This window comes from Cucumis melo, chromosome 1, assembly GCF_025177605.1.
Source record: "Cucumis melo cultivar AY chromosome 1, USDA_Cmelo_AY_1.0, whole genome shotgun sequence".
Lineage (NCBI taxonomy): Eukaryota > Viridiplantae > Streptophyta > Magnoliopsida > Cucurbitales > Cucurbitaceae > Cucumis > Cucumis melo.
Genome location: NC_066857.1, coordinates 1,233,064 through 1,302,144, shown reverse-complemented (window position 1 = coordinate 1,302,144; position 69,081 = coordinate 1,233,064). Strand labels below are relative to the sequence as shown.

At 33.8% G+C, this 69,081-nt stretch overlaps 9 protein-coding genes across 14 annotated transcripts in view; 2 read left to right on the top strand and 7 right to left on the bottom strand.

The window, feature by feature from the left end:
- Positions 1 to 6,780, bottom strand: part of LOC103495365 (inositol 1,3,4-trisphosphate 5/6-kinase 4) — a 13,218-nt gene extending 6,438 nt beyond the window's left edge. For both annotated transcript variants that reach the window (XM_008456891.3, XM_008456892.3), the window contains exons 1-3: positions 6,431 to 6,780; positions 2,403 to 2,438; positions 1,913 to 2,108 (exon numbers count right to left, since the gene is read on the bottom strand). In XM_008456891.3, coding sequence (XP_008455113.2) covers positions 1,913 to 2,108; positions 2,403 to 2,438; positions 6,431 to 6,571 — 373 coding nt within the window. In that variant the 5' untranslated portion in view covers positions 6,572 to 6,780. The remainder of the gene's footprint in view (positions 1 to 1,912; positions 2,109 to 2,402; positions 2,439 to 6,430) is intronic.
- Positions 6,781 to 8,814: 2,034 nt separating this feature from the next.
- LOC103495364 (L-galactose dehydrogenase) lies at positions 8,815 to 14,273 on the top strand. 2 transcript variants are annotated; one of them, XM_008456890.3, is made up of 6 exons: positions 8,823 to 9,212; positions 9,545 to 9,773; positions 10,360 to 10,659; positions 11,039 to 11,167; positions 13,215 to 13,367; positions 13,844 to 14,273. In XM_008456890.3, exons 1-5 carry the CDS (start codon positions 9,031 to 9,033, stop codon positions 13,344 to 13,346), a joined length of 972 nt encoding a protein of 323 aa, XP_008455112.1. In that variant the 5' UTR covers positions 8,823 to 9,030; the 3' UTR covers positions 13,347 to 13,367; positions 13,844 to 14,273. The 2 variants fall into 2 exon arrangements, with proteins under 2 accessions (XP_016901755.1, XP_008455112.1); XM_017046266.2 differs by lacking the exon at positions 13,844 to 14,273 and having other exon boundaries at positions 8,815 to 9,212; positions 13,215 to 13,574.
- An 893-nt stretch (positions 14,274 to 15,166) lies between these two features.
- LOC103495363 (uncharacterized) lies at positions 15,167 to 18,847 on the bottom strand. Of its 2 annotated transcripts, none has more exons than XM_051083780.1 (3): positions 18,608 to 18,847; positions 16,905 to 17,697; positions 15,167 to 15,551 (listed from the first exon to the last, which is right to left on the bottom strand). In XM_051083780.1, exon 2 carries the CDS (start codon positions 17,686 to 17,688, stop codon positions 16,918 to 16,920), a length of 771 nt encoding a protein of 256 aa, XP_050939737.1. In that variant the 5' UTR covers positions 17,689 to 17,697; positions 18,608 to 18,847; the 3' UTR covers positions 15,167 to 15,551; positions 16,905 to 16,917. The 2 variants fall into 2 exon arrangements, with proteins under 2 accessions (XP_050939737.1, XP_008455111.1); XM_008456889.3 differs by having other exon boundaries at positions 15,167 to 15,522; positions 18,608 to 18,846.
- Positions 18,848 to 19,587: 740 nt separating this feature from the next.
- LOC103495362 (probable protein S-acyltransferase 23) lies at positions 19,588 to 32,343 on the bottom strand. Of its 2 annotated transcripts, XM_008456888.3 has the most exons (14): positions 32,158 to 32,343; positions 28,495 to 28,789; positions 28,237 to 28,377; positions 27,330 to 27,442; positions 25,848 to 25,927; positions 25,006 to 25,169; positions 24,758 to 24,896; positions 24,586 to 24,685; positions 23,010 to 23,064; positions 22,265 to 22,342; positions 22,050 to 22,148; positions 21,649 to 21,727; positions 21,409 to 21,557; positions 19,588 to 20,138 (listed from the first exon to the last, which is right to left on the bottom strand). In XM_008456888.3, exons 2-14 carry the CDS (start codon positions 28,726 to 28,728, stop codon positions 19,953 to 19,955), a joined length of 1,617 nt encoding a protein of 538 aa, XP_008455110.2. In that variant the 5' UTR covers positions 28,729 to 28,789; positions 32,158 to 32,343; the 3' UTR covers positions 19,588 to 19,952. The 2 variants fall into 2 exon arrangements, with proteins under 2 accessions (XP_008455110.2, XP_016901741.2); XM_017046252.2 differs by lacking the exon at positions 32,158 to 32,343 and having other exon boundaries at positions 28,559 to 28,707.
- Positions 32,344 to 33,060: 717 nt separating this feature from the next.
- LOC103495360 (soluble inorganic pyrophosphatase 6, chloroplastic) lies at positions 33,061 to 35,296 on the top strand. Its single transcript, XM_008456883.3, has 6 exons — positions 33,061 to 33,431; positions 33,876 to 34,036; positions 34,266 to 34,366; positions 34,505 to 34,686; positions 34,835 to 34,933; positions 35,056 to 35,296. The coding sequence occupies exons 1-6, from the start codon at positions 33,177 to 33,179 to the stop codon at positions 35,146 to 35,148; spliced, it is 891 nt and encodes a 296-aa protein (XP_008455105.1). The 5' UTR covers positions 33,061 to 33,176; the 3' UTR covers positions 35,149 to 35,296.
- A 928-nt stretch (positions 35,297 to 36,224) lies between these two features.
- LOC103495361 (glutamate-1-semialdehyde 2,1-aminomutase 2, chloroplastic-like) lies at positions 36,225 to 40,093 on the bottom strand. The gene is made up of 3 exons (XM_008456885.3): positions 39,806 to 40,093; positions 39,325 to 39,498; positions 36,225 to 37,557 (listed from the first exon to the last, which is right to left on the bottom strand). Exons 1-3 carry the CDS (start codon positions 39,977 to 39,979, stop codon positions 36,490 to 36,492), a joined length of 1,416 nt encoding a protein of 471 aa, XP_008455107.2. The 5' UTR covers positions 39,980 to 40,093; the 3' UTR covers positions 36,225 to 36,489.
- Positions 40,094 to 42,210: 2,117 nt separating this feature from the next.
- Positions 42,211 to 50,803, bottom strand: LOC103495358 (probable sphingolipid transporter spinster homolog 2). 2 transcript variants are annotated; one of them, XM_017046227.2, is made up of 16 exons: positions 50,479 to 50,803; positions 49,415 to 49,546; positions 49,146 to 49,247; positions 48,212 to 48,316; positions 47,546 to 47,621; positions 47,130 to 47,204; positions 46,890 to 46,992; positions 46,750 to 46,815; positions 46,361 to 46,430; positions 46,069 to 46,151; positions 45,865 to 45,941; positions 45,330 to 45,443; positions 44,825 to 44,944; positions 44,029 to 44,157; positions 43,241 to 43,319; positions 42,211 to 42,495 (listed from the first exon to the last, which is right to left on the bottom strand). In XM_017046227.2, exons 2-16 carry the CDS (start codon positions 49,504 to 49,506, stop codon positions 42,362 to 42,364), a joined length of 1,425 nt encoding a protein of 474 aa, XP_016901716.1. In that variant the 5' UTR covers positions 49,507 to 49,546; positions 50,479 to 50,803; the 3' UTR covers positions 42,211 to 42,361. The 2 variants fall into 2 exon arrangements, with proteins under 2 accessions (XP_016901716.1, XP_008455103.1); XM_008456881.3 differs by having other exon boundaries at positions 50,483 to 50,803.
- Positions 50,804 to 54,336: 3,533 nt separating this feature from the next.
- LOC103495357 (K(+) efflux antiporter 3, chloroplastic) lies at positions 54,337 to 64,578 on the bottom strand. The gene is made up of 19 exons (XM_008456880.3): positions 64,119 to 64,578; positions 62,451 to 62,840; positions 62,107 to 62,208; positions 61,675 to 61,755; positions 60,686 to 60,787; positions 60,030 to 60,107; positions 59,167 to 59,235; positions 58,952 to 59,002; positions 58,555 to 58,668; positions 58,360 to 58,461; positions 58,136 to 58,270; positions 57,540 to 57,721; positions 57,315 to 57,450; positions 56,920 to 56,991; positions 56,709 to 56,810; positions 56,305 to 56,466; positions 55,873 to 55,962; positions 55,586 to 55,747; positions 54,337 to 54,820 (listed from the first exon to the last, which is right to left on the bottom strand). Exons 1-19 carry the CDS (start codon positions 64,173 to 64,175, stop codon positions 54,572 to 54,574), a joined length of 2,436 nt encoding a protein of 811 aa, XP_008455102.1. The 5' UTR covers positions 64,176 to 64,578; the 3' UTR covers positions 54,337 to 54,571.
- A 1,359-nt stretch (positions 64,579 to 65,937) lies between these two features.
- Positions 65,938 to 68,273, bottom strand: LOC103495356 (peptide methionine sulfoxide reductase B5-like). Its single transcript, XM_008456879.3, has 3 exons — positions 67,872 to 68,273; positions 67,013 to 67,169; positions 65,938 to 66,299 (listed from the first exon to the last, which is right to left on the bottom strand). The coding sequence occupies exons 1-3, from the start codon at positions 68,174 to 68,176 to the stop codon at positions 66,150 to 66,152; spliced, it is 612 nt and encodes a 203-aa protein (XP_008455101.2). The 5' UTR covers positions 68,177 to 68,273; the 3' UTR covers positions 65,938 to 66,149.
- Between the last annotated feature and the right edge of the window lie 808 nt (positions 68,274 to 69,081).

Sequence of the window (69,081 nt, the reverse complement as noted above, 5' to 3'; positions counted from 1 at the left end):
TGAGTAACCTACAATAGCACAAAAAACCAATCATTTCTCCCAACTAATTATAGGATATGTCATGGCTAACATTAAAGTCTAAACTAACAACATAATTTCTCGCCAATTTTGTGTAAAATGTGGCTCGAGAAAAATAGAACTTTTAGTACAGGAGAGTTCAATGGAGGTCATGTGGACCAGCAGTTTCTTTGTTTCTTCCACTTGAAAAATACACCATAGAAATTTACCAAGTATGGTTCTTCCATCATTTCAGTCATGGAATTTAATGGTAACATGCAAGGCCTTGGACATGGTTCATCATCTGCTAGTTACTGGCTTAACAATTCTCACCCAAGGGACCCACACTACAGAAATTCAAGGCTGTTGACAATCAAATGCGCATGGAGAATTTATCCAAAGATTGGCCGTCCAAGGAGCCCTACCATTTGTCTTCCTTTTTAATTTTCAACTATTTTTTTTTTTTCTTTTTAATAAAGAAACAACTCATTGTTAGAACTCAAAGACAATCATTGACCAAAGCAACTATAAATACCCATTAAAGAAATAAAAAAAAGTAGAAGGATTTGAAAGAGATTCAACAAGTAGCACTTGCAAATGTCATCTTTCAAACCAATCTAAGACTTTTCTTTCAAAGCTTATTGGCTCTTTTCAAACCAAATACTCTAAAAGAATTGTTTTTACAACATTAATCCATATTCCATGATAGTTTAACTTTGATTCTAAATGTTCCTCCACACAGAAGTTGGACTTGATATACTCCTTTAAACTTTTTTAAAAGTGATAAGAAATTAAAGATCTTGAAGATCTTACCAGCCTAAGAAGCACCAACACTAGACACACAGAGGACAGGATATATATATGATGCAACATAGATATGTTGGAGATGAACATCGTGGAACACGTTTTCGTTTCCAAATTATTTTTAATTTATGTATATATGTTATCATATTTAACACTTGAAAATAAATGTAGCCATATACATATAACTTTAGAAGAAGAGGTCAACTTAAAATTTCACGTTTAATGTGATCTCAGCTAACCAATAAATAATCAAGAAAAATGAACCAGTTTTTGAAAATAAGAAGAAAAAAGAGGAATATGGTAATGCTTTAGTTACAAAATTTATGTATATATAATAATAATAATAATAATAATAATAATAATAATAATAATAATAATAATAAAGAAATAGAAAGAAAGGAAGAAATGAAAGACTGAAGTGGGGCATGGTAGGGCGGTTTGTCGGTTCCACTAGGTTTTACAGAATTAATTTTGGGGAGAGTGAGAGAAAACATACTTCTTCACAGGTCATCTCCTGGTAAACAATGTCCTCTCTCCATTATGAAGATTAAAGAGAGAAAGGAAAGCTCTCTCTTCCCTTCGTCAAACCAGTAAAGTTTATAAGTTCTCTGTCTATCTTTAATTTCAGAAAGCTCTCTCTCCCTTAACCGTTTGTATTACAAGGAACTCACTATTTTTAAATACTTGATTCCTCTCTTCATGCGACTTCTGAAAAGCTCTTTCAATAGTGAGCTTTTTCATCCAAAAAGGAGTTGTCATCATCATTTACTTATCAAGGAAACTTAAATTCATGTAAACAACAAAAAGGCCTGGAAGCATATCAAGAACTAGACTATCGTATCAAATAAATAAAGAACTAGACTACAATCAACTTCTCAGGGAATTCCAAAGAATTTGGCACTCCTATAGATTTAAAATAATCTCCTTTTGAATCGATTCTATTACAAAGATCTTCTGTTCAATCCTACATTTACCCACAAAAACAAAGAGCCCATAGTAGCTCATTCTGGAAGAAGAAGCCACGAAAGAACACCATGTCTATGGTTAATAGATAAACCCAGGAAGGTAAGAAACCATGAATGTCGAGTAAAAAGAATACAATTGTACTCACTCAAAACAACAACAAGCCACCCCTGATCAATTAGGTGATTGATATCGTCCTTCTTCTCACTTGAGATGACATACAAGATAGAGTTGCGAATGTCCCCCCAAGATAGCATGATTTCATTAATATCATCTTCTGTCAAAAATGCACTCAAGGAGAAGCAATCGATTGAGTGAGACTCTGCTTTCTCTTTGATAATATCCTGTAACAATATGATATTTATATCAGGAGCTATATAATAGAGGATAGTAGAAGAGTCATTTTAGACATCAAAATGCTAACAACAAAAAATATTGGAACTTCTGGAAATTCAGCTACCAACAAGCAACATGATTTCTTCTTTCAAAGAGAGCAGCCTATTTAAATGTTATCTATGTGTTGCAATAATTTCCTAGATGTAGAATTATGTCAACATATCATATCACTCTCCTCTTGTGATGCGAACTCATAGTATGCCTAGGGACGAGGGTTCCAAACAAAGTAAAATGAAATCCACCTTACAATCTGAAGAGTCCAGCCTGGAAGAAATTCCCTGCCAAAATGAAAACCAGTTGCCAGGTCAAACATTAAAATGATATCATAAAAAACAGAGTTTTATACAGCAAAAGTTGATCAAATTATAATTATTCTAATCTATGATGTAGGAGTCTCATTCATTTTTTTAGTAAGTGTTAGAATTAGTGGGCTTGTAGTATGTTGAGAGTCCAAAGGTTTTTTAGTCTTTTATGTTGCCCTAATTATCTTCCATTATTTTAATTACGCTTCTATTGCCTATAAATTAATGCTCCCATGTATCATTAGTTTTATAAGAAAATAATAAGAAAGATTTGCACCATGGTTTTTCTACTTGAACTAAGGTTTCCACGCCACGTAAAATTTGTGTTTGTTCTTTGTCTCTACTTTCAATTATAAGAAACAAAAATTTCATTGATAAAATGAACTAAGGGGAAACCCCAAGCACCTAAAGGTGATTACAAAAAGAGCGCCAATTGGCAACTTAGACCTATAAGCTAAAGTTCTTAAAAGGGTGCCCAATTTTGCATCAGTAAAAAGTCGTGGACAAATCAATGTAAAAAAAAGAACTAAAAAATGAAAAAGAGTCTTGAAATAGATGCCTATCACGCTCGCCCCATGAAGTCCAAAAGAAATCCCGAAGGACAGCCAGCCAAATAACTTTCTTACAACCATTAAACGGGTGGCCACCATAAGAGAGTTCAGGATGTACGAAATGTCATTGGACAAAACTGTAGACCAACCAAAAACCTCTAAAATGAGATCCCAAAATTGTCAAGCAAAAGGACAATGAATAAAAGGTTGAGCAAGGGATTCAGCATTAGTACAACAAATAATACACCAACAAAAAAAAAGAGACATATAAGGCATACGACGTAGGAGACGATTAGCAGTGTTTATAGTTTTATGACTAAGCTCCCAAAGAAAATTTTAATTTTCTTCTGGAAGTGATCCATCCAAATGATCAAATAAAAATCCCTTTTCAGAAGGCTCAAGAGCACCTATCAAGTCCTCAATCATAGATTTCACGGTAAACGTAGATGAGGAGTCAGTAGGCCATCTCCAAGAATCAACCACCTTATGAATCTAATAGAAGACAAAATAGTAAACAAAGATACACATTCCTGAATTTCATAATTAGTAAAATTACGTCGAAAGTGCAAGCCCCAAGTCTCAGAATCTACGAGCCATGCTTCAGCAACAGAAATATCAGGAGTACAAGAAAGACGAAACAAGCGAGTAAAAATCACAAAAAGAATACCACAATCATGCCATCGATCTAGAATAGTTCTAGGTCAAACTTGTCCTAGTTGGCTAAATTTTTCCTTTGTGTCTAATTACTATCTTTTCCTAGATAAGGGGTATTTGGAGTCCTAATCCCACTGACAATTTTTTTTTTAATCCTTTGTTCTTTGTCTAGTCAACCCCTCTTCCCCTAAGTCCCTAGCTTTGCCTTGGTCTATAAGTGCAGACAAGTTTTCTTCTTTTTAACAGGAAACAAAGTTTTTCATTGATAGAATGAACAAAGACTAATGCTCAAGGTAAGGAAACCAAACTAAAATACTAAAACTACCAAAACAAATACAACAAAACGAAAAGGATTAAACCTGAAAGAGAAAATCAATTTGGATCAAACCTGAAAAGAATTGAACTCAAGTTGAAACAAAGTGTGCAATCCAAGGAAGAGACTTATAATAAATAAACTGCTTAACTCTTTCAAACCCAAGCATTAACAGAAGAACTTTAATGCCAACTAAGCTTGAGCACATGCACATAAAACAGAGATGCAGCAAGATCATGTAATCAACCAAAAGAAGAGAGTAAAAAGCTGAAGAATGAAGAACCCAAAAGATACAACAACATCCTTTGGCTATCTTCAAAAAGAGATTCCTTGAAAGAGATCCACAAACAAGTCTTCCGACTATATTCCTTAAAGAGATCCTTCAACAATATCCTCTGACTATCTTCGAAAAGTGATCCACGAACAAGTCTCACTAGAGTCCTTTTCCCTACCTTTAAAAGTCCTATTGTTCTACTCACCCCACAAAGACCATAAAATAGCACATACTCCAGCCAGACATTAAAACCAACTCTTCTCCCCTCAAGGCGGATTGAGGAACTCCTCTGACGAGCCACCAAGAAATCAAACATTTAGAAGAACAACTCCCAGACATAGCTAGCATACTCACACTGCCATAGGATATAATCCAAGCCTTCCTCCACCTTTCTGACAAATAAGACTAACAGAACGACCCAACAAGCTAAAGTGATTTCCTAACCAGCCAATCCACCATGTTTGCACGACCATGAAGAACTTGCCAAGTACCTCACTTTCCTAGGAATCTTAATTCTCCAAAGAACCAAGAAGACCTTGGTCATATTCATCCGAGTTGAAATCTGGCTTATGCAGTTTGGGATTGATTTCTTAAGGAGTTCGATATTGACTTGTCTAGCATAAGGGTTGCTGTTGATGGGGCATAGTGGCCTTTTTCCTTTCTTTCTTTCTTTTTTTTTTCTTGGCTTATTATAAATTGACGTATTTAAGGTGGTTAATGGCTTAGTGATCTTGCCCAGAGAAATTTTTAAGGTTAGTGGTCTAGTTAGTGAAGTGAAGAAGTAAAAATAATACCTCAAGTTTTATTCAATAATGCCCAAAAGTACAAGAGACTGCCATATTTATAGACATGGCAGAATACAAGGATATAACTCGTTGAGAAGGTGGATGGTTAGTAAATTAGACCCCAACCACCATAGATACAAGAACTTGACCAAGAATTTAAAGAAACGAAGCTACTAGATAAAGATAAAAAAAAATCAAGAAGTAATACAAGAAGAGTCAAGAGAAGTCAAGAACATCAAGATGATCCTACATCAAATCCTTTCCCCCAAAGGAAAACTAGACCATGAGATTAGTCAGCCAAGGAAAAGTTGTCAATGATGATCAAAGAGGTCTGAAACGTTAAATGATGGAGTAATGCGCAAAGAAGGGGGAAAGTCAAGTTTGTAGGCAGCCCAAAATCTGAAATGAGCTAAATCTTTTTACTAGTCATCTTGGTATGGTGTCTGGCGTTGGCTTGATTTCCTCAAATGGGCTATGACTAGATCATCACCAACATTAAAAGTCTAAGCTTTACGTGAGCATTGACATCCTGATTCTACTAAGCATTGGATTCCTTGAGATGGGAGCAAACTTCTTCATGAATTTCCTTCATCCTACTTGGTCACATGATCTGCTTCAACACTAAGATCAGTATTAGAAGGAAGGTTAGATAAGTTAAAAAGTGTTATGATTTGCTTCAACACTGCGATCATTATTAGAAAAAAAGTAATTTGTTGGAGTGTAAACTATCTCAAATGGTGACTTCCCTGTTGATTGATTTGTCATGTGATTAAATGCAAATTCTGCCAAAGCCAAGACAAAATCTCATCTCATTGCTTCAGTTTATCACCAGTTAAACATCGAACTAGGTTCCCCCAGCAAACACCCCAATTTTTATCAACGGGCTGGTGCCGAAGATCACCGACTTAATCGGACAATAACTGCTGACGTTATCAGTTGAAGGTCAATTTTTCTTGAAGGTAGGGGTAATGACGCGGGAATGCTATGGTCATTTGATGGGATAGGGTTTGTACAAATTACAAAACAATTCTTCCTCTATCACTTCCTTTTGTCCCTTCTAGACAAGCAAGCCAGCTACACCAATCTATCAGCTTTACACTTTAAAATAATGTATATCTTCCATGGTATGAACCAAATGAATATATGATTCGCAGAGTATTGAGAAAACACTGAATAGTTTAACATTAATTCTAAATTTGTCTTCTTTCCTTAGCATCCTCAATTTCATGAGTTACGGCCAAATGGGAAGTGTGTCTATATACCACAATAAGGAAAATGAAGAACATCAACCCCACTTGTATACTCAAACTTTACAAAAAAAAAAAACCAAAAAAAAAAACCAAACATGATTCCAGATAAAATCACGCATGCAGAGGGAAAATGGGAGATACCGTTCGAAACATGGAATAGCGGAGGTGGCGGAGGAGATTATCGGAATTGGGTCGTAGTGAATGGTTGGGATTATGGGCATTAGAATTGATAAATAGTACAGAATCATCCAATATTACTCCCTTTACCAATTGCCCAACCATGACTGAAAGTGTAGAGAATTGGAAGAGAGAACGGTACAGAATCCCCTAGTATTGCATATGGCATTTACTCCCTCCGATTCAGTTCATCGCCAACCCATCCATGGCTGCCACAGATTTGCCTCATGGGGACGAGGCTCAAGCGCGCGAAGGGACATCTTGTACGTGTACCGTAAAGATGCCTGCCATGTTCGGTGCACTTTTGGGTTTAATTTAATCATCTTTTCAAAAAGCCAACAAATATTTAAACGTAACAATTTCGAAAAGAAATAAAAGTGCATATCATCCTAATAAAACTATATACGTAACATATTTGATATACGATCATTTACATTTAGATCTAATCATTTTTAATTTTTAGTACATGTCTAGTTAAACTATATTTTTAATTATTTTGGTATTTATTTATATTTGTCTATCTATCATTTATTTATTTTTTTACTTATATTTGGTTATCCTAATTTAAAGGACGTAAAAAAGGAAAGAGGAAAAGAAGAAAACAAAGAAATAGTAGAAAGGAGGGAGACAATGAAAAATTGCAGCAAATAAGAGAAAAAACAAAAAAAAAAATCTGAAATATTTAAAAAATATTTAATTTCGTGGTTTTGTTACACGGGCCCGTTTGTTACATTTGTGAAAATTACCCTTAATTTAAAGTGGTTTTATATCTTTAAGAATTGTTGTTTTATAGGAAAATTGATAAAGAAAATAGTAAAATTGACAAAATATTTATAAAATATAATAAATTTCAAACTTTATTAATCATAGACATTGACTACTTTCATCAATGATACTAATAGACGGTATATAAGTATATATTATATGTCGTAAATGTTTTAGTTTATTTTGTCACATTTAAAAATGTTATTATTTTATAATTATTTTTTATATCAAAAATTAGACAGTATAAAAGTATATGTTATATGTTGTAAGTATTTTAGTTTATTTTGTCATATTTAGAAATATCGTGTAATTAATAGAATTGCACATGAATTCGTGACAATACCCATACATATAATTCTTTTTTCATATGTTTATCTAGTTTTCACATCAATCTTTTCAACTATCAAAATAAAACTAAAAAAAATTAAAAAACTCGCAAAATTCTAAAATCAAAATCTCTTTAAAATATAATAAAATAATAAATAACCATGTAAAAAAATAATTATAAATATCTCTCAACTTTGAACTTTGATATTTGTATCAAAAGAAAAATACACCTAAATTTTCAAAACATAAAACTCTGATTAATTCAATAAATCTAAACAAATATGTATCAAAGAGTTTAATTATCTATCAAATAATTTAGCTATGTGTTATCCACAACTCTAAAATCATATAACTAAACTTAGTAAGAATTTGTAAGAGATTATTGCTTAGATTTCCAATTGAGATCTTAATATGGAAAAATATTAAAATTTAGTAACAACAGCGGAATATATTTAGGAATAGAATGAGATTTTTTTAAAAGAAAAAAGAGAAATTTGGTCTTATAAAAGCAAAAAAGGGAAATGCACCAGCCGGGAATCGAACCCGGGTCTGTACCGTGGCAGGGTACTATTCTACCACTAGACCACTGGTGCTCGTTGGGTTTGTGGCCAATTAATTATTGTAACTATATACTAATATATATAGTTAACAATATCGTAATTGACCTATAGCTCACATTCTCAGTGTAGATATATTTATGTCCACCTGATATAATCTATCATGGTTAGTAAGTCAACCAATTGGCCTTATAATATAAGGCGTACTCTCGTTTAGTGTATTGGATTTTTAGTTTATAATGAACAAATCTCTTGTTGAAGAACAATACCTTAATGATGACTTTGTTGAATGATAAAACAAGATCGTTTTAACGTTCACAGATCACGAGTTTTAGAACATAAAAACTCAACACTTTCTTCCGTTGTTTTTTTGGTGTTTCAGGCTTTTTTTTTTTTTTTTTGTCTATTGCTTTTACCTTTTTCAGATTTTGTCCTTAGATCATGTAGAGGAAGATCAATTGTCAAAACTAAAAACAAAGAGAACGTAAGTATTTACGAATTAGTTTACATCCAATATCGCTTTACGAGAGATCGGACTCATGAACGTAATGTTTTAAAAAGTAAGAGTAAACCTACATACTTCACATGACAATTATCTCTTTTTTAGAAAATGGGTTATTTAGGAAAAAGTTTTTAGTTTTTGGGTTAGTTCACAAAATTTCTTTTAAGTGATACTAATTTGTAATTTGCAGTTATGTTTTGTGTTCTTAATACACTGTCTCTAATGGTAGAATTCATCAAGAGTGAAGGGATCCAATGTGTGTAAAAATTATGGAAGGATCGAATTTAATGGCCTATCTTCAACCTGGTCCCTCAACTTGGCTTTTTTCTTCACAATCGGAATCTCTTTTTCACTTCCTTTCCCGGGAATATTGAATTCCATTCTTCTTACTTCTGTTAGCTTCATCGGAACCAATGGCGGTTTCTTATCCCAAGCTCCCATTGCGGGAACTGGGAAACACTGGCCTCAAAACCAGCAGTGTCGGCTTTGGTGCTTCCCCTCTAGGCAGCGTCTTCAGCCCCGTTTCCGAGGAGGATGCCGTCGCCGCCGTTCGTGAAGCATTCCGTCTCGGCATCAACTTCTTTGACACCTCCCCGTATTGAATTCATTGATGATTTTGTTTGTTTACCCGATTTTTTATATTACTTTTGTTTTTGTGTGTTGAGATTGGTTTGGGTAAGTGGACGTTGTTAACAAATGTCAAAGCTGCAACCTTGTTAAGTTTGATGTCCAATTGGATGTTGTTGAAAGTTTAGGGTTTAGGTATCTATATTATATCATTCGTTTTTATATGTTTAATTCATTAGTAAAGATACTTTAAGCTTGTTTAGTTATTTTCTACATGATTTAATGGATTAATTATGTGATTTACTAATGTCTGGCTCTAGTACTCAATCTGGGTTTGCTTCTTCTACTACATGCATGTAGGTACTATGGAAGGAACTTATCAGAAAAGATGCTTGGTAAGGGACTGAAAGCTCTAGGAGTTCCAAGGAGTGAGTATATAGTGTCAACAAAGTGTGGGAGATATGGCGAGGGTTTTGATTTCAGTGCTGAGAGGGTGACAAGGAGCATTGATGAGAGTTTGGCTAGGCTACAACTAGATTATGTCGATATACTGCATTGCCATGATATTGAATTTGGATCTCTTGATCAGGTGTGTAAATGCGTTTTTCAGGAACTTACTGGACCGTTTGGGGGAAGGGTTGAGTTATGGAGGGTTAATGTTATGATAAAACTAGTGTTATGATAAATCTAGTTTTAACATAACATGTGTTTGGGAGAATAGGTAGTTTTATGATAAGATGTGTTTGGTGGAAGGGTTTAAAAAGGTAGTTTTGTGGGGGAGTTGAAGAAATAGAGTTACGGGGAGTTGAAAAAGGTTTAAGAAGAAGGAAAGAGAGGGAAGAGGGGTTATGATAACCCTAAAACAAGGGTTATGATAACCCTAAAACAAGGGTTATGATAACCCTAAAACAAGGGTTATGATAACCCTAAAACAAGGGTTATGATAACCCTAAAACAAGGGTTATGATAACCCTTCTCTCAAACAAGATTGAGTTACCATAACCCAACCCAATAGTGATGACCCTTGGGACAAACGGCCCCTAATACGGTCATACGACCTTCTGTTTTATAGGTTGTACTACTTTATCCTTGAGTTCTAAATAGTTATAACGTGGTTATTATTGTTATACTTTAAAATAAAAAGGTAGATCTTAAACCGCCTAAGTTTATTTCAGATTGTGAACGAGACGATTCCTGCACTTCAAAAGCTAAAAGAAGCTGGGAAGACTCGTTTCCTTGGTATTACAGGATTACCGTTGGAAATATTTACGTATGTGCTTGATCGAGTACCACCTGGAACCATTGATGTGATTCTTTCATATTGTCACTACAGTATTAATGATTCAACATTGTTAGATTTACTACCTTACTTGAAGAGTAAGGGAGTTGGAATAATCAGTGCTTCTCCTCTAGCAATGGGCCTTCTAACCGATCAAGGTCCCCCAGAATGGCACCCAGCTTCACCGGAATTAAAGGTCAAGTTCCTCAACCCTTTTCTTTTATTAGCTTGGAACTTGAATCGTCAAACTTAAAAGCCTGAACAGGGAAATCACGTTCAGTTGACTAGTTTCATCATTCATGTAAGACGCATTTGTTTGGTGGATTGCATTTCTCGTTCGTTACTCTGATGGGTCGTGGATCCCACTATGGGAATTTGATCTCATGAAATGAAAATAATTTCTAGGTATTTATTATAGGATGCTATAATGACTAATTTGTTCGACCGTACCAGCTAATCCAAAACCATTTGTTCTAGTGCTATGATTTTATCTTTTATTTGTCCTACTCTTGCTTTGTTTGAGCTTTTGCTTTACATTGGAAAATAAAATTGTTCTGTTATTTAAACTCCAACAGTCTGCATGTCAAGCTGCGGCTGATCATTGTAGAAAGAAGGGAAGAAATATTACAAAGTTAGCCATCCAATACAGTCTGGTGAACAAAGATATTTCAACGGTGCTGGTTGGCATGAACTCTGTCAGACAGGTTTCTCTCAATAATCTCATTGTTTGGTATTCTCTTTCAATATTACTTTCGAGGGAAAAATACCCTTTTGGTCCTTAGGTTTTAGGTATAGTTTCTATTTGGTTCTTATGTTTCAAAATTAAACGCTATTGTCCTTGAAATTTCAATAATGCTTAATTTTAGTCCTTAAATTAACGGAACTGTTAGTGCCTTACGGAAGGCTGACTAAGATGATGACTTAATTAGTTCTAAACAAAAATATATTTGATGATGTGGCTAATTTAATATTTGATAGGACAAAAATTATTTAAAAAAAAAAGAATAAATATATAAATAAAAGTAAAAGTAAAAGAAAACCAAAAGTTGGTTCATCTTCTTAGCCTACTCATTGGCGAAGACATCGTAATTTTCCTTTAGAGAAGAAAGTCTTTAATGGTTTATGGAGGATTAAGATTCCAAAGAAAGTCTAGTTTTTTTCCTAATAAGTTTTGCTTGGTCATGTGAACACATTTGATAAGATTATAAAAAAGATGCCATCGTTCATGGGTCCTTTTTGTTGTATCCTTTGTCAGACAGCAAAGGAAAACTTGGATCACCTTCTAAGAAGCGTCAATTTGCGAGTTTTGCTTGGAATGATTCTTTCAGGAGTTCAATATTTCACTGGCTCAGTAGACAGATGTTCGGTTGATGATTAGGGAGTTCTTCCTCATCCGCCCTTCGAAGAGAAAGGGTGTTTTCTATTGTTAGTGGGGTTGTGTACATTGTCAGGGGACTTTTGAGGGGAGAGGAACAATAGTGTGTTTCAAAACGTGGAGAGTGGTCTTTGGTGAGATTTCATGCTTTTCTTTGGGCTTCAATTTCGAAGGCTTTTTTGTAATTATGCCCTAGACAATATCTTACTTAGCTGGAAACCCTTCCTTTAGTGGGATTTTGTGTGGGCTTGGTTTTTGTATATGCCCTTTGTATTCTTTCATTTTTTCTCTCAATGAAAGCAGTTGAAGGGTCGTGAGGTTTTTAGAACGGACATTTGTTAGGGAATACAAATTTAATTAGGGAGAATAATTTCAATTCCAAAGAAGTGATGGAAAAGAAACCTAAGTACTATTTCGTCTTTCATTTCCATCTTCCTTTTGTCGATCTGTGAATCCCCATTTTGATTGACCTTGACCGGTCTAGGCAAACTGCTAATGCAGCTGTGGCCCCTTGAATCCTCCTTGAGACCTGGGAGAATAAGAGCTTGCATAAGCTCTCTGGATTCTATGGGGAACCGTAGCCAAGTGGCTAAGGCATAAGTCTGCAAAACTTCTCTTCGTTGGTTTCTGGCTAGTCTTCCTTTACTTATGGAGATTAAAGGTTATAGAAGAAGAATCAAGAGGGCAAGACAGGAATGTTACTTGACTGAGAAATCATATAAACAGTAGTGGACAAGTTGTTGCATATACGCTATATTCTATTCCTACTAACCATATCAGCAGATATCTTTCATTGCAAGACTGTAAAGGAGAGGAAGAAGTCTCGACTGAAAAGATGAGGGAGGACATCTCAAACTAAAATGTCTAAGGTGATAGCTTAATGATAAAATGTCTAAGGCACTGATCGAGATGTCCATTCATATTGGTACTGATAGCTTAATGATAACTTAATGATAATCTTTATCCGATGTCCATTCATATTGGTACTGATCAAGATTTTAGCAGATATGCAAAATTGGTTAGAAAGAGAACCAAGGAGAGACAAATTGGAGTTTTCTGTTGATACGGATTATGTCTGCCCATTTGGCCATTCCTTTTTATTTTTTGCCTATAAAGTTGGAGTCCCGGTTGTTAATTTGAATACTACTAGTAACCTTATTTTTAGAATTATAATTTTCATCCTATATTCCTACCTAGAATGTTAAAACCCTACAAATTATTATATGGCCAAATATTACAAAGTTGGAGATTGGTGAGATTAGTTGAGGCGTGCTTAAGTTAGTTTAAATCCTCACGAATATTTATCTCTACAATTTTAGTTTCCAAACTAGTTGCTAAGTCAGTTGTGTTAAATATATTCTAAAACTTGGAATCAGGTGGAGGAAAACGTAGCTGCTGCTGAAGAACTTGCCACATTTGGGAGGGATGAGGAAACTCTGTCGGAGGTTGAAGCTATCCTTAACCCTGTCAAGAATCAGACATGGCCAAGTGGAATCCAAAACAGCTGATATTTAAGTCGCTGCTGCTTGGTATGTGTAACATTTTTTTCTTTTAATAAAGAATCATCGAACAGAAAAAAAAAAAAAAAAAAAAAGAATATAAAAGCAACTATCAGGTATAACATTTTCGTATCTATGTAGATGAACCGTTGTATTTAACTTGATTCGAACTATCAATTGGGAGCTCCATTCTCATATGTAGACATTTATTAGATAAGTCCGGCATCATTTCACAGACTTGGAGGCATGTCCAATTTTCCTCTAATCCCATATCTCCCCGTTGCAGTTTTGTTTTATGATTTTAACTGAATGGTTGGTTTATGAGGTAATTCCTTTCCTCGTTATAATGCCTGTGAAAGTTGAGAGACGCCTCATACATAGCTCGGCTAATTTGATGATTGATTAGTGTTTAATAATTTTGTCCTGTTTGGTCAGCTAGAAAAGGGATAAATAAAAGCATACTGTTTTGGTTCCTTTTCACCTTTGCCTGTTCTGTTTTCTACTAGGATATCATCAAAGCACTGAGGATTCGTTTGAAAGAGTTGATTGTTTTGGATTTTCTTTCGGTACGATAATAATTACGAGGTGGAGATCAAATCTTCAAACTCTTGGAAATAAAATCATGTCAACTCTTGGAAATAAGATCCTGTCAAGTATCGTTGAATTAAGCTCATGAAAACTTTCATGATTCGAATTGTTCAAATTGTAAATTTTTTTAATCCAAACGTCTCTTGTTGAGAGATTTGTGTGAATAAGACATCTTGGTCTTTGTCGACTCCTAAACTCTTTTTCTATGAAGGGAAATGAAGAGAATTTATAGACAAATTTTGTATTTAGGTTTGGGTGGTTCCAAGGAATGCATCTAAAGGGAAAGTTTTACATAAATATTTGTGCTAGAGCATGTTTATATGGAAAGCTTAGTCCTTGAAGTTTGTATTTATTGGTTCTTGAACTTTCAAAACCGTTGATAGTTTTATGAAGATTCCTAACAAATTCAATGTTTTGAAAAATTAATTGGTCTATTAGATAATTTGGGTTTTTTTTTAATACAATAATTGCAAGGATGAGAATTGAATGTCTACCTGGAGGAAGTTTGTTGATTATCTTCAATCTAAATTTAATTTTGATAAATTTCATGTTTAATTATATCATAAAATTATGTTTTTGCTATGAAAATTAACGTCTTATTGATTGAAGAAAAATTTGGATCACTAAGTTACTCTCTGTTTGCTTGAGTGAATTCCACATTCTTTCACTTCCTTCCATCTTTGATTCGAGTAGAAATCAGCAAATCACACATTTTCATAGTTTGCATATTTAATAAATCAAAACTTTTAATTTAAAAATTGTCTCAAATTTATATGGTCTATGAAGTTCCTCAAAATTAGAATAACATTCTTCTATTTACTATTTTTTTCAGTAAAGCTTATTTATTTCATCGTAGGATTTATTTTCAAATATAGCAACAATTTGACCATGATTTATGATCATGTTCTTTTATTTTTTCTATCATGCTAGATTTTCAACTCTTGATTTTCAACTCTTATACAAGGTCTTCAAGAACTCTTAAGTTGAATAAGTGATTTAAAAGAAAATAGTTACGTGTTGATAGGAAGCAGGAATTTCACACTAACATTAAACGATTGATAATATTGTTACTTAAACCAAATGTCTATTAACTATTCCAAATCATTCTCGAACATACCATAGTTTACTGCAAGCAGAGGATCAAAGCCAGTATGATGCTTACAAAAAAAGAAATGAAATGGCCAAAATGAAATTCAACCAAATGGATTAAGGAACAGACATAGAACTAGAAGAACATAAAATAGTGACAAAACGGGATCATCAGATGAGAACTACAAAGTTGAAATTGTCACAAATGTGGCATATCAAACACATGAGACAGATTGTTGCAACGCAACTGCAACTGCCCCAATTCATATATCTTCAGTGATATTTTGTTAATGAAACCATGATTCCTATGATCTAAGAGAACTTGGAGTTTCAAGCTCAGCAGGTGACAGTTAATGACTAACTATGACAAATCTCTAAGAAGTTATATGGTCAAAATAAGCATATGCATTTACAAAAACGAACACGATGCACCTGTGGAATGCACAAAAATTGGAAGGTTGGACTTGTTGCTTGTAACAATGGAGGATGTATGGATGAGTCTCAAGTCCTGCAAGAGAGGCACGACCAAGAAGATGGCTACTCAAATTAGTCTATAGTATATACAAGTTTCAATATCGTTAAAACTAATATTAAAAACAAAGCAAAGGCATGCATGTGCCTAGTCTACTAGTTTTAACTTCAAACTTTGTAGGCCAATTGGTAGATGAGGCCGGTTGTGTATGTTTAGGCTGTAAATTATGTGGAATTATGAGGTTAATTTTTTTTTTCCTAGTGCTCAAGCTTGCTCGTCCACACCTTAAGAAATCTCACAGGAGAACCTGTTTAATCCTACAACATATGGGTGTCATGAGATGTCAATTCGTAAATAGGTGAGTCCTTCGTTAAACCCACGGCCTTTATTAACCCACGATGTTTAGGTATTGAAATTATATCACTACAACCCCGTTCGATAACCATTTGACCTTTTGTTTTTTAATTTTAAAAATTATGTTTGTCACCTTCTCATTTCCCTATTAAGATTTTCATCTTTATCAAAGAAACATCTAGGGGCCCAAAGATTTTTATCTTTATCAAAGAAACATCTAGGGGGCTTTGGGCCCCAACATCAAGTGGGTGTAGTGGGCTTATTATCCTATTTAATTATAATAGTTAGTTGTTCCAACAATTATAACCTACACCTACAGTTAACTACAATATTACGATTTCAAATGTCTCTTTGTTATATTGCTTACTATCTCCTACCCATTCTATCTTTGCCCTTTGTTACACTGTTTACTATTTCCTACCTTAACTATAATTAGCTTGCATCCGAATACAAACTATAATTGATTGATTATAATAACTACTAACTATAACAACCAACTCAACCCCTACAAGGTTAGTCAAATTCCAAAAACAAAAACAAGTTTTTAAAAACAATATTTTTAAATTGGCTTGGTTTTTCAGCACAATGCGTAGGAAGTGAATAGAGAAATCCATTGGTCAAAGAACTATATTTAAAAGCTTACTTTTTAAAAAACATAAAAATCCAATGGAGCCTAAATATAAGCAAGTTTTGTGGGGAATCTTTCAAGCATAGTTAGACAATATGAAGAAAAATCAAAACAAGGAAGAAATGCAGAAACCTAGACATGGTAAATAGATTCACACCATTGAATTCGATGCTTCATTAGTTAGCGTAGATGGGCAGTGAGGAGAAACATTGATAATGGGACAGGATTTTGAAGAAAGATGGCATAGTAATCAGAGTGAAATCCAAACTAAGGTCTTGTGAAATCCAAACTAAGGGATGATAACTTATTGCTTTCACTAAAATGAGACCTTCAGTAACAGCTACTTGGTCGAGTGTATGAGGAAAAGCAGAAAAGCACAGAAAATTAACATAAAAACTATGAATCATTAGAGGAGACATGAGGTCTTGAAACGTACTCTGATAATTCATTCATCTGTTAGTGTTGCTGTTGTTTCTCCAAAAAGAGAGACGAGGAAGTTGTGAAATTAGAGACTCCACAACCCTTCCAGGCCCTGTTTTATGTGTTGAATCTTTTCCATCAACTTGGAGATCAGCATCCTTCCAAAACTTTATCACATGAAGACTCTCTTCTTCAGTTGATCTCTGCACAACAATTCTACTAGCATATCCTTTTTCTCTCATTTGAAGACATATCTGAAAGGGATTATTTGCTGTAAGAGTAACCATGTACAACCAGCCTTTATCAGACAAAAGAACATCAGCAACAGGCAATATCCTGTCAATGACACTGCGACCATTTTCCCCTCCCGCCCAAGCAGAAGCAATTCCATCCTGACCCACTTCGTCTTCTGGGGTTGGAACATAGGGTGGATTCACAACCAACACATCAACTGATCCAGCCAGTCGCTTCTCCAAACCAGATGCAAGGTCAGTGCATACCAACTCTGCATGAAGCCCATGTGCTTCTAGAGTCTCCTGAGTGACTCTAATTGCATGAGGATTGATGTCTGTAGCAATATAATGGGTTGCAGAAGCTTCCTTTCCCAGAATAAGAGCAAGCGATGTTATAACATAGCCACTACCACAACCAAATTCCAAGCACAATGTTGGATTATGATTTAACAATTTAACTCGATCAGCTAACAGTGCATCAACCAAAGCAAACGAATCATCACAGGGTTCATAAACCTCACGATGAGAACTCACTAGGTGAATTTGTGCAGTTCTAAAAGAGGACATGTGCCGGACCTGTCATGAAAATATGAACATTAAGAAAATTGTCTACTAATACGTGTGCGGGTCTATGTGTGCACTATAAGAAACAGTTGTTTCCAAAAGAGAACACCACCAAAAAACTGATGCAAGAAGTGAAACCCAAATCCAAGCAAGGGAGATAGCTGAGTGTACTCTCGCTCTAATCTAAGAATGAAAACGTGTGAATGAAACCCCAAACAAGATTGACAAATAATAATGAAGAAAGAAAAGCCCTCTCTATATCATTCTCTGCATGTAATAATGGAGAAGAATGGAGGAAGGGGATCAATTATCAGAAATGATTCTGCTGATTAATAGGAAAAAGGGGGTGGCTGGTGAAGGAATGAAACAATCTAATCTATAAGAACTATTAATTTTTTTTCTTGAAAAAAACAATCACAACTTCTGAGTTCTACAAATCTCTATAGTTCTTTCCTCAGATAGTTCCCGGGCAATCATCAAGCAACACCCACAATTTCATGCTAGTATATGTTCCTATAGAGTGGGATCAAAACCTTCACTTCAATCAGCAATGGGGCAACGATTTCTCAATTTTAAAAGAACATAAGACAAAAGACAGATAAAACAAGTCAAGAAGTAAAACGGAACCAAAATTAACGAGAAAAAATCACAACAAAAAGACCCCTGGATTCAATATCTTTCAAGAACATGAACCAAACGACTCAATTCGAATTCCAGAACATGAGCAAAAAGCAGCAGTCACATAAAATTGTACACAAACAAATTTCACTTCAGGAAAAAAGAAAAAAAGAAAGAGAGAGAGAGAGAGAGAAAAAAAAAAAGAAGAAGAAGTTGGTGGAATTCAGGGATTAAGCCCAAAATCAATACCAATGGAAAGAGAGAACTTGAATTCAAAAGAAAGTTAAAGAAATGGAAACAATACCAGGAAAGGAGAAAACTGCTGTGAGGAAATGAGAAACCAACCGAAAGACCGAAGAGAGTGATTAATGGTCGGCGATGGGAAGCAAGGAGTAGTATCGAGGAAGATTGAGTGTTGGACCGGCAAAGAAAAGCTGCAGCAAAGAGACACATACAATGGGGAAAGGAGAAGATATCTTGGGGTGGGGGAAAGTGATGGGTAAGGAAATTGGGTTTTTCATGTAGCGATTGGGGCGGAGCATTTCAACCTCCAACTAAAATATATAGTTCAATTTTTGTTAAATTACAATATTACCTTTAAAAAGATTATATTAAACCACAATTTTTTTTTAAAAAAAATATTTAAGTATACAATAAAATATCTATGTAATATGTCAAAATAAATTATTATTTTGTTATATTTAAAAATAACTTTGATTTTAATAAAATCATAAAGATGGACAACTCTATCGTTACAAAACATGTGATAGTTGATTTTATTTGTAGTACATGAACTTGCATCAAGTTTTAACTAGTAATGTATACTACACCATTACAGTAGATGAGTAATATTGTACACGAACATCATTTAATTACTTAATATTATCATTTGGGGAACTTACTTTCATGATAGTATTTATGTATTTATTAATTTTGAAAGATCTACTGTAATATGATACAATTTAATTTAGACGATGGTTATATTTAGTCTAAAGCATGACGTATGAAAGTAAGAATCCAAACATCACCAAATAAGTTTAACTCAATGATAATCAATATTATGACATTCTTCCTTCTAAGAATAAAAACTATCCAAAGAAAAAGTAAACAAACTGATCTTTTGTCGGTATTGCCTTGGCCATTGTAGCCACAGAATCTGATTCTCTTCCAACCAACTTAATTTTGTAGGTAATATAGTTCACCTCGTGTAGAAAATATTTGTCAATAGACAAAGACGAGTTCATGTGCAAGAAGTAATAAGGGCTTTCAATCAACACCAAAATAAAACCACAAAAGCAATGTGCAACCATAATAGAGAAACAAGATAGGAGATTCTAATCTCATGTGTGAAATTAGAGCTTCCAAGTTACATGAGAACTGTACCAAATGAATTTTACAGTCAGTTGTTGCTTCATTATTTGGTAATCAACTTATAAAAATATCTTTCTATGACCTTTCATTTCTATCCTATTTCAGGGCTTACATTGTCAGTTAGACAGCATGGACATTCTAATTCATTCATACGTGTATATCAACAACAGAAGGATTTCGAACAACGCCGTTGGCCAATAATCAGCTCCAAGAGGATTTGAAGATGCCAAGTCCAGGCTTGTGACTAATATAGGTAAAACTGTGCAATGGAGATCAATCTAACTGACAGCTCGTTGTAATGGAGGCCAAGCAATCTCGTCGTCTGTATAGCCTTGAATGAGGAAATCAGAGCAATTCTTTCGACATCCATGATTATATGGATTCCGAAATTTCCCATCTGGACCACGAAGATAACCATAGCGAATGGCATTTGACAGTTCATTAGTGGTGATATTTCGTGCTACCTGCATCAATGAATCATCCTTCTATCAATATTAGTATACTAAGTTGGGAAATGACGTAAACCCATGATAATGTTAAGTATCTAAAACATTTCATGATTGCTAGTTGAGCTCATGGTGTTTAGTTCCTCGTATTGTTCACTTTTCCAGCTTTTTGCAAACTTTTCTAACGAAGATTTATGCTTGACTTGGAATGTTTTTGTTTTTCCGACACAGTTCTTATGTTTAGCTGTAGCAGGGCTAGTCATGTTTTACTTTGTGTCATTGTGTCTTGGGCATAGCATTAGTCCTTTAACGATATTTCAACAAGTTTGTTTCATTTTTTTAGAAAAACAAAGATAAAGTTGAAAGGTTTGAATGCGTAGCCATTGGGAGTGTTCAACCTCTAATCTATTGCTTTGGATACTATCTGGTAACGATTTCTATTGGAACACCTAGTCCTGGCTACAATCAGATTGCTCAGCCCTTGAGGAAATCAAACAACGACTAATATATGCTAATTCCATGAAAACCTAACGGCATTAACATATGGTTCAGTCACAAAACTTAAACAGGAAAAAGGTGGATGATATCGGACAATTAATCATTCAAACAAAGTAACGAGTTTTCCCTTTAATATATATGAGCATACTTTTCAAGTTTATACCCGCCATGTCAACTGTATGACCCTACAACATTTGGTTGCCAATAAACTAAGATTTTAATAATACTCTAGATAAGTGATCATTGTGGGATTACTCCCTTTCTTTAAAGTCCCTATGTACTTTTTTGCACACAATAACATGCCAACCCATTGTGGTTATAACGGAGTTTCTTATTAATTCTAATCTCCTAAGAATACACTGCATGGTTCTTTGGTGACATATTGAGAAACTAGACCGCAGGTTCCTTCAAAACTCAATCCAGTAGGCTGAGAGTTACTAAGTGTGTGGCTAAGAATGTTTAGAGTAAAAAGTTATAATAGTCCGATCCTATCAAGAACCCAAGAGGTTCAATACGTCCTCAAATATAGGTGGTCTCAGAAGAAGCCAGAAACAGATATGCAACTACGAAGACTATATAGTCTATATCTTGATATGGAAAATTGAGCCAGTGTGTAAATTATCTAAACATTTCAAATCTTATAGTTTGGATTCCCTTTTGACCAATTGGAGATGTCTTTTGTAACTCCAATGATTCCCCGCTTCTTCCCCTCTCTTTGTAATTTCATATATCAATGAAATCGTTTCTTATTAACAAAAGAAAAAAAAGCTACGATGGTTTTGACAATTACCTGAGACGCCTGAGCTACGGTCAAAGTTGTGGCAGCAATAAATATAATAGCATCCAGAAAAAGAAACGTAATGATTCCAGGATAATGAACCACCACATGATGAAACCAAGTTTCTCCAGTTGGCAATGCTGAAGGCACTGTAAATATTCCTGCAATAGAAGGGAAAGTTCATATCAATTTCAAAAGAAAAAAAGTGAAGACTTATGAACTGGTATCATTCACTTGTCTCGAATGGCATACTTTGTATGGCAATATAGCCAGAAAGGAATGATGTCAAAGTTCCCAAGCAGATGAAAACAAAAAAGTCCCGTTTATTCCTCTGCAAGAGCATCAGAAAAAATTAAAAAGAATAAAGTTGTCAGGTAATTAGAAAAAAAAATAACAAGGGAAATTTCATAAGCATTCTAATTAATAAGGATAAGAGTGACACGGAAGTTTATAGTCCGAATGTGTCTCTTAGATAATCTATTATACAAATAATATGATGACTATTCTATGAAAAAAAACATAACATAATAATTAGAACAATCTGTGCAGCATTCTCCCTTAATTCATCTAGTTGTCCGTATAACTTGGAGAACAAGATCCACAAAAAAATAACACATTAAAGATCAAAATTAAGAACAAGCACAACTTCTCACCTTCCCCACACAATTAGATATCCACGGACAATGATGGTCAAACTGTTCCACACATCTGTTACAAGTAGGACAGTGCTTCGAACGAACGGGTCTAATTATCTGAAGGAAACGTAATAATGTTAACTTAGATCACCAGAGAGAACGTTTTCATCAATTACACCACAAATTATGTTCTTTAAAATATCATTTAATATCAAAGGGTTTCTGAGATAAACCTTGCATGTGGGGCATAGTTGAGACCAATTCCCCACCCACACTGAAGAATTGTTGAGATCAATGCTCAACAAAGGATCCTAAAAATGCAAAATATTCATTTATGAAATAAAAAGTAATAAGATGAAAGAACCAGTTTTCTGCTAAAAGATGACAACAAAAGAAGAGTAGAAGAGAAATAAATGGAAGCACGCTTGCGAACACACATTGGGGGTGGGGAAATTTTGTCTCTGGAAGGTAAAAGTTAAGTGATACCCACGTTCTTTTCTTTTCAAGCATGGAAGACAAATCAAAGAAGATCAAATTTTCCTATAGGAAATTGCCAACAAGGCCATTAATACCAAAGACGTTCTCCAAAGGACAAAGCCACATTTGGCCATCTCCACTGGCTGGTGTTCTTTGGCAAGATTGATGGTGAATCATAAAGCCACTTATTCATTCATTGTACATTTGCATTGAAAATATGATTTAGCATATGTGGAGCTTTTGGATGGTCTTTGATTTTTCCTAGAGATGTGAAATATCTTCTTAGCATTCTATTGCTGTACCACCCCTTCACACTGCCAAGGCTTTAATGCAGATGCATCTCACCCATACTTTCTTTAGTGTTCTTTGGAAGGAAAGAAAACAAAGAACCTTTTTTGATAAACAGCATCCCTTTATGTGGTCTTTGATCTTCTCATTTACTATGCTATTTTTTGGTGTAAAAGAGAAACACTGAAATTCCTCAAACAGAGACACATATACCTCTGTATTGGTAGGATTCAACTCTCCGGGTCTTTTTATATATCCTGGATCTTTGCTGCACATAATAGTAAAAATTATCATTTTTTTTCCTAAGCTGAGGAACAATTTCATTAATCATGATTAAAGATTATAAAAAAGGACACAGTATCCTATCCTTGCTATGAACCAAAAATACTACAAATTGCTACCATTGCTGCTGATCTGACTCAAAAAACTAGTCACGGCAGTTGGCAGAGTAAACATATAAAGGGAAAAAAAGAAAAAGGAACCAGGTCCGTTGTCTTGATACTTAAGATTTAACAGAGTTCACCTCAGAGAGGGAGTTCCATGAACCTCTCAAGAGTTTAATGAAATGTGAGGAGCAAAATCAATATCTTCTAGAAGATTTTTTTAAATCTAGACCATATTTAGAACCCTTTCTTACATGTATTGAATTGTAGCTTTTTTTAATCAATGTATTGAAATGCTGTTAGCTTCTCATTAAACATGAGAGTTTTAACCTTTTATGATTTCATTATATTTTTTTTGGTGGTGGAATCTGGGGCTTTTACTTTGGTGGTCTATTGTTTAGCACAGCATCTTTGTTTTTCAAGATCATTGTTCATCAGTTTCCCCTGGCTCCTCCCTCCTTCAGTCTCGTTTGCTCAAAACTCATCATTCTTGGCCTTTATTTAAGTGTTTCGTTTGGATTTTTTTTTTTTTTTTTTGGTTCTTTGAAAAGGATTTATATTTGTTTGAACTGTTATTATTTCTTTTTATTTGTTCATTTTTTCATAAAGGTTTGAATCTTTGGAGCAAAAAGTTTTCTCGAGATCATTCATTGTATTTCAGTATTATTGTCTATTTTTGGGTTACTTTGTTACTCTCCTCTCGTGAGGGCTACTGTGAAGAGTAAAAAAACTTGTGTCACCATTATGATGTAAATAGGACATGTAATGTAATTGCAATCAATTTCTTTAATCTTTAGAATTTAACATACTTTTATAACTGAGTCATTCAGGGAATACAATTCTAAGAATTACTCGTATAAATTATGAACCCTTTAGAGAACGGATCAATCAAGTTACATGGGAAGTAAGATAGACTGCAAAAGAGTGGCCCCAATTACCTTAACATGAAAGGGAGAAAAATGGAGACTATTTAAAGGTTTGATTGACAAATGTCATGTCACCATTATCGTGGGATGAGCACGATAGACCGAAAAACCGACCGACTGAGGGTCGGTCAGTGTCGGTTTGGAAAAAAACAAAATTAGAAATTTTCTAAAAAAATATTTTAAAGAGATTGGTTTGAACATTTACCAGACCAACTATAGTCAGTTCGGTGGTGGTTTGGTCGAAAAACGACCCCAACCGACCATTGCACACCCCTGACCATTATGATGTATTGATGTTCATAGGTTGTATAATTGCAATCAATTTCTTTAACTGTTTAAATTTAACATAACTTTATAACAGACTCATTCTGAGAAAAATAATAAGAATTCATACATCACATAAATTATGAAACCCCCTAGAGAACAGATCAAATAAGTTAGATAGAGAATGAGTACGTGCCATAGAGATTAGGGAATTACCTACTACATCTATAAAACATTAACAAAGAAACAAATGCCAAACAGAGGGCAGTCCACGCCCAAAGCCCAATAACAGCAGTAACCTTCGCAAGATTTGGGCCTACAGTCAATAATAAGTCAGACATAATCTCCAAGTAGCAATTTTTAATGAAAAGATAACTTGGTGAAGCACCTGCAAGAACTGAGTTGATGAAGAGGATCACCAGAATAATGATGACACATAGTAAAATAGGAGCATAACCAAAATTTCCAATATTCCAAGTACAAAATTTTGCTCCCAAGTGGCTGCGATGCGTCCGTTGTGCTTTAGACTATAAAAAATCAAAACACCCAATATCATATCAGCTTGAATATGATCTAAACAAGACAATAAAACTTCATTATCAAAAGCATGGGGCACATTATTGTTTGGTAACATACGAGGATATGAGCAATTTGCCGATGACCTTTATCAGTTGCAAGTTGAAAAGGTGTGTAACCGGCACTGTCTTTGATCAACAATTCTTTCTTTGTTCCTGCATGCACAAGAACAGTGCATGCCTCCACGTTTCCTCCTATTGCAGCCCAATGCAAAGGGGTACAGCCTAAGCACAAAGCAAAGAAAAACTTGATAAAATCTAGGACAAAATAATTAGATGAATCAAGATGCACAATTAAATATTTAAATAATTAGCATGTCCTCTACCATAAATTGAACAATCTGATGGAGTGATAAGAATATCACTATAAGCGCAATGAGTTATTGTTATCCAGCGCAAAGCCAACCGCTGATTGGCCTTAGTTTTCTTTCTCGACAGTTACATTCATTTAAAGTATTTCTTACTCAATAACTGAACCTAAATTTTAATGTAAAACAACGCTTCAGAAAATTATGTCACATCTTTGAAGCCGTAATGCTGAAAGAGGGATGCAAACTGGAAACTTTATCATATTATAAAGAAATAAATAAAGAAAAAAGAATGCACAAAGAATGCACATGGGGAAAGCACGGAAAAGAAGTACAGAGTATATGATGACTAAGGACACAATTAGAAATAGATGTGATAGCTTTTCATCTCCTTTTTTGTGGACATGTCAGACACTGAATGTACAAAATATAGCCATCACTACCACAAAACTTTCTGAGCTTAAAATTTGAGAATGCAAATTTCTTCTTCTATACCAGGAAGATGATCACACTGGAAATGACACCAGTAAAAATTGAAAAACTAGAGACCATCAAATAACAGCGGTCCAAATGCAGAAATGAATGTGTAGTATACCTTCTTTATCTTGTCTTTCTTGGCTTGCATCTCTGAATAAAAGAAGTCTAATTGTATCTGCAAATCCTTTGTATGCAGCCCTGATTGAAACCATGAGATGAACTTTCGTTCTAAAGCTTCTAGATATCATTTAAATGAAGGGAAAAACAAAAGAAACCATGAGAAGCTAAAATGTATACTTATCATTGCGCTGGGGGAGAAGACCACAAATATAACATTGATAAAGAGAAGATATTATTACGACAACCCTTTACCTTCACTTAATCAATTTGTTTAGGTGAACAAGAGAATACATAACTTTTTACACAATTCAAATGGTCAGAAAATTAAAGTCAAGCCTGAATGTGAAAGAATCAATTATTTGATACAGCCGAGGGCATTTGACATCTTTTTACAGTTAAGTCAAAATTTTCTTCTAGGAGAGATAATTCAAGAAATGTCGAATTCAAAAGCTCAAAAGTCCACATACGAATATACGATGTTAAATGATCTTATGGAAAATCCTTTCGGTCATAATTACAAAAAATAAGTTATCCTTAGTTTCCAGAGGTTGTCACTGAATTATATTCCCCACTAACCAATGATGAATATTCCCTACATTAATCTTTGCCAAGTGACATTAAACAAAAATCAGCAAGAAATTGTAAAACTGCTAAATATTATAATATTTCTATTTAACATATTTAAAGATGCATGCATGTATGTATAGTAACTCAGTTACGACAATTACCTAGCATACCTTCAATGGTGGACTTGGGAAAGAAGAGAGAATAAATAAATAAATAATCCTTTCTTACTAAATAACTCAACTTATTTGACATGTCGTGACTATTTCCCCCTCTTGGTATCATATGTGTTCTCATCAGGCTGAATCTCCAATCCACTTGTTTTTCCACTGCTCATTTGCCATACTTTAGTGGGGAGCCTGCTTTTGTATGGCCTTTTACTTGCCCTAATTCCATCTCCAATTGGCTTCTCTATTGATGGGCCATCCTTTTGGGGGTACAAAGAAATTGGTTTGGTTGGCTCTCATGCGTGCTTTCTTTTGGAGCTTACAGAGAGAAAGGAATAGAGGACTTTTTCATGAACTTTTCTACCTCTCCTCATTTTATGGAATTGGTTGTCTACTGCTTTTCCTTGGTGTAAAACAGTGCGCCTTGTACTCACTTTAGTTTATCTTTTCTTGTCAGTAATTGGCATTCTCTTATGCAATCATCTTTTGTTGTAAGGGGTTTTCCCCTTATTTCATTTATCAATGAAATGTTTCTTTTTACCAAAAACAAAATTTGACATCTATCTGTGACAAAGGTCTGGAAGACTTACTTAAACCATCCCAGTTTTAACTACAGATGTCAGAGGCTAAAAAGGAGGGGAAAATGGATGTTATCAATCTCCATATTTCCATACAATTAATTGCTTAGTTCAAATGAATAAACAATATACAGAGCATCTATTATCTAAATCCAAAGTCTCGGGACATACCAATGAAGAGGACTCCTCCCTTCATTATCAGGAACATCAAAGTCAGCATGGAATTTGGCAACAATGTGATTCAAGAATGCAGTTTGTCCGTATTGAGCAGCAACATGAACTGCCTACATTTCAGGCCAAGATGTCCACGTAATGAACTAATTCAGTCAAAAGTTACGCAGAAAATTTAAGAAAAATGATGTTGAATAAAAAATAAAAAACTATTAAAAAAAAGAAGAAAAAAAAAAACAAATCAAAGGAACGAGGAAGAGTAAAGGATAATGAATGAAGTCAGCAATCCATCACGAAGAAGAATGAAGTTACAATATATATACAGAATGATTTCTTAATGCAATAAAATGATATGCATTAAGATGATGAAAATGGACAAAACAATTTTTCTCTGTTAGTGACTTAATGTATATTATGAGAACCCAAACTCTGATCAAGTAATATCATGGAAACCATAAATTTTCCTTGCAAACACATTCTGAACGGGCAACAACTTAATGTAAGCCATCTACATTAGTAGATAGGACTCAACTTGGGAAAGTAACTAGTACTCTAAATAAGTTGGGTGTTTGGCTAAACAAATAAATCATGAGATGATATCATATAGTGAACAGTTCTACAGTTTTAAATATGAAACTCACAAAATATCGGAGATCCTCTCATTAGCAATGACATTAACTCATACTCCACTAGATTTGACACTAAAGATCCTCTACACTAAAATTTAAAATATTAATATCTTGAATAATGAATGGAAATACATCAGGTGCAGTTGGCTAGTGCGTAGCTCTCATAGTTTAATAGAAATACATCAAGCTCAGCTCTACGTAAAAGAACAGCCTAAGGTTGTCCTCCCATCATCATCAATATCTGACCAAATCAAAAGTTGCTAAATATTTAAAGTTACCCGATACCCATTTATATCAGCTGCCTCCACTCGAGCTCCATTCAGCAGGAGGACATCTGCAGCCATGATTGAACCCCGAACAGCTGCCCAGTGAAGTGCTGTCTGCTGCAATTTGTCACAGGAATTAACGTCTGCTCCATGCTGATAAAAACAAAAAAATCGTCAAAACTTCAGTAGAGAACAGACATAATCAAAATAGTACATTCTAGACAGACATAATATCATTTCAATCAAGCGGGAAAAAAGAATTCAAAAAACCTCAATGATGTACTGGACGATATCAGAGAAGTTGTTTAGAGCAGCCCATTGCAGAGCATAGTACCCGTTGGAATCAGGAATCAAAAGTGAAGCTCCATGGTCTTCAACGAAACTCCTCACTTTCTGGAAGTCCCCATAAGCAGAAGCAGAGTAAACGTCCACGATGGCAACTTCATTGTTTGTCTGAGATCTTGAGTTGGGTGATGCTACGACCTCAATCTCAGACGAAGCCATGGAAGGAAAAACTTCAGGTGACAAATCCCAAGGTAGGACCAGTGAGATAGCTGAATGCACTCTAAAATACCAAGGAAAGTAACTAAGAGTGAAAATGTAAGTTGGATATCCGAAAACAAGCAAAAAAAACAAGAACATGAACATGAACAACAACAACACCCCTCTGCAGAACCTTCTCTGCATGGTACAAAGATGGAGAAGGATGGGGGAGAGGAGTTAATAATCAAAATAGTACATCACCATCCAACCATAAAATCTATCAGGGTTGGCAGAGGATAACAGAAGGAATCCACAGTTTAATAGAAAAGAGGAAAATGCAGAATAGAACAATTTTTAATATCCATTAAAACTTGTATTGGCATTTCCAATCATATCACTTTGTAAATGGCTCCCAAGTAATCTTCCAGGAATTCCAGCAAAGATTAAGTAGTGTTCAGTGAAATAAGTGCATATTCCTAAAGCTTCCATCAAAACCTTCATTAACCAATTTTTTACCTAAGGCAACAACTTGCATTGAGAAAAAATATGAAGAATACAAGGGCATACAAAAGAGAACAAGCCCACACAAATAGCCCAACTAAAGGAAGGTGTTCCAACTAAGTAAAATGTTACCAAGGAAATAATAACAAAAGAGCATCGAAACCGAAGCACAAAGGGACATGACCAAACCTTTTTTTTTTAATGAAAGCAACAACTTCCATTGAAAAAAAATGAAGGAATATAAGGGCATACAAATAAACTAGCCCAACAAAACAAACCCCATTAAAGAAAGAGGGGCCAACTAAGTAAAATATTGCCTATGGAATAGTTACAAAAGTTCTCTGAAATTGAAGCCCAAAGAGACACGTGAAATCTAACCAAAGACCAAATCTCACTATGCCCCCTCTCCCTATCCCAAAAAACCCAACCATTTCTCTCGCCCCAAATATCCCAAATAACAGCACACACCCCAACAAGCCATAAAAAAACCCCTTTGTCTTTGAAGGGCGGATGGAGGAGGAACATTACTAGAAAAGCTAACACCAAACTCCGGAAGGAAAAAGCTCCACACGACCTTCACAAACTAGCACTCCCAAAAAAAATGATCAAAATCTTCCTCCGCCTTCTGACAAAGCATGCAACAAAAAGGCCTAAAAGCGAAGTTCTCCTCCTAACAAGCCTATCAACGGTATTAACCCGACCAAGCAAGACTTGCCAGATAAAAAACCTAACTTTCTTAAGAACCTTAGTCCTCTAGACCACATAAAAAACCGACTCCTTAGGGTGAGCGGGATCCAACAATAGACTAAACAGAGACTTACAAGTGAATCCCCGACGAGGATTAGGGTTACAAACACGAACATCCCTTCTCCCCTCTCTAAAAGAGCATCTCTCAAGCAAAGAAAGAAAAGAGGTCACCTCCGTTATTTCCCTATTGGTCAAATTACAACAAAACCCGAAAGTAAAAGACATGAAATTCTCAGATCCCACCAAAAGATCTGAAACACTACAATTTGTGGAAGAGGATTATTGAAAGCAATAAAAATACGAAATACTGACTTACTTGGAAACTCGATAACTGAAAAAAATCACGATATTTTTGTTCTTATTATTTTCTGATAAATTACAATAGGTACAATGAAGGAGAATAAATAGAATACACAATGAGATAAAAAAGGAAAAGATTTAAGGTAAATCTCCCATAATCTCCCTACGGTCCAAGCCCACTAATTCTAACAAGGATAAATGATCTGATGCGAAAAAATCGAATAGAGGAAATTCTCCCCCACCCACTAGTCCTCCCAAAAGAAAGTGTCCTTACCATCCCCCACAAAACAACAAGTAAACTCCGAAAAGGTAGGGAGTTTGAAAGAAATATCTTTCTAAGGATTTCAGAAAGTGCCTTTAACCCCTTTCGTTGTCCACTCAAAAGGATGGGAACCATGCTTACTCACAATAATCCTATGCAATAAAGAATCAGGTTCAAGATAAAAGCATCAAAGTCACTTTGCCAACAAAGCTCTATTACAGATTCTAAGATTACCAATCCCTAATTCCCCCTAACTCACAAGGCCCCCCACCACCTCCCAACTCACCAGATGGGAGCCGTGACCTTCATCCACCCCCTCCCATAGAAAATCTTTCATTTATTTTTCAATGCTCTTATACACCAAGCCAGGGGCCCTGAACAACGAAAGATAAAAAGCGGGATACCACACATCACAGATCTAATTAGATTTTATCTACCAGCTTTAAAGAAGAACCCTTTCTTCCACACCGCCAATCTCTTACGAATTTTTTCACAAATAGGATTCCAATAGGACATAGCTCTCGAATTACCCCAGAGGGAGCCCAAGATAAAACGACGGGAAAGAACCAACCTTGCAATCAAACACCTCCACCCCACCTTTGTAACTTTGCATGGTCAGAATTAATACAAAAAAAAAAGTGCACTTGCTTCTATTGATTTTCAGCCCCAACATTTCTTTAAAGAACGCAACCGTATGGTTGAGGATGAGGAGAGACTCCTCTTTTCCAGAACAAAATAACATTGTATCATCAGAAAATTGGAGGTGGGATAAGTAACTTCATTTCTGCCGATCTTAAAAGGCTCAATGATATTTCCTTCAGCACCTTTACTTATCAGCCGACTTAAGACATCCACAACAAGTAAGAAAAGAAATGGGGAGACCAAACATGTCCTTTTTCCTACCTCTCAACATCCTATCATTCCTCTCCCCCTAAATATCCATTAACACAGCACATACCCCAACAAGCCATAAAAAAACAACATTTCTCTCTAAAAGACGAATAGAGGAGGAACTCCTCGATTGCCAAACAAACGCTCCTTTATCCACCAACACTAACATCAAAATCCTATAGAAAACAACTCCACAAAGCCTGCGCAGCAATCCCAAAGGAAATGATCCAGGTCTTCCTCCCCCTTCCGACAAAAAAACAGCAAAAAGGCCCAACAAGCGAGCTCGTCCTCCTAGTAATCCTATCATTGGTGTCCACACGACCAAGCAGGACTAGCCAAATAAAAAAAATGACTTTCTTTGGACCCTTAATCCTCCAAACCACTCAAAAACTGACTTCCCAATGAGGGAGGGATCCAGCAACAAATCGACTTTCTATTTTTCTTTTAACCAAATTTTCAGTTTAATCAGATAAAGCAAGTCAAAAAGTAGAACGAATTCAAATTAATAAGGACAAGTGACAAAAAATACTCCTCAATTCGATTTAATCCGAACCAATCAACCAAATCAGACTATTAAATTCAGCACACAAGCAAAAACCAACAGCCACATAAATTTAACACAGCCCAGTTACATTTCGAATTCTGGGTGATCGAAAAAATCACCAGAACAAAGCAAAGTTCCCGAAAATCAATCAGAAGGGTAAGCAAACAATTGAATTCTAAGGAAAGAGGTAGAAATGGATACAAACCAAGGAAAGAACGAGGGGTAGTTAAACTTCCTGCGAGGAAATGGAAAACCCAATTGGCTAAATGCTGTGAGGATAACAAAGGAGAGTGGCACGGGAGAAAATTAGAGAGCTGCTATGGAATTCTTGAAAGCCTGCTTTAAGTGAAGACTAATGAAGAAGGGTCGAGACGAAGTAAGCAGTGGAATTGACGGAATGTTTCTAAAAGAGGAAAAAGAAAAACTAAATTACACCTTTTCTTTTAACAACTAAATTACATATTTAGAACTTAGGCCATGTTTACATTAATCAATCAATGTTAATCAAGCTTAATTTGATTAAGATCGTTGTTGTTTACCCTCTATCAAATAGTGTATTAGAGAGGATCATCAATTTAATTAAGTTTGACAAGTAGATTCAAACCGTATGAAAATAAACAATACTAGTGAATTTTATTGCGATTGCATCGGTTCAAAGTAAACACAATTGGATCTCTTCTTTGATACATGAATGTAAACCTATTCCAATTAGAATGATTTTGAGTATGGATTAGTAAAAGTGACATGTATATTTAAATCTCTTCAAACTGCATGAATTTAGTTTCGATTACGTTGGCAAAATGGTTCGATTTTCCTATTTTAGTGGTTGACGAGCAAATAGTATGAAAAAAGAGTAAAAGAGAAAGATCGAAGGAAGATAAAGATCTAAAGTGAATTTTGTAAAATATTAAAACTATTTATAAAATTTATCAAAATCTGTAGAATTTTATTTTTTATTATAAAAAAAATTTCAATTCATAAGAATTCCCCTTCAAAAAAAAAATATTTCTTTATTTGTTTTGAGAAATGTTAATATAAATAGAAAAACAATAAATTTAATTAATTGTATTTATATTGAAAATGTATAAATGGGAAATTGGTCAATCAAACGGCCACAGACATTCTCTCCTTTAGCCAATCCATCCACTCCCCTTCGTGTTTTGTGGTTAAACTCTCAAACTCACTTCCCCTCTGATCCAAACCAAACCACTCCATCTCTCAGCTATGGCCGCCGCAAGAGTCTTAGCCAATGCCACCACAACCGCTGCCGCCTCCTCTTTCTTCTCTAAGACCTCCTTTCTCCCCAACCACACCCTCCCATTCAATTCCAATTTCATTTCCCTCTCCAGAAGACTCCCCTCCTCCAGAAAATCATTCTCCTGCAGAGCTTTGTATCTCCCTGAGGTCAAGATCAAGGAGGAAGGCCAGCCTGAAACCCTCGATTATCGCGTCTTCTTCACTGACCAGTCCGGCAAAAAGGTGTTTCTTTTTTTTTTTCTTTTAATGAATGTGAAAAGAATTGATTGGGACTTTAAGATGAATGGGTTTGATTGGAATTATTGAACTGGGGAGCCATTTAATGGATATTTGGAATATCATGAACTGTGGTTGAAATGCGAGGGTGTAGATCATGGATTACGGAGACTCTGTTGTTCTGTGTTTACTGTAGTAGAATCCCATATATGTAAATGTGCACCTTTTATTCTGATTCTCTAACAATCTCTTTGAAGAGCTGCGAATAGAAGAATCGTGATCGTTAACTTTGTTTTTGTTTTTCATTGCTTACAAAAATTGAATATTTGTATTCGTTCTAAACAGTTAATTCGAATAAAATCTTACGGGCTTATAAGAACTAATAAGAATGCTATACTCCTTCACATTTTATTTCATCATGTTATAAAGGAAGTTCTGTCAATGGTGTAGGTCTCCCCTTGGCATGATGTACCACTGCATTTGGGGGATGGTGTTTTCAACTTCATTGTTGAAATTCCTAAAGAAACTAGTGCAAAGATGGAGGTTGCAACCGATGAGCCGTTCACTCCTATAAAGCAAGATACCAAAAAGGGGAAGCTTCGCTACTACCCGTAAGAAATCTATGTTTTTGTTGCTTAGCTATGCTACATTTTATTGTTGGATCTGATTGGGGCACTGAAGTATTTTAGATTTAGACATCATATAATAAATTTAGATGTTGGCCAAGTGCCTGATCATGTAAATGGATGGATGTAGAAAGCACAACCCTTGCATATGACATTATGATTCTCTAATACCATCACCCTCAATACGTAACCACTTGACTGCTATGTCTCGCAGCTACAATATCAACTGGAATTACGGATTACTTCCACAAACATGGGAAGACCCATCCTTTGCTAACTCTGAAGTTGATGGTGCCTTTGGAGACAATGATCCCGGTATGCACCATGTGATATTTTCCTTGAACTTTCATGTTAGGTTTTGTAACTTTCTTAACCCAAATGAATAGAATGTCACAAATCATAGACCCAATGATTTTGTTCATTTTTCTATAACTGTTTCTTTTTATTTTGTAGTTGATGTCGTTGAAATCGGTGAAAGTGATAGGAAGATAGGCGAGATTCTAAAAGTAAAACCACTGGCTGCTTTAGCTATGATTGATGAAGGGGAACTTGACTGGAAAATAGTTGCAATTTCACTTGATGATCCTAAAGCTTCATTGGTAAATGATATAGATGATGTCGAGAAACATTTCCCGGTATTTTTTCTTTACCTTTTAAAGCAGTTCGTTTTTATTTTTGTTTTGGGGGGAGGTATCTAGCTATCCTGCTGTACTCTATGCTATAATATGTTGTGTATTATTGGAGTGAAAGATTTTACCTACCTAATCCAAGAGCTACCTGCAGGGAACTTTAACTGCTATTAGGGATTGGTTTAGAGACTACAAGATCCCCGATGGAAAACCTGCTAACAAATTTGGTCTGGGAAACAAGCCTGCAAACAAGGTAAAGACACGAACTACACCTCAAGATTTCAATCCTCTAGTCCTTTGCATTTCTTTTTTTGTTTATAGCTCAAAGGGGGCCATACTTTTGTCTTTGAGCTTAAGTTGTAAAATGGTGTGCAGGATTATGCCCTTAAAGTTATTGAAGAGACCAACAAATCTTGGGCCAATCTTGTTAAGAGATCAATTCCTTCCGGTGAGCTATCTCTTGTATAGAATCCGTAGTTTGTAGGATTATGCAGGTTCTAATTATGTAAGTGCTCCAATTGAAACCGAATCCGTCATTTATATGTTTATAATGATGTAGAACCCATTTTCCATTTTTGAGACAGAATAATGTATGACCATTTGGTGGTTTTGATTTTGTATTGGACTACTTGATTTTTGAGTGCTTGTCTCTATAATAATTGAAGTGCTTGAGGGGAAGTAACAATGGGAAAATTATCAAGGAATACCAGTTTACAAGGGAAAATTCTCACCACCAACTCACAAATACGCTGAAATTTAACTGGAACTCATTATAGTTTGTTTAGTTTTGTCTTGTCTTGTCTTTGTTAGGTTAGAAGAAAAGGTGTAATGGAATGGATAAGCATAGGGTTCATTTTGTTATCTGCTCTGACACATGAAAGAACCAATGATGTTGAAGTTGATTTTCAATTTATCCACTTTATTGAACTCAATCCATCAGTTGAAGTTGATATTCTTAGAATCCTAATTAGAAATCATAACTAGAAAATGAGAATTAAGAACTGTGGGATGCATACTACTAGATTGGTAGTAACTCTGCAATGAGAAACAATTGTACTCACCATTTTTTATTACACGGGACATATAATTTCATTCTCTTACAAGATGGTATTACAATTATTTGATTTTATGAGGTTCATTTCATTTTTACCTTGTTCCCTCTCCAAACTTTCTCAAACTTTGTTATTCTTTTCTTATCTTTTTCTCTCCCTTGCTCAATTTGACTTTCGCCTTCTCTTTTTCTCTCGCTCTCTACGATTATTCCCCTCGCTTTTAGTCCCTTTTTTGCTGTCACTTTCCCTCTCGCTTTTCTTTTGCAATTTTCAATCTAGTAGATTGAGAAACTTTTAAGAAGAAACACAAACGTTTGGGTTAAGCTTGTTGCAATAAGATTATAGTTATTTTTTACATGCTAGTACTTCAATTGTGAAACCGAATATAACTTAAATGACACTGAAACATGAACTTCACAGTGTGAAAAGACAGAAGTTTGCATATCCCACCCACTCACGATTGAACTTTAAAAATCTGCAATAAGTAATAAATTGGGATAAACACCTCGAAGTTTTATCTTTTTATTAGGTCATTGACATTTGGTAGTAGAAAATAAGAATTATACATAGAATACTGCTAATCTTCAAGAACAACATTACACTAAACGACTTACTCGGATACAATCAGGAAGATACAAATCTCCTAAGAGGAAGTTCTTACTCCACTCTCACTCAGTTACAGGGCAGACCAAAATGATACAGGGAAAATTTTCAGAAGATAGAAATTGAGAAAAGTGAAAGGGATAAAACATCTAACCTAAATTTGCTTGAAAACCTTCTCAGCAGCTGCTATAGTATGTTGAATATCCTCAGAAGTATGTGCCAAGCTGGTAAACCCTGCCTCAAATTGTGAAGGGGCAAAGTATACACCTTGCTCCAACATTGCCCTGTAAAACCTACCAAATTTGGCAGTGTCACTCTTTTTAGCATCTTCGAAGTTATGAACTGGGCCATCAGTAAAGAAAAACCCAAACATTCCATTTATGTATCCTCCAGATATGGCATGCCCAGCCTTCTTCCCAGCAGCCACCAACCCTTCAACAAGTTCACTCGTGATCTTGTCTAGATATTCGTAGGTACCCGGTTCTTTCAATCGCTTTAGTGTGTGTATCCCTGCAGTCATTGCTAATGGATTACCGCTCAAGGTACCTGCCTGGTACATTGGTCCTGCTGGTGCCACCATTTCCATGATCTCTCTTCGCCCTCCATATGCACCAACAGGGAGACCTCCACCAATGATCTTCCCGAGTGTTGTTAAGTCAGGTGTTATTCCGAAATACTCCTGAGCTCCACCGTAAGACAATCGGAATCCGGTCATGACCTCGTCGAAGATGAGGAGAGCGTCATTTTCCTTGGTAAGTTTGCGTATGGCATTTAGAAAATCGGGTTTTGGAGGAATGAAGCCAGAATTTCCAACAACTGGCTCAAGGATAATTGCAGCAATCTCTCCTTTATTAGCATTGAAAATGGATTCTACAGCTGATAAATCATTGAAGGGTGCAGTAAGAGTTTCGGAGGTAGCTGCTTTGGGGACACCAGGAGAATCAGGAAGGCCCAATGTTGCCACTCCACTACCAGCCTTGACAAGGAACGGATCAGCATGTCCATGGTAGCACCCCTCAAATTTGATGAGTTTCTCTTTGCCAGTAAAAGCACGAGCAAGCCGGAGAACACCCATGCATGCTTCTGTACCAGAGTTAACAAACCGAACCATTTCTATACTTGGAACAGCAGATATCACCATCTCAGCTAAAACATTTTCCAAAAGGCATGGGGCGCCAAAGCTGGTTCCCTTCTTCATTGTTTCAGCTAGGGCTGCAAGTACCTATGAGAATATTATTGTGGTGAATATCAATGTAGAAGCATGGACAAATGCCAACATCTACACTTCAACATGTCCCTTTAAAAGAGTTAGGCCACCGACAAACTTAAACATTCATTATCTTTCAGAAAGTTTTCAAATGTAAATAAATATGTATCAATTAGAGTTGGGACACGGTGACTTATACTAGACGCTATCTAGAAATTTAAACTTGCAAAATTTTATATCAAAAGAAAGCTTGTTTTCTTCTGAAGATACAATATTCTTCACAATGTTCGTAAGAAGCAGTCAAATACCCCAATAATAGAAGAAAGAGAAGTAACCAGCCTCACTTTAGGAGACAAGTTAATCTGCTGTCTTTGTGGCTTTCTTCCATATAGATCTTTTTTTGATAAGAAACATGTATATTCATATAACAAAAGAGAACAACCTAAGGGCAAGGGGCAAGAGGGCCCTCCCCAAAAGAAACTAAAAAATGATGGCCTTCCAATTGTTGGATATCATAGAAGGGCTATAATTACCAAAGTGTTTGGTTGTAATTCGTATTCCACCAAGAAGCTGTGTGTTGCAACATAGTCCAAAAAGAATCAAAAGAATTATAGCTATCTTCATAAATTCTACTATTCCTTTCTTTCCAAATGCACCACAAAAGGGACCGGTAGCACATCTCCATAAGATGTTTCCTCTCGGGCTATAACCTCTAATGTTGAGCCCTTCAATCAGCCATCTATCAACCTTACTAGGAAGACAAAGCTCCAAATCAAAAATTCTAAACAAAGTGTCCCAAGCTTTCCTAACAAAGAGACAGTGCAAAAATAAGTGGTCTAGGGTCTCCTCTTCTTTGAGACAAAGGCAACAAATCGAGGGGCTGAGCATAGTGCACTGGAATTTTTTCTGAGTTTCTCATGAATGTTAAGACTTCTATAGGCGAGCGACCATGAGAAGAATTTTACTTTTTTCGGTATTTTAGTCTTCCATATAGATCTAATATATTGTTTCACCAAGTCCGTCTATTCTCTTTCCTTATAATTACCCCTGTTCTTTTCTATAATAGAAACCTTTCACGTTTCTTTGTAGAGTTAAAACTTGGAATTAAATATCTCTGCATCAGCTTTGTAACAGTATATATTTTTAAAACATTAACCGTACAAAACATGTCTCAGCATGTCTTAATACGTTCTACAGACGTCCCAACAAGTACATTTTCTTAAAAAGGAAAAAGATTTCAAAATGCTAAGCATGCTCGTGTCAGATGGCTCTAGAACTGACACTTAGAACTGACACTGTGCTCCAAGCTTCCAAATGAAAGTCTGTTTCTTAGATGAATATATAATAGAAAAAGGATTACTTTGTTTTGTCATGGTAGATTAGAGAGGTCGCTACTACATTTCCAATAAAATAGATATGAGGTAAACAAAGAAAATAAAATACTCACCAAGGTGGGTTTCAGCTAAGAAAAAATCCGAACTGAACGATTACTACTGTCTGGGCATTGATTGAGACAAAATTATTGATCATACTTGATGTACACCGAACAATATTTCTCTAGAACAATTTTTAAGGAATTTCGTGACGGAGAACAAATACAACATGCTTATAAGACAACAAACTTAGTAAGAGGATTGAAAGTTCAGAACATTGCAAAAAAAAAAAAAAAAAAAAAAATTAAGGATGAGAAACTTTACACTTGGCAAGGCAGAAGATCCAAGTAACTGAAATTATAACACAAGTAGAAACAAATTGAAGTAGACAAACTAAGTGGAATTGTACCTCATCATCAGCATGGCCAATAATCGCCGGTCCCCAAGAACCCACATAATCAACATATTCATTACCATCAATATCCCACATGTGAGAGCCCTTCACAGAATCGATAATTATCGGTTGTCCACCAACAGATTTGAAGGCACGAACAGGGGAATTCACTCCACCAGGCATTAGCTCCTAGATATAATACGCAAATGAGTTCAAAACTATTTTCATCATCAAGCATCACAAACCAGACATATCAAAACATCGAACTTTCAACAAATCTCAGATAGCAACCACAAATTGGGAGTTACAACGAAAATTTGATCCCACTAGAAATCAAAATTAATAGGCTCCCAATACCAAATCAAACATATCTAAACAAAAATTCAAAACCTAAGGCAAACAGGGAAAAATCCACCGATTACAAAAAAAGGGTGGGGTTTCACCAATCAAACCGAAAGATTTCATGGACAAATGAAAGGAAATGGGAAATGTGTACCTTGGCAGCATTGAAAGCTTCTTCAGATTTCTTGAGAGTGAAGTTCTTCTTCTCATCGAGAGTGACAGCCATTTTCACACGATGAAAACGCGAGGATCGTGAAGTAGTTGTGTGGGAGAGCTTTGTGGAACATGGAAGACCAATTCCGACTGACCCAGCAAAAGAGCCAGCCATCTAATCTCTTCTTCTTCTTCCTCTCTCTCTCTCTGTTTTGGTTGAAACTTGAAAATGTGTTTAAAGATTGGAAAGAGGATAAGGGAATGTCTATATAGAGATAGACCACCACATGAGCCGCCATTGTAATTTCCAATCACCATTAGGCCTAAAATGGGAATTCAAAAACTCCAACCTTTTTGACCCATTGAAATTTGTGAATTTTGTTAATTTGTTTATTCCTTAACCATTTGATTTTTGCATCGATGGTGACCCAAATTTCATGTCTAAAATGTTGGTTGTCCGACTTTTTAAAACTATATATGATTCAATAATCTTTTGTTGATGTTACAAACAACCGTTAATATTTGTTTCTTAGAACAACGAATGCGAGTGAAAGCGAGGAAGAGCATGAAAGAGCGAAGGAGGAATAGTTCTAGCCAGTGAGAATACTACTGGATTAGTTGAATGCAAGGGGTGAGTAAGGGAGAGCCCTAGCATATGAGAGCCCTATTTTATTATATTAATTGAACGTGGAAAGGATAACGTAAAAGAATTATCGACTATCGGTCTACCACGTCACCACATTTTAGACATGATTTAAGATATTCACTTCATAAGTATTGAATTTTTGCATTGGAATATCACTTCTAAGTGATGTATTTGTAACCTATATAATTTAGTCACTTTCTTGCAACTTTAATGCTAAGTACGTTTGACGTTTAATTTTTGGGTTCATTTTCAAATACAACTAAATGAACCAAAATCAATAGAAATTATTTCAAATTTTGTCAATATATTGTAGATCAAATAGATACTAGCAGACTTTTACTGGAGTCTATTATCTATACGTGTTTATAAATAAAGTTTATAGATGTTTATTTGAATCTCTGATATAGTTCAAATTGACATTGCAAAGGAATAGTTTCATGCTTGATCGTCTTGTGGTGCAAGAGTGTAAAATATTGGTGAACTCTCCTTCGTAAGTTTAGTATAATTTAGACCTCGCTTCACTATTATCTGGTTTTCTAAAAACTATGTTCGTTTTCTCACAAATTCGTACCCACAATTTTCACATTTTTTAGTTAAACATTTGAATTCTCTGTTTATATTTGAGAAAACAAAAGCAAGTTTTTAAAAACTATTTGTTTTAATCTTCAAAACTTAGCTTCGATTTTGAAAACAAATCTAAACGTCGACAAAAACTCTTTTAAAAACTAAAAGCACCTACACGCTTCAATATAATTTCCTTTACAAATTAAATTTATACATGTATTCGATTTAAATAATCGTACTACACTTAAATCCATGTTTATGCTTGAGGAAAGATGATCAAGTCACGTATGAGACTGAATGTTTATCCAAAAATTTAATTACAATTACTTGCAGGATAAGAATTCAGCGGTGTATCAATGTTCAACTGTTTGACACTTCTTATTCATCTAACATATTTATTATTATTTTCCCACTTATGTAGAAAATGAGGTATTCTACCATAACTTTCCTTAAAAAAGTTTACATATTTTATCCAATATGAGTTGGTTTGGTAGACCCACTTCGAATTTTCTGCAAAAATCAAAACCTACCACCAAAGTTTATAATGATATTTTGTGCTTCATTTTCTCAGGTTTCTTTCGCATTTTATCATATAAAATATTGACAGTTTGATTATTCAGCTCACAGTTGTTTAACTCAAGAATGAAAACAAAAAATAAATAAATAAATAAATAAAAAGGCTGATTAGTTTCATCAGAAGTGCTGATGCAAATGAATTAAATCTTGTAAAAGGCATCGCTGTCTTCAAAATGTATTTTGATCATTTGAATAGTAATCATATGATAATCCTCTTTTGTTTTCTTTGATACATTTCATGTAAGATCACAAATGTATTGGCTAAGAATAAATAGTTCAACCAATTTGATTTAAGGCAACGTTCACCTGTTAGAACTAAAAAAAAAAATTAATTTTGACGGTAACCGATGCTGATACAAGCTCATTACCATTAATCATCAATTTTTATTACGGTTTGGTAAACGTAGCCTAATTATTCTCAAATGGATAGATCCTCGAATATGTGAGTTCTTTGATTTACTGTTTTAATATGATTATTCAACTATCCAATTCATTGTTTTTGTAAAAGAAAAAGGAACTTTCTTCATATACATTCATGATAAGAGTAGTTCACTTTATCCACAAAATATTTACTTTCAACCCAAAAATTTCACCAGGAACAGAAACATGGAATGTTAAGATGATCTAAATGCAAAGGCTCTTCCACCTTTTATTATCTGAAAGAATTGTGTGGAAACACTAAAAGAAATATGAATCATAAAAAATATTGTCTATTTACACCAAAGAAACACTAAATTCATACTAAAAAGGGAGAGTTGGGAATATGGAACCTTAAGCTTCGGCAGAAGCTTTGTTTGTTTGCTGTACTTTCTCCACTTCGAGTGCAGAACCTGCAGTCGGTCTATTCGGCATGACTTGCTTCTCACAATCTTCATTACTTTTATCTTCACTGGGAAGAAATACTCCTGATATTCAAGAGAAAAATGTGTCGATATAATAATCAGCCTTTCTTCTTTTCTAATGAGAAACTTACACTCAGATCATCCTCTACATATTTTAGATGCATAAATATTAGCATCGAATCATTTAGTTGATTTTAAACTTTTCTAACACATTATGGACTCTACTCATGACAATTGACATGTCTTTTCAAAAGTGCGAAGAAACCCAATCTTCATGGTCCACTAAAAGATGAATGTAATGTCAAACGAAGCATAGATCAACTAGTTAAGACATACATATATCTTCAACCTGAGATCAAAAGTTTGAATTCCCCATCACGTTAAGAACTCAAATGACCCACTTAAAGAACAAACCTAAACTAAATGTATTAAAAAGAAAAGAGGAATCGTACTTTTTTCTTTTATTGCATTGTCAAGTTTGTTTAGTAAATCTTACTGAATGATGAAACAATACAATTAGTTCCCTGTCACATTTTCCTTCCAAATGCTTTTCAGTGTTTGAATTTAGAAGCTAAATCTATTTTTAGGGTATTAAATATCTAAACTACTGCATCCCATTGTGTTGTGTCCTACTTTCATAAAAATTATGTGTCGACTTGTTTATCGTATCCGTGTCACATATCCATGTTTCTATACCAACGCTGATTATTAAATTCTAAGGGGCAGCACAAACATGATCAATCTGCAAATATTCTTTGAATGTTTCCAATTTAATGCAATAAACAGGAACAAGGTTTGAAACTTTTACCTATGAACCATATAATGGCAGCTGGGACGAGAAATCCTGTAAGAATTAGAGAAGTCGTCCTCCAGTTGTTAATATGGTCCTACAAAATCATCAATCTCACTTAGAGCCAATCAGCCAGTAATATTATTAACACTTGAACAAAAAATATTAGAACTTTGAGACTAAGATATATGATTAACAAAAAAAGTATGGCAACAATTAGAACTTTGAGGTTAAATTACAAATTTAAAGTATAATCTTGGATGTATCGATATTCCTAAATTTTGAATTGTCATTCTATTCTTTACCACCATTAACTAAATAGTTATTTTGTAGCTTTCAACAAGATATATGGTTTCGAAGGATAACAAGCATGTAGTTAAGAAACGAGCAACAAACTCATGTTGGATCAGATTTTAAGTTGCCTTCATCAATTGGTAGATCTTGATCACTCGCTTCGGAGGTGTGAGTTAGCAAGGTCAATGTAGGACTGCTTTTTATTGAAATGGAAAGCACACTTTTCACTGATAAAATGAAAAGAGACTAGTGCTCAAATTACAAAGAAACTATAATTTTATGTCGGCTCATCAAAGGGACATTGGGTGAGAAGGGTAAGTTCATATGGTTAGCAGGAGTTTGTTCTTTGTTATGGGTTTTATAGGATGACAGAAACAACAGAGTAGGAGTGGATAGGGATTCTGGTGTTGTATTCTTTCATATTTTTTCTCATAAGAAAGAAGCAGAGAGGATGGTACATTATCTCAAAAATAAAAAATGGAAGAATTAAGAGAGTAAAACAAAGGACAAACCTGGAGAATTCCAACAAGAGGTGAGGATGGTACATCTCCAAAAATGTGGATTGAAACAGTAGAAATAGCCATAGAAAGTGGCCTTAGATTAGGAGGAACACAATGTAGGCATATGAAATTTACCGGACCCTGCAGTGAAAAAAGCTTTTATATGAACAATAAACACTTAACAGCTTTCTTTTTAATAAAAAAGAGTGATCAGTTAAAAAATATATAAGATATATTCATTGTAGACTAACGTGTTTCCATACCCCATTTTTATTATAAACTTCAATTATGTTAGATTTGGAGCTAAGCAAAAATTTTTAAAATGATTCAAGGATTAATTGTGAGATCTGGCCAAACTGTGCTAGTCCTTTATGCCTATGGTTACCTTTTCTTTCAATTATATTAGAAAGAAAAGGTGTTTGGATATTGTTCTCTTTAGTGATAAATCATGAAGGATGATTAGAAGTCGCCAATAAGCAAAATATGCTGTCTTGGTTAACATTGTCATCATTCACACCTATCGTCCCCCTCCCGTCCTTGTAAATTTTTATTGGAATTGAAGTAGTTGTACAAACTATAGAATAAATCTTGTTCGGGTAAGTTTGCCCTGTCCATACTACCTTTCAGAGATAAAATTCTCCTTTTTACAATTACATATACACATTTATAATTTCACAAGTCTGACCATTTCATTGGAACTTGGCCACTATTAGGAAAGGACTGTTGGCAGTCATATTTAGGTTATGTAATAATCAGTTAGAGAAGGTTATAAATTCCGAGGAAAAACTAAAGGGAAAGAAGAAAATACCTGAATGGCAAATGCTAGCACTTCACCGATTGAGAAAAGAACCAAGAAGCCATACATACTTTTGAAGCAAAAGGAACCAAAGCAAAATGCTGCGCCGATTAATATTGCCGTTGAAAGAAGCTACATTTGAAATGTAAGCAATAATATGCATCATCAACATCTAATACATTATACATAAAAAACCTTTCATTCATGAAGTTTCTGCAAGTTATATTATATAGTTCACGATCTCAGACACTACGTTATACACAGATAAATGAACAAGAAGAAAAGAAAAAAACTTTTAAGTATATTCTAGGCTAAACTCATATTTATCCATCCCACCTAATTGTGCAAAGCTCTTATTACTTCTTGATACTGACTATCTTAAAAGGAGATGGTGTTGTTAAAAAAATCTCTATTTTGAATTTTTATTGGATTGTGCCAATTTTCAAATTCTCTCTAAACCTCTAAATATTTCAATTTTATCATTTAATGTCATCCCTTTTCAATTACCAGAGACTACCTTAAAAGCATTGGGGATGGTGTTGTTTAGGCGATCCAAAATATAACCTCCGGCCAGAGATCCAAAGATTCCACACGCAACTGTAATCCCTCCAAATATCATATCTGCATTTTTCTGTCAAATATATTTCAAAATGTTAAAATCCAACAATATCTCCAATTTAAGTAACTCATTCATCCAACCAATTCATAATAATTAATATGATCTACTTAGTTTCTCATTTTTTATATATAAGAAGCATTTGTTTCTTTTCATGTCTTGTTTTTAAAGAGAGAAAAACAAGAATATTAGTTTAAATGTTTATAAAATTTTCATAATAACTTTTTGATTATGTATTAGACCCAATAAAGTTTTCAACCTTTTTATTTAATTAATTAAAAAGAAATTTTAAGATTTTATTAGTGATTTTAAACTCAAACAGAAGATGTTGGATTTCAACCAGAAATTCAAGAACAAAAAAAATCAAAAAGCTGGATTTCAAGAAGAAGAGTAAATCGATAAAGTGGGAGAGAGTAAATGGATAAAGTAATTTCACCATTTGATAAATACTGTAACCAGCTTTTGGCCCCCAATATGAGTATGCGCCCATGACAAAATTATATGCCACATAACCTAAAAGCATAGTGACTAAATTCAAAGAGTGTAATAATTAAGAGTCAAGAGTATAATAATTGAAAGTAACTAAATTCTTGAAAATACTTGTATCCAAAATCTTATACCGAAAAAGACAATGAAATACCTAGAACATTGACGACAAAAACCATATTGACCAAGAGTGCTTTCATATCTTTCATAAATCGCAATACTTCACTAAGGACAGAACTGCCATAAATTAAGGACAGAACGGAATCAGATGGCATATTAAGATTTAATTCCTATTACTAAATCTATTATTCATATGTGCTATCAATTTCCTATAGTTAATGTTATGCATTGTTCATTTTCTTATAAATGATAGTATAAATAGATTTAACAATTAAACTACCGCGAAGAGTTGTTCTAGATTCAAGCTTTAACAATAAATGGCTTACTTGGAAGAATTTTCTGCACTCTTCTCTTGGAAATCCTCTGGCGATACTGCAACTTTAGTTTGGAGATCATCTAGTACCATCCAAAAAGAAAAAAGTTATTATAGTACGAGCCAGGCCCGGCACGTGAGGTTGCAAACAAGTATGCCAAACACATGATCACAATCATATTTTTCTAATTTTAGTTGAAAAATTAAATATTTTCTAGAAACTAAAAAATTGATTTTACACGTTTTAATCTTTTAAAATGATAAACATAAATACAAAATTCTAGTCAAAAAACTAATATATCTTATAGAGCATTAATTAATTGAACCTACTTATATTTTTTATATAAATAAGTTAACAATAAAAAAATAAATTTAAAGAAAAAAATCAAAGACAATAGGCACCTTTAACCGAAGAGGAAGTTGCATCTACTAGTATTGATGCATTAGTTGTCTCCGGAGGAGCAAAACCTGCATCAACCATTGTTTTGTTTTTGTTAAATCAGAACAAAAAACTGTTTGTATGATGTAAAATTGATTCTTACCATTCAATTGCAAGGGTTTTATAACAAAACCAAGAACTGCAAATGAAACCATCAATATAGCCTCTCCCCAGAATGCATAGCGCCAGCCCAGATGTTGTCCAACCTATGAATTAAAAAATAAAGTTATTCAATTTGATAATAATATGAAAATAAAAATTGTTCAAATTTTAAATTATAAATTATTCTTTATTTGTAGTTTAGGAAACTATAAAGATAGTATCCAAATGTGTAAAAACTTACAAAACCACCATAAAGATAACCAATTGCATAACCGGTTGGAATACACATGTAGAATATTCCAAGCCAACCCGCTTTCTGTGACAAAAAAAATGTTTGTGATTAGATGGACAATAGCAAAGGAAAAGTTTATATTAGGTCTTTATATATTAGATTTGTATAATTATTGATCCAAAAGATGTTTTAAAAAGAAATAATTCACTTGATTCCCATTAAAAATTTAGAAATTGAATTCAAAATTCAAATTTTGTGTTTGCTTGTGAATTTGAAAATGAAATATTGTATCCAATGTTTATAATTTTTGAAATCAAAATTTAAAAACAGCCTAAATTATAGAAGGTAGACTGTAGTTTACAATGTAAATATCATGGTTAAAATTTTTGAATGAATAGACACGTAAATGTATTATTGTGATGAACCTTTTCAACTGGTGCGTTGTCATCAATGAATGGCGCAGCAAGACTTATGAATGAAGCTTCACCAACACCAACAACCCTACAGATCGGAGAAAATGCATTACATTCATGAAGATGAGGATAATCCTCATATGATCTTTTTTGGATAAGAAACAAATATATTCAAGAGGACAAAAGAAAGAACAGCCTAAGGGCAAGGGATGAGGGGACCCTCCCCAGAAAAGAAAAGTAGCAAATAAGGGCCTTCAAATTGTTGAAAATCATAGAAAGGCTATAATTACAAAAGTGTTTGGTGTAATTGATACTCCACCAAGAAGCTGTGTGTTGAACCACAGTCCAAAAAGAATAACAAAAATCATATTTATCATAAAAATTTCTACTATATCTCTCATTCCAAATGCTCCACAAAAGAGATCGAATAGTGCATCTCCACAGGATGCTCCCCTTCGGATGAAAAGCTTTACTATTGAGCCCATGAAGCATCCAACTACCAATCTTAAGATAATCCTCGTATAATCAATTGTCTGATAATCATCATACAATTAATTATAGGATAATCATCATATAATTAATTATAGGATAATCCTCATATAATTAATACAGAAAGTAAAGAAAGAAAAGGAGAGAAAATAACAGAGACAGGAAAAAGAAGATGAGATCTTTGCTTACATGCGACATACAGCAATAGACCAGAAATTAATTGAAAAACCACAGCCAACTACTGCCAAAGTCCAAACAGATAATCCAACACCAATAAGTCTAAATGGATTCGCCCTGCAAAAATTAAAAAAGATGGAGCTTCAATAACAAATAAATTTGATTAAATCACTATTTGTTAGAGAAAAAAAAAATTGTTCCTTTTGCTTGTTCTTGCAGATGTGTTCTTTGCGTGGTTTTGAAGCTAATAAATTCTCTATTTGTGAAATTGTCCTACGGTTCATTCCAAATGGTATAGGCGTATAGCTATAGCTGAATGACCATTTTTTGGATTGAACTATCATGACTAGATGTCTGATTGTACTAGTCAAATTTAGGTTCAATCCAAAAAATGGTCATTCAAAATCAACTTTAAAATGTTGCCAAAAGAAAAATATGTATAATAGTCAAAGGGGAATAGCTTGTTCTCTATCATTAAACGTTTTGAAGACAAGAATGGGAAAAGGGAATGGGATTTTACTAGGATTTGTGAATGATTGGGATTCAACCATTTTCTGTGGGGGACGAATCTCAATTTTGAAGTGGACCAAACATTTTCATCCCATTTTATTGATTTAGTAAGCAAGGACATCTCGACTGAGCTAGCTTAAAATTGTCTTATGCAATTAGTTGAGATGTCACAAGCTTGTCTGAACTCTTGCAGATATTATTAACAAAGAATTGCAGAATATTTCAACAACTAGATTTGAAACGAAAGAAGTTTGACATAAAATTGTAACAAAAAGAAGCAGTTCTAGAAAGTTATAATAATAAACAAGAAAAAGACATGCTAAATGTTTAATAAAATGATTGTTTCTATCATACAATTACTGTTGGAAGCCTTAAAAATTCAAACATGTTATACCTTGAGTCATTAGGTAGAACATTCAACAATTATTTAGATTACCTCTTTGCTAATGATGCAAATATCGGACAAGCCAGAAGAAGTCCGACCATAAAAGCAGAGGATAAAACTCCATCCTCAAAATTGCTCAAGTTAAATTGCCCCCTGAGCACAATAATCCAATAACACATCTTTAGAAGACCAGAGATGAAACAGTACCAGATGTGTTTGAAATATCAAATTGGTAAATTAGGGACCATTGTATCAGACAAGACTTTGTTTGAAAGATAGATTTAGCAACAAAGAAAAAGCTACAATGTTAGAAACCTTACTGTATTCCGGAACCAGCTGTACATGTACCATCAGCTGTGCAAATTGTCCGGTGCCCATTCACACCGTTGCTTGCCATGGCCCCTCTATCCATATAATTTATCAGGTGGATGACACAAAATATAATAAGCAATCTGCAAGTTCAGAAATAAACATATATGTATTAGAGGCCTTGAACTTCTAAAAAGAAACTCATACAAAGCAAACTTCAATTAAATCTGAGAAGCTGTTTGAGAAATTTGGACGATAAGACCCAAGACATTAACTCGAAATATCACAAGGTTCACAGTAAGACCTATATTTTCATTATAAAAAATAAAAATAAATAAAAATAAATGAGGGCATGTTTGGCACAAGGAGTATGACTAGGAGTGCAGTTCAGAATCCGTCTCCTAGGTCCTCCTGGCTTTTCACAGGGAGAGACTAAACTCTACCCAAGCTAAAAAAATTAGAATGTATTGGTCTTTGGTGATTTTAGTGTTTTAAAAAAAATCGAGATTATCAATAAGATCAACCTTAGATGAGTTGAAGTCCAAGGTCTTTAGCAAAAGAGACGTGAGAGGAGAGAGTATCTTACAGTAAGATGATTTAAAAGACACGCATGAGAAATCACAAAATTCTTCCAAGTTCCAAATTCAAGAGTATACAGTAACAGTAACCCTTATTTCTTCCCAACCAGAATTTCAAAAAGAAAAGGCAAAAACACAACTCATACACAAGCTGATTTCCTTAGTAAAGCACATCACAGTAATCTCACTACAACAAAACCACATGGGAAAAATCAGATGCAAGCTGACATGATTAATCAAAAGGGTTTCCTTCAATTGCTACAAACTACCATACAATCACTACGAAAACAAAATTACACAAATTGCTTTCCCTCATATACACCAAACAAGACAAAGAGAACAAGAGAAAACCCACCATGCACAAATAAAATTATAAGTATACCAGAAAACATAAAAAGTATCCACTATATCGCAAAAAAAAATAAAAATGCAGCTAGAATCCACCAAACAAACATGCATTTATAAACTAAAATCATCGAAAATTAAAAAAACAGTACCTACCTCAATGGCGTAAACCAAGAAGGGTTAGAAGCTTCATTAACAGAGTTCATGACGGACGGATTACTCCCCTCTAAACTTGCAACTGGCTCTTCCTTTTTAGACATGGCGTTGAGAGAAACCCAGAAACAAAAAGAGAAAAAGGAGAAAACTTTGGTAAGTTTAGAAGGTGAATTTGTGTGTGAAGTGACGAGAATTGCGAATGAGAGTAGCAGGAAGAACAGAGAAGGATGACGGTGAAAAAGCTAGCAGTGTAGGAAAAAAAAAATGGATTCCAAGAATAGGAGATTACAGATTTAGAAAAGTTGGGTTAGGATTTTAAGAAGACAATGCTATATATATATATATATATATATGATCTGTTTAGGAATTATGTGTTCACTATTTCTGCTGAGATTCTGTGATTTCAAATGTTATTTCAAACTTTTCTTTTTATCTCTCTCAAAAAGCAAAAATACTTTGACCCATATATTTGGCTTTATTATTTCAAATTATATACATACAAAATCTTAGTATCATGTTTATAATAATTAATGTTACTAAATTAAATTTCTAATTTTTTTTACCTTTTGAAAATTTTATTTTAGAATTTTAAATAAGATTTTTTTAAAAAAAATAGCAAAAAAAAAAAACTCATGAAAATAAAATTTATATCACCGAAATTACAAAAATAATAAATTTAAAAACGAATAATCCTCTGATGATATTTTAATAATTCTTTAAATAATATGAAGTAACTCTTAATTTTAGAATAATTGAAAAACTCTTAAGAACAGCGAAAAAAGATAAATCTGTTATCTGTTTACGATATGGAAAAATATAAATAGGTTTTATAAAAGGTAATAAATTTGGTCATATTTTATAAATAGTTTTAACTTTTTTAAAGTATTTAAAAGAAAATATTATATCTATATAAAAATAATTTTAAATAACGTTATCTTTTTTTGAGATAAATGGTCAAATAAACAAATAAAATATAGTATATTTGATTTAAAATCCTCCAACATTTCAATTTTACCTTTTCAACTTTCTCACTCTTAATATAATAATACATTCGTTTTTAAAAAATGTTTATTTATAGTGTTGAACTTTTATCCATTTATTTATATATATATATATATATCTTCTTGTTTTTATAGGTTTAATATTTACACATTGGATATAAAAAAGTAATAGGTTCAATGATGGTACTCACCTATTTAAGAATTAATTTTAAATAATTTCGTTGATACCCAAATGTTGTAAGGTCAGGTAGGTGGTTACATAAGATTAATCGATTTACACATAAACTTGTCCGAACACTCACGAATATAATACACATGAAATAAACATATATAAATAAAATACGCATTCACTTATTTATAAATAATAAATCACTCATTTATTAATTTAAATTTATTTTTTAGTTCTTGTTTTTATAACTTGATATTTTCATAAATTTTTTATTAAAATTTATTTTTAATACTTTTATCAACATATATCATATAAAACGTGAGTATACTAAGTTTATCAAATCATTACTTTTTTAATTGTTACCTTTTTAACCCGACCAAAATTAGTCGTGTTTTAAAATTTCAAAATCAATTCGACTTGTATTTTATTACGGATAAAAACACTAATTATTATATTTAAAGTCAATTTAAATATAATTCAATAAATTAATTACATCTTTTAATTATTTGAAATCTTAAAACTAAACAATTTCACCCTTCCTTATTTTAAAAATATACTTATTATTATTTAATATACCTTAATAATAATAATTAAGTAAAAACATACAAATATAACAAAATCTATTAACGTCGATAGTTATTAATGATAGAAGAATTCTATTCGACGTTGTATTTGTGATCGTTTTTTTTTTTTAAATGAGGGAAAAGAAAAGGTGTTATTATTTTATTAGTGTAGAATATAAATAAAATTTCAACAAAAATGCATAAAGAATATCCAATTTAGACCCAATGGAAATACTTTGAAAGACTTTTCTCTTTTGTTTTTGCAAAGTACTTTAAAAGATTCCAACTTAGCCAAATTAATTAAATAAAAGATAAAGATAATTATTACCTTTTGGGAAAAGGTTTATATAATTGGCTTTTGTGACAACTCATAGGAAACTCAAAAAATATATTAAATAAAAACAAAAATAGAAAAAAAAAAAAAAAAGTCCCAATCAAATATTTTAATTAGTGGGTTATGATAATGATATATTTGTACTTTTTAATCCTTAATGTCAATAATGTATATATCTTTAAATTTACCATTTGCTTTTTTCACTTTTCTTACACCAATACTTTTTATTTTGGATAATTAATTATACAAAATATCTTCATCATCATGGATTTGATACCAATTTTTTAAAACATTTTAGCACTTTTATTTGTCTTTTAATTGTTAAAAATTGTTTAAAGTTGAAATTTTTGTTATAAATTTTAATGAGAAAAACAAAATATTATAATGTAATTAAAAATATCGAAATATCGAGAAGACAATCTTGAAAGAAAGTTTTAGAGCATTGGGTAAGATTGAAAATTTTATAATTTTTACCTGAAATCAATAAAAAAAAAATCTTATCTATTCTATTATTCATCGTCTTATCTATGCTTAATCCATACATTCTCATTTTAACTATCTAAGAAGAATTCAGTGATTATTGATTGTCAACATGAATTTGTCTCAACTAACATAAATTTGTATTATAAATCTCGAGGTTTGATTCTTATCCGTACCGTATAAAGGAAAATATTTCTTTCTCGAAAAGGAAAATGAAATCGAGTGGAGAGAGAAAGAAGTTTGATGTGAAAGGTTTTGTGATTCTTAGGATTAGGAGGATTACTTGTGGTTGATTGTAGCCATCAATCTTTGCAATAAAGATGGTTTTCTCTCTTTTTCTTTTGTGTGTGAGAGATAAAAGTGTTAAAAGAAAATAAAGTAATCAACATTTAACTTTGTCTATATGAATCATTTCTAATGTAAAAATAGCATATAGTTGCTGATGTAATACCATAGATATTCATAATTTCATCATGAAATTTATTGATCATCTCTTCTATTTAGTGGAGTTTGATTATTTTTGTAAGAGAATTTTGAAGAACAAAATAACGTTTTTATCATTTCATTTATGACTTTTCCAATTTTTTTCTTGGTAATTGTTAAAATGTTTAATTATTTTCAATTTAATTTGAGTTTATAAGTTGTCTTAATTATTCTTCTAACATGTACTAGAACGTTTAAATTTATCGTAATACCTCACCATTGTAAAAACATAATATACATGTTAGAAAATAATAATAATAATAAAACGGAATATTTTAAATATAGCAATATATACCAAGAGTTTTATAAAATAGTATGTATTAGTGACATTGATAATATTTTCATAATTTATGAAAAACAAAACCCCTAAAACAAAGGCCTCATTTGGTAACCGTTTTGTTTTTTTTGACTTTGAAAGTTATGTCTATTTCCATCTTACAATAATTTGCATATTCTTTACTTACCAAATTGCAAAAAATAAAACAATTTCTTAAATTCTTTTTTTAAATTTTAAAAAATTTAGATTGGTTTTTTAACCAATTGATAAAATGTAAATAAATAAATAAAATAAGAAGGTATAATATCTATAAGCTTAATTTTCAAAAATAGAAAAGGAAAATAAAATGATTATTGATTCAAAGCATAGAACAATAGAACAATAACTCAGCTACACAAACTTTGTAGGGGAAACACATCTTAACATACAAGGTTTATAGTTAACTTGATTTACAAGCAACACCAATCTTTTAACTTTTTGTGTTTCCTTGATGAATATATTCATGTTGACTAATTTGGAGCAAGAACCAATACCCATATCCAAAAGATAATGACAAATAATTGAATGTTTATCAAATGAAGCAATATACATGGTGTGGTTTCTATGGGGAAAAAGAAAAAGAAAAGGTTTTACTGACAAGTTTCTTTACAATAGTATCCAAATTTTATGCCCACTAAACACTTCACTGCACCAAGTCAAAAGTTGGGGAAAGAAAAATTCTTGAGAACAGACACAAAAACTTTTGGAACACAAGAGAATCTTTCAACAACACTTTTCACTTTTCACTTCTCTAGACCATCGGTGGCTGTTATGTGGGTTGGAGGCTCTACCACATTTTGCTCAAAAAGGTTGTTCTCTGTATCAAGTTCACAGTATAACACTCCATTTCCGTCTAAATCTTCAGGCTTCTGGAAAACAGTACCTTGCTTCATTTGATCTACCTCTTTTCCATTTAAGATTTGAGTTTTATCTTCCCGGTTCAGTCTCGACAGTTCGCTCTCAGGGGACTCGATTGAGTCCTTGACGCGTATCTAATCAACCAAATCAGTAACATCATCAATTTTCTGAGTGAGTACAGACAAAGTTAGATATGGAAGCAAGTCTATAACAAAGTATAAGACTATCGATGCAGATGATTTATAAACAAACACCAGATACAAAGAATCAACTCAACTCAACGTTCCAAACTAAAAATAATTTGCCAAACCATCAATTTTGATATCCCAAATAATCAATTTTCTAACTTGCCAAACACCAGGACGTTGAGAAGATGAATGGAAACTGGGAGAAAGTAGATAAGACTATGCGGTTTCATGCTATTGAAGTTCTGAACGGAATTCCATTATGATTTCTTTCGTTCTCTTTTTACAATGCCTTTCTATTTACACCAGATAACGAGGGTTCTGAAGAGGATTCTATCATGGTGCTCACAGTTCTTGGAAAATGAATCCCCAACTCAAATCTATTGTCTCCAAAGTTCCCAAATATCATTTTCATAAAATGAACAAAGTGTATTGTGAAATTCTCTAACTGGATGGCTCTTTTTCAACACATTTTGACTATTTACGACCTTAGAGCTTACTAAACTTGAACCAAATAGGATGCAAAAATTAGCTTATGTACCTAGATAAAAGTTGTATCTACTGTCAGCTGTAATCTATATCTATAATCTGTGCAACTTGTACGAAAATTCATTGAAAACCTACAGCATGTGGTTTGGTTCTCCTTTCTTTTTTTCTTTCTCCTAAATCTAGTTAACCAAAGATTAAACTTTCATTTCAATCAAATATACAAACCTGCAGCGGTTTCATAATCTCTAACTCTTGTTCATTGGATTTGTCGAGTGCATCTTGAGCTTGTATTTCCATAGAGTTTCGAACCATTTGACTGAGGAAAGACACTTGGTCTGACATGACTCCAAGCCCTTTCAAAAGCTTTGATCCAAGTTGTAAACTAGTCTGCACAAATAAATCAAAGAATCTTATGTTAGGGTATCCAGGGGAGTCTACAAAAATGCACCTTAAGTAACAAAGCCAAATATCAATAAGCTATGCCTCACGCCCTGATCACTCAACAGTAATACCTCAGCATCTTCCAAAATAGCATCCGTTGCACCTGCGGTCTTTAAATCTAATAGATGCACAACATCCTTAGCTCGGGCATAAATTGGAATCTGTATCGTAGAAGTTTTGTCATGTTCAAATCAAACCAAAAATAAGGAGTGGCCAGTGAGTTAAACAATCAGTGACCCAACACAATGAAAGAAGACACTTAATAAAAGAGAACATTTGTTCTCTTTGTCCACATAGGTGGCACAAAATGAAGCAAGTCGAATAGAACAAAATTTTGTAACCAAAGTAGAAACCTTAAAGAACTGAATACATATATATGTTTTCTCCCTCCGAAACAGAAAACGTGGATTTCTTTCAGCATAATTGTCTCCTCTATGGTGTGGAGAGGCATTCCTATTTCCTATTATGCACATACTGACATACATTAAAGAGAGAAAAATTACAGCTGGGAACGCAAGCCGGAGCTTTTGAACAGCATCGATTGTTGCCTTCTTCTCCGTGAACATAACCATGACAGCTTTTGGTGAAGAGATTCCTGCAGATTGCAAAACTGCTGGTCGTGATCCATCTCCATAGAGAACAGGAAAACCAAGCTTTCTAGACGTCTGATGATGAAAAAACCATAGAAGTGTGAGAGCCAGATAACCATATAGCCCAAAACTTATGGAGGGAAAAAAGGTATGAACGATTCAAAATTTTAAAGAAGAAAAATTACAAGAAGCTTCATGAAAATTACTGTCAAACTTAGAAAAAGGAACTACTTTACGAGAACATCATGCCATTGCAAATAAGAGAAAGACAAAACAGTCGATCATGGAGAGTTGTAGAAAACGAAAATCTAACCAACCTTCACTACGGAAAGATCAATGTCAAATGCTACATATGGCCATCCAGGAGTATTGCCATCTATCCCAGATGCCAAAGGTGTAGATAAGAAATTTGCCAGAACCTACAAAGAAAAAACAAGATTTAAAGGAGAAAAACTTCGGGGTTGTACCCTTGCTAAATAATGATTATTAATATAAAAAAAGAAAAGATAAATATATATGGATATATACCTGACCCATTTGTCCAAATCCAACAATGACAACAGGTTCAGTAGCGTCAAAGTTCACCGTATCTGCAGCTTTCTGTGAAATTTTCACATTTCAAAATGTGCAGAATAAATTGGTACAGTATAAGATTAACTGGTCTAGACCACCATCCAAGTATTATTTTCTTTTTATCCTAAATCTTTTCATACTAGCAGATTAGAGAGATTATTTACTTCAAAGCATTTTTCCTGCTTGTTTTCATAGTTGGAAGCAGGAACCTCATGTGCTTACCATGTACAGATACCAATATCTACAAAATACAATTGTATTGCCAGCAGCAAATGCAAACTTAATTCAGGTCCAGTTAAATGCAAATCAAGCACTCAGTATTGAAAGGAAGCGTTAAAGTTAGTACATACATCCTCTGTCTTGTACTTTTCGCTGATGAATTCAGATGCCTTTCGTCCAGCTTCATTAAGCAAGGGAGTTAGAGCCATTGACAAGACAACAATAATGATGAGCAGTTTGTTTAACTCGAGTGGTAACACTCCAAGCCTGCTACCATGAAAGAGTAAATGATAAGGAAACATTAAGCAAGGATTCACGAGGGAGAATAGTCATGCACCATCTAAGTTAAGACTTGCCTGTTAGCCAGTGAAAACACTACAAATCCGAACTCGCCTCCTTGAGATAGAAGGAAGCCTATTCTTACACTTTCTTGAGTAGTGAGGCCCACGCGTGGACCTATTGCTGTTATTATAAGGGTCTTGATTGCTATTAAACCTGCCAAAAGTGCAAGAACATTTGGCCATTCTCGGAACAAGAGCTGCATAGAAATGAAATCACTTATAAAACCAGATGCAGAGGAACCATAAAGTCATCATAGTACTACTTGATGGGTCTAACTTCTAATGAAAAAACTAGAAAATTGATAAATTATATCAAACATATGAAGTAGGAAAAAAACAGTATGATTAACATTGTGTATTTCATGTCTCACCTTTAAGCCAAAAGGAGAGCACACTTCCAATGTTTACTTATCAACTCATAAAACTCAGACTAAATAATTAATGTATTTCAACTTCCATACATTAACATTGTAAGTAATTAGATATCTTGTAGCTGACCTATATTCTTCGAGTTGCAATATACATCATTCAAACATAGATAATTATTGCATAACTATACGAACTGATAAAATAATCTTAAACCAGTACATGGCAAACAGAAGACAATGCACCTGCATATCAATGGAGGTCCCTGTGGTAACAAAGAATAACCCAAGGAGCAAGCCCCTAAATGGCCGAATATCTGCTTCAATCTGTGTTCGGAAATTAGTTTCTGCTAATATTGCCCCAGCCAAAAATGCTCCCAGCTGTACTGCACATCAATTCTAATTAAGATATTATAAATATGAAAACTATCCACATCAGCTGTTTATAAGCATGAAAAAATGAAACAAACCGTATCACTAAAGCCCAATTTCTGAGTGATTAGTGAAGTGCCAGCAACTGTTAGCAGGCAAAGGGCAACGAAAGCCTCTGAGCTTCTTGCTTCTGCAACAACCTGAATTTTAACCGCTCTCTGTAAGTGTTAAGATCCTAAAATAAACTCGGAGCAACCCTTACTAATACTGTAAAAAATAAGCATGGTGCGAACCTCAAAAACTCGCCTAAGAATCAACTTTCCACCAAGAGACAGCAGACCCAGTCCACCTAAAGCCTTCAAACTTTCTTGAGCGAGCATTGGCCAGATACTTTCTGTGCCCAAATTCTAAGAGGATGGAGAGCAAAAGGAAAAGAAGCAATACACAAAGTCAAACTATTTGATAAATGCAATGCTAAGTTATAGATGTCAAGATGATGGGGGAAGAGTTAATTGTACAAAAGCAATGACAGGGAACATTTTACATGAGCAAAACAATGAATATATTTTCCAGCAGATTGCTTTTTTTTTTTTTTTTTTTTTTTTTTGATAAAAGAACTACTTTCATTGAGAAAAAATGAAAGAAAGTTAAGATATATCTCTAAACGATATTAAGAATCCTTTCATATACCTGGCTCTCAAGAACTGGAAGTATGACCAGGAGAGGGACAACAGCAATATCCTGTATCCAACAGTAGGTATTGCAGAAAAGTTACAGACCATAATTCTGATAGAAACCTTAAATAAGGACCAAAATATTTTGGACGAAAGTATCTAATATACTAAATGTGAACCAATATAAAGCAAGTCGTGAGAATAAATTTGAAGGGTTTAAGGGGAATAAACCTGCAGAAGAAGTATTCCTAGAGTTGCTGAGCCAAATCTTGTCGCGAGCTCTCCTTTTTCTGCAAGAAGCTATTCATTATGATAGGTAAGGTCAACAGTCAGCTATCCTAAATGCTTACTGCTAGCACATTACAACATTGTAACATTCAATAAACTAAAATCTTTGTTCTTCAGATTACATTTTCACTAAATTAAATGAAATTAGTAATAATAGGACCTGGAATTTGGATGGAAATGAAAGAGGATTTGGATAATGAGATATTAAAAAAAATCAATTTTTACATTATTAACATTAACTACTACATTATTGTAGATATTATCTCTGGGTAATAAGCTTATTTCCGTGAACATTGGATTGGTTAAAATCTTCTTTTCACCTTATCTCCCCATGTCAATGTTAAAACAGTTACTGCTCAGTCTCTTAAAATTCATTAGCTGGAGCGTCTTTGATTGGACGATTAAATACAGAAGGAATTAGGTTTGCAATCTTCAGGAGTTTATACTTGTTACTCTATTTAGTAGTCTTGTCTTCATGTCCCCACCAATGGTTTGATGCATCTTTTCATGAAATTACAGAAAAAAGAGACCTTGATAGAAAGTCTTTAGCTCAATTACACACTAGGCTTGGTAGAATTAACACCATAGACACATCCAGATTGCAGGCATATTCCATTGTTCTCAATCAACAAATACATACTTTTCCTTCAAAATCATGATTGAATGAATATGTTCATGTTTGGGTTGACTTTTTAAGTGTAAATAAGGGTTTCTAAGTGGAAGAAATTGTTTATAATCACTTAGAAAGTCAATCCAAATCGACCCTAAGTGCACATAAAAGTTATGAGAGTACTTGATTAGGCTACCTGTAAAACAAAAGCTGAAGAAGATAGAGAAAGGGCAGCACCAATAACAATAGCTTCATCAACGCTTCTAATGTTAACCTACAATTCAGACAATCATAACTCAAGTTGGTGAGTAAATGCAACATTGTAATCATAGCATAAAAGATGGAAATGAGAACAAGGCTTCCAAACCAAGATTGCAGTGATAACTCAAAAGAGAAGCTTTTCTTGTCTGAAAATCTAACAAAATTGAGCAGAAAAACTACAAATACTCATGCACACAGAGACAAGCAACCGCAGAGAAGGAAATGAAAATATCCAAGAGAGATTTTATAAACAGAATATAAATTGACCTGGAATATCTAACTTACACATCCTTATGGGGCCATAATGAGAAAAAAGAAAAAGAGAAAGAAAACAAAAGATTTTAGTCAAAGGGATCTTTCATCCACTAAGATACCCTGCAAGCTCAACTCATAAAATCAGACTGCCAACCTTAGAAGATAGAATATAAAAATTCAATTGTTCGTCTGTTGAAGAAAAACAATACAAACTTTAATTTCAATGGATTTTGTTTTTAAAAAATTGCTAGTATGCAACAGCCAAATAAATTGAGATTCAGAATTTCCATTAATGCAATGCATATTAGGGATACCAACTGAAAATAGAGTGCTTACCAAGTCAGACCTGGCGTGAAAAAGGAACTCCAAAATTTTTGTTCCAACAGCCCCATTTGTGGGAAGTTCAAATGCTGTGAAAGCGATAGTAGACAATATGACCTTCAAAAGGAAAGGTAGGAATGTGTAAGTTAATAAGTTAAAAAAGTTGAAACCACAAGCGATAGTGGATAATATGAACTCGAGACTTATTGAATCTCATCGTAACTGGTATAAGATAGTATGTGGGTTAGAAGCACTTTGGCACTCTTCCATTACAAGCTAGATTCTTAAGTGCAAGTTCAACTTCAAGTCATTAAACAATTTTATGAATAGCATGCTATATCATAATGAGATGAATGGCCTAGCACAATCAGTACCAAGTGGAATCGCCCTTGGTATGGATACTATGAGCAAAGAATACTCAACACAGTATCATCATGGTTTTTAGTTTGAAGGATGGATTATAACAGCACTATCCCATATCGAATGTAGAAAGAGACCACGTGCCTTACCCCCTCAAAACTATATACTATTTCTTGACCTTTTCCAAATTGAGAAGTGACTCCATCTTTCCCTCTATCCTTAACAAAACAGACAAGGTTTCCCCCTTCGATTAAATATCATCTAAAAATAGGTGAAATGACCAGCAAGTTGAAATCAATTTAATTGGGGAGGAAGTATAAGATTGTAGGGGGTTTGAACACAAGACCATCCTAAACCACCTGCTCTAATACCATCTTAAATCACTAACTAACCCGGAAGGTTGACAGGTGAAGGTAAATTTAATTATATATCATCTAGCAATATGCATCTTTATTTGGGTTTGACTTTCACTTTGACTTGATATGTGACAACAAAATTCAACCTGTTTTTATTATTTGTATACTAAAAAAATAGACAGTAGAACGACACGTCATAGTAGCTCTAATCAAGAAAAGAATATGCAGATTCAATTTAAAATATATTGGTATATTCCAGTCATGCATCATCTATTTTTAGAAATATACCTGAGTCAATCCCATGCCAAAAGCAAACCTTGCAAGAGCCTTTAAACGTGCGAATGAAAGCTCCAAACCCATCTCAAATAGCTAGAGAGGAATAATGTTAGTGCAATGTATAATTAAACGAAGACACTCCCATGTTCACATGCACACCCGTGCCCGAACAATACACATAATTATAATCATAATTTAGAAGGGTAAGAAGGAATGGAATATGATGCAAGTCTAAGGTGGTCAGGCCTCTAATATTTCACATCATCATTTTTTCCACATTCAGGACTCTATTTCATTCACTTAATGTTGATCTCAGTCCATTGTGGTACAAAATGCAACAAGAAACATCATATGTGATGCATGGAATGTCATTCAATGATCAGATCACAAAGCAGCATAACACCCACAAACTTGGCACATGAAGAGAGGGTTGATGTGGCTTACCAGGAAAAGTATTCCCCATTCGGATAAAACTTTAACGTCTACAATATTTCTAATCACGCCAAATTGATTAAGTACAATCCCAGCAAAGAAGAAACCAAGTATCTGAAAACGGCCAGCATATGGTCAGATTTTGAATCAAACATGATGTAAAATGCACAGTAATTCACATTATGTAAGATCTCCACAAAACTTTGCTGAATATTATGTATAGCTCTAGCATGAGCATGTAGAAATATGTAAATATGAATTTCTTAATCATTATATTCATGAAGGATAAATCTACTTTCAAAAGATCATAATAATTAAATAAGAAAAGTATGTGGAGAAGAGAATATCATTCTTACAGGGCTAGCCTTAACTTTCCTAAATAAAGGGACAACTACGACAGTCACAGCTAGGAATGTCAATGTATCCAATCCTAAATCATTGATGACGTCAACAGCAGCTGCAACATCAAGAGCTGCACGTGTTCTAAGTCTTTCTCTCTGTTTTGGCCTACGATTAGACCAATTGTACCCATTCTGTCCAACTACTTTGAACGTTAATGTAGTAGCACCATTGTGAAAAAGTACAGGGACCAAAGAATAATCATTCCTCCAGTGATTAAAAGTGCATGATGGAACAGCCACTTTCTTCGAGTGTGAATAATGTAAGTTGAAGGAAGGTCCACAAAGTTGATGAACGGTATGAGAGTAGGCCCTGAAAGGATTCTTTTGTTTAACTGCACTATAAATCTGCATGATAATAACCAAGTGAAACAAGTGAGAAACTCCGGAAAGTAAACCTCCTCAATTTTGAACAGTGTAAAATAAACTCTATTATAGTACTAATATTGGGTTATTTTATTTTTGTAAATATCTTTATTATATCGTCCTTTATGGTCTTTATGCTCTCCACTTAGGTCACTCTTGTACACATATATAAACGTCTCTTTAGTGAATGGAATACAAATTCAGATTCTCTCAAACCTAAGAGTTTTACAAATTCTGTCTATAACTAGCTATTCTATTCATCATCAAATTTCTGAAAAACTAAAAATTTGTATTTAAGCATGTTAGAACCTCTTAGTTTTGAACTATTACTTCTTCGGTTCTGCAATTTGACTTTTATCATATGGCATTAGTCCTCTTCTTGCTTACCAAAGGGGAAGAAATGAGTATCAAAGAACACATACAAATCTAAAAAACAATTAGTAATCCATGCTCAACATTTTATTGTCCAAATCTCTTTACAGGCTTTGAAATCAAAGATCACAAAAATATTTTAAACAACATGGAGGAGAGTATTAGATATTCTCATCGGTATCCCAGTAACTTGCTCTATTGTTTTAAATTTCAAACCATTCTTCTCTTATGAGAAACTGAACATTGTAAACCACAACGATATGCAATTTTTGAAACAAATTACATAATCACTAATGAACACATTAGGAAATGGCCTTGGAAAACTCATTAGCCATCCATATACCCAACCCCATCAAGATTCCTAAAGAGGATGATTTCACAAGATCAATTGAAATTTAAAAACCCATAGACATTCGTTACCACCAACCTGAACATAGATCAACTATTACGGCATATACCAAGAGGTCAAGGGTTCAACATCCTCACCACCACTTATTGTTGAACTTTTTAGAAAAAAAATTTACCACATTATCATCACCCCTAACAAATTCCAATCATATGAGTTTGTGCTCACTTTTGAGAAGAGTATATTTTAAGACTCTAAGACTAAGTAACTACTTTTAGAAGAATCGCTGACAAAAAAGAAAAAGAACTTACTTTCAAGCCTTCTTAGAATTTCTAAAATTACTTTCGATTATATAACCACTAAAAAACTGGAGAGAGTATCAAAACACTTTATAGTTATGACAAACAATCAAAAGTCAAACTCACAAGTCAAATAAATAGGATCATACAAAATCAATAACACTCATCAAGTCGATCGAGATTATGAAACATCATAGCACGAAAAAATGAATAATAACAAAAGGAAATAAGACAAGAAGCTACCTGGGACTGGGAGCTCTGGCAACAACTGACCGGCTCCAACATACTACCAAAACTCATAAATCCAATACACCCAATTTGAATACAGTGAGAAACATTTGCTAATTTAAAGACAAACCCAAAACTTCTAAGCCCAAATTAGAAGCTTAGAACACAAAAATCAAGTCAAGACTGAAAGGAAGGGAATGAAAATGAAAATGGGGGCTCAACATCTGAGGCCAAAAAATACCCACGTTCCAAAGATTTGGGGGATTTTGAATTGTAAGAAAGGAATTGACATAGGGAGAACTTGGAATGCAGCTGAGAGAAACCGGGAAGATAGAATGGTAGTTTGAGTTGGAAATTGGAATAAGCGGAGACCCCAGAAAGGCTAGCAATGTTTTACGTGTCCATTTCTGCGGCCATGGCAATGGGTGCAATCGGACATGCAATCTAATACAAATCCGGAAGAAGACAATTGAAATGGAACGACGCAAAATCTGAGCCACCAGACCAATGACTGTGTAATCCATTTGTGGTTAAGAATGAAGAGAGAGTTTTAAAATAAAATAATTTCTTATAACATTGTTTTCTTATATCCAAAGTCACACGTGCAAAATGCATATACACGTATTTAAAAAAAAATACAAATTTACGGACATTTTCAAATACATTATAATAAGTTAAAATATTTACAAAATATAACAAATATTTGGATTCAATCTAATGCAATTAATTATGCTTCTAATTTAGTATCGAACTTTCAAAAGATTATAATTTTACTTTTAAAATTTGAATTTTGTTTCAAGTTGAACCTTCGAAGTTTATATAAATAACCATGATATTGCATTAAACACTCATTTTCGGTCTCTCGGGTGGTAATGACTATTAATTAATTTTAAAAGAATCATAATTAATTAAATTTCACTATTTTCATAGTCAATAAAATTAAAATTTATTTTTACCTTCATTATTATTTTAAATTAATGACTTAGAAAATAAAATTCAAAGTATAAATGATGAAATTTAGAAAAAATTCCTATGAATGAAATTAATATTTTAAAACTTAAAACAATTGGATTCAAACATAAAAATATAAACTACCTTTTATATCCATTAAAATCTAAAGAATGGATAGGATATCAATTTACACCCTCTTTCAAAGTTTGTTAAAAAATAATTTATATTCTTTATTGAGATCACTTTTAAAAATCATCGATGCATAATTCTTACACATATACACTCTTCAACGGTCAGATTAGTAAAATGGAATGTGATAACTTACCACGAATGATTCTCAACCTAAATTCTAACCGATAGTTTAAATTGAATTATTGGTAAAAGTTCAAGGTTTAATAAATAAGATTATAGCTTACACACAATGTTAAAAGTCTATAAAAACTTTTTGGTTGAAAGTATTATTTAGCATATATTTTAATTTGAAACTTCAAGATTAATATTACAATACAAAAACCAATAATGTGAGAGGGCATGTGCCTTGTTTTCCCCTTAATAAATCCGCCCCTAGTCACACATGATGGTTAAATTTTCAAATAAGACTTGCTTCATTTGATTGCTAAAGAACTCGCTTGTATTATAGCTTAAGAAATTTGTATGATATTAAATCTTAGATAAAAACTAGTATATGTGATCATGGCATGACGAAGCCGGGCATTTGATAGACATATTTTAGAATTTGTTATCCAAGTGCTATGATGTCTCAACAATAACAATACAAATTAAAAATTCCTACCCTGAATCATTACAAACAAATAGAATCACATGCTTGAATATGAAACAAAATAGAAAACATCCTAATTGAAGGGTTACAAGAAATGAAGTATGAAATTCAACAAGAGTTGTAGCACTTCATTACGTATTGAAATCGCGAGAATAGAGACAGAAGAAATTTAGCTTCACACCACAAGAATGTACATAGAAAAGAAGAAAATCTCTTTTCCTTCCCTTTGAAATAGTAAACTTATTGAGTAAGTAAGGTTCTAAATATAATCACATGATTAAGGAAAAAAAAACATAGAGATTAGAGAATAGAAATCACTGAGAGGGAGAAAACTTGAGTGAAATACTATTGACACAATGGCGCTCATTTGTGGGTGTTCGAAAGCCTTCTCCTTTAAAAACATGACCCAGATGACCACCACAAGCAGCACATGTGATTTCAGTTCTCATCCCATCAGGGTCAGGCTGGTCATTACAAAAGCAATGTCATTATTTCAACTCTAGAATGTTGCTGGAGGGAAAACTTTGAATTGTGGTTCTATGTCATTCTTGTTGTCAACTAAATGATAATATGACGTGCTTATTGATCACATGCTAGTTTCTTTTCTTTCACCATCTATGAATATTCATCCGAGTTTGTGCATACCTTGGCTATTCTCAAGGAACAATAGACTAACTCTACTATGTTTGGGTGCCAATGTAACTCATAAGATATTAAACCTAAGATAGGCTACTATGATTTGGATTCATTTCTTCTATGTTCTTTATATACAGGACATACATAATTGATTTGGTGTGACACAATACACACGACACAATTGATAAGAGGATTCTGATATGTTGGTTGTCTGTTTTAGATACAATCTATTCTGTCTAGCCCTCTACTTTCTTCGGTCATTTGTCTTTCACTTCTTCGTATCATATAGACAACACTTGTCCAATACACATATTACGTCAGTAGTTTAGACTCGGGAGTGAATCTAGTTTATTTCTCCTATTTCCCTCTGGTCAGAAGGAACCTCTTTTCAATAAAGGAACTCCCTCTCTGTTAGAGGTATCTACTGCAATATTGCAGAGAAGTGAGAAAATGATATATCATATTGAAAAATACAACGAGCTCCTAAAAGATCGGATTCCTGACTCCTACACACTAGGAATGATGGAGGTCAAAAACTCACAGTGCTTTTAATGGCTCCAGGGATACCGTCGAAAAATGCTGGCCAACCACAACCAGAGTTGAATTTCGTATTCGACTTATAAAGGGGTGCCTCACATCCGGCACAGTGATAAACTCCCTCGTCATAGAATTTGTCATAAATGCCAGTTCCTGGATACCTGCAATACCCCAACTTTAGATCTGTAAAAGGAACTTAGTCTTGCAATGGAGATCGACAGAAAATAAGACGAAACTATATTACATTGCAAAATAAAAATGGAGCCTAATCACTTTGACTCTTTGAGAGTCTAAACACTCTCAAAATAACTCTCCTAAGATTTTGACTAACTTTCCTCTCTCGTCCACTCTATCTGCTCAACCTGTTACTAACCAACTTTTTTAACGAGTCTCTAAAGGCAATCATGTACTCCTGATCTCCAAATAATATTCTGTGAGAGCCCTAGTTAGAGATATATAGATATATTAGGTTATTAGTAGGATTATAGTAAGGGCATGTGAATCATTAGCCTAAGGGTGCCTTGGTTATAAATGTATAGTGTGTTAGAGTCCTACTCCTCAGACTGCGTGCATCATTTTGAAAGGAATGTCTATTGTGGGAATGTGGAGGAATGTAGACCCCTCAAAAGGCTATGAAATTGTAGTTTCTTCATTGGTATTACAAGATATATTTCTAATTCTTTGGTTGTTCTTGAGTTTTCCTGACAAATTGGATTCTAATATATCTTGAACTAGAGCTCTCACATACTCCTAATATTTGGCCTATAAGATGATTCCCTCAACAAATATCCATACAGGCTGCAACTTTGCAATCAACAACCAAACACAGAATTAAAGAATCAAAATGAAAAGAACCCACTTACTCTGTTCCTTTCTGCCGGAGAATTCGAAACTGCTCCGGCGAGAGGATGGCACGCCACTCCTCCTCCGATTTCTGGACAGAATTAGGCGAAGACATGGCCAAAACACGGCCCTGACGGAAGCGACGGGGTCTCAGAGCAAAAGCCCCAGCGAAAGGAGTAGCGGAGATGGCGAAAGAAGATTGGAAATGGGTTTTGAAGAGCAGGAAGTGGGGCGAAGAGTGGAGAAGAGCGGGGAAGGGTGTGGGGTTGGAGAGAAAAGCTCGAGAGGAAGAGAGAGGGGAAGTTCGAAGAATGGAAAAGCCCATGAGAGAGATGGCAGATTATTCCCGAGAGAAAGGAGAAGATGACGATGTCGATGATGATGATGAGGAATTTGATTTGTTTGGACTTTGGATCGTGTGGATAATAATTAATAGGATGCCAAAGAAATAATATAAATAATTGTAAGTTAAATTACTTCTAATATATATTTTACTTATAATAACGTCATTTTAATGTTTATTTTTGTGTGATTTGTAGATTTTTTTCGAAATATCAATCCACCTTTTTTATCGATATCAAATACAATATCAACATATCAAAATACTTTTAAAACTTTAAGAATATTTTTGACGCAAACCGCAAAATTAAGAAACATTTTATTTAGCCTAGATTGTAATTGCAATCAAATTAGGCCATATTTACTTTAGAAATAAAATAAAAAAAAAATAATTTGGTCTAATTCCAATTAAACTATAGATCGTAATTCGTGATAGTGATTGTTAGTGTTTACCTATCTAATTTTTCAAAAGTAATATGATTTGTGATTGCATCGGTTTACTTCGAACCGTTCAACGATTTGTCAACGTTTTTAATTCACTATTTTTTAATGTTTTTTTTTACTTAGAATTACAAATTGTCATATTACTATTATCATCCTAGTCACTGTTTTAACCCTAACAAAATCGATACCGAAATGTAGAGAGGTAATAAATCATAGTTCCATAATGTTACAATTTACAATATTGTTAACGAGAGTCGATCACACCTTTAGCCTTTTTATATTAATTAAAAAAAATTCATACGTCATCACACAATTCGAAAACTATTATATTTATTACCATTTTTTTCTTTTGTCAAAAAGAAACAAAACACACTAAAATCTAAATAATATATAATCAATTGTTTATAGGCATTGAAAATCTACAAGTTGGACAGAAATGACTTGTCT

Excerpts from the sequence above, each read along its gene's own strand:
- LOC103495361 (XM_008456885.3), bottom strand. The coding sequence starts at position 39,979 with ATGGCTGGCTCTTTTGCTGGGTCAGTCGGAATTGGTCTTCCATGTTCC. Across the intron at positions 39,499-39,805 it reads AAGCTTTCAATGCTGCCAAG|GAGCTAATGCCTGGTGGAGT; the intron begins GTACACATTTCC and ends TATTATATCTAG. Across the intron at positions 37,558-39,324 it reads TTGGCCATGCTGATGATGAG|GTACTTGCAGCCCTAGCTGA; the intron begins GTACAATTCCAC and ends ATATTCTCATAG.
- LOC103495358 (XM_008456881.3), bottom strand. The coding sequence starts at position 50,586 with ATGTCTAAAAAGGAAGAGCCAGTTGCAAGTTTAGAGGGGAGTAATCCG. Across the intron at positions 47,205-47,545 it reads ACAACGCACCAGTTGAAAAG|AAAGCGGGTTGGCTTGGAAT; the intron begins GTTCATCACAAT and ends TTTTTGTCACAG. Across the intron at positions 46,993-47,129 it reads GTTATCTTTATGGTGGTTTT|GTTGGACAACATCTGGGCTG; the intron begins GTAAGTTTTTAC and ends TTTAATTCATAG.
- LOC103495360 (XM_008456883.3), top strand. The coding sequence starts at position 33,177 with ATGGCCGCCGCAAGAGTCTTAGCCAATGCCACCACAACCGCTGCCGCC. Across the intron at positions 33,432-33,875 it reads CTGACCAGTCCGGCAAAAAG|GTCTCCCCTTGGCATGATGT; the intron begins GTGTTTCTTTTT and ends TCAATGGTGTAG. Across the intron at positions 34,687-34,834 it reads ATGTCGAGAAACATTTCCCG|GGAACTTTAACTGCTATTAG; the intron begins GTATTTTTTCTT and ends AGCTACCTGCAG.
- LOC103495356 (XM_008456879.3), bottom strand. The coding sequence starts at position 68,176 with ATGGGCTTTTCCATTCTTCGAACTTCCCCTCTCTCTTCCTCTCGAGCT. Across the intron at positions 67,170-67,871 it reads CTCCGGCAGAAAGGAACAGA|GTATCCAGGAACTGGCATTT; the intron begins GTAAGTGGGTTC and ends GGGGTATTGCAG. Across the intron at positions 66,300-67,012 it reads CTGGAGCCATTAAAAGCACT|CCTGACCCTGATGGGATGAG; the intron begins GTGAGTTTTTGA and ends TGTAATGACCAG.
- LOC103495364 (XM_008456890.3), top strand. The coding sequence starts at position 9,031 with ATGGCGGTTTCTTATCCCAAGCTCCCATTGCGGGAACTGGGAAACACT. Across the intron at positions 10,660-11,038 it reads CAGCTTCACCGGAATTAAAG|TCTGCATGTCAAGCTGCGGC; the intron begins GTCAAGTTCCTC and ends AAACTCCAACAG. Across the intron at positions 11,168-13,214 it reads GCATGAACTCTGTCAGACAG|GTGGAGGAAAACGTAGCTGC; the intron begins GTTTCTCTCAAT and ends ACTTGGAATCAG.
- LOC103495363 (XM_051083780.1), bottom strand. The coding sequence starts at position 17,688 with ATGTCCTCTTTTAGAACTGCACAAATTCACCTAGTGAGTTCTCATCGT.
- LOC103495357 (XM_008456880.3), bottom strand. The coding sequence starts at position 64,175 with ATGAGTTTTGGTAGTATGTTGGAGCCGGTCAGTTGTTGCCAGAGCTCC. Across the intron at positions 56,467-56,708 it reads TTGATCTTTCCGTAGTGAAG|ACGTCTAGAAAGCTTGGTTT; the intron begins GTTGGTTAGATT and ends TTTCATCATCAG. Across the intron at positions 55,748-55,872 it reads CTATTTTGGAAGATGCTGAG|ACTAGTTTACAACTTGGATC; the intron begins GTATTACTGTTG and ends TTATTTGTGCAG.
- LOC103495362 (XM_008456888.3), bottom strand. The coding sequence starts at position 28,728 with ATGGCTTCGTCTGAGATTGAGGTCGTAGCATCACCCAACTCAAGATCT. Across the intron at positions 27,443-28,236 it reads CTGATATAAATGGGTATCGG|GCAGTTCATGTTGCTGCTCA; the intron begins GTAACTTTAAAT and ends CCTGAAATGTAG. Across the intron at positions 24,897-25,005 it reads GGCAAATTGCTCATATCCTC|TCTAAAGCACAACGGACGCA; the intron begins GTATGTTACCAA and ends GATTTTTTATAG.